Source organism: Motacilla alba, chromosome 11, assembly GCF_015832195.1.
Source record: "Motacilla alba alba isolate MOTALB_02 chromosome 11, Motacilla_alba_V1.0_pri, whole genome shotgun sequence".
NCBI classification, from domain to species: Eukaryota; Metazoa; Chordata; class Aves; order Passeriformes; family Motacillidae; genus Motacilla; species Motacilla alba.
In genome coordinates, this window is record NC_052026.1 from 17,812,606 (window position 1) to 17,873,553 (window position 60,948).

Consider the following 60,948-nt stretch of genomic DNA (forward strand, 5'->3'; position numbering starts at 1 on the left):
CTGATATCCCTGGGGGAAAGGGCTCGGGCTCCATTGCCAGCAGGATGCTGGGCTGCAAGAGCAGAGAACTCCTCTCCCTCCAGCCCCTTGCAGTGGCCATTTGAGCCCTTCCAGTGGGGCAGGAGCTTGTGGCTCTGTTGGCAAGTGCCCTCCTTGCCCTGGCCAGAGCCTGCTGCAGCCCTTGCCAGTGTCACTGTGCTGGGAATAACTGGCACATGAAGGAATAAATTACAGCTGGGAGTGCCCAAATCCCAGAGAAGCACCCAGTTTGCAGAGTAACACAAAGATTCTGGCTTATTTTGTTACAGGGGAGGCCAGCTGGATGAAAATATTTCTTTTTGGATAGTAGTTGTAGAAGAATGGGAGGACTGGGGTCACAGAAAGCCAAAATCTTTGCAAGTGCCAAGTGCTGGTTTGAATGCACTCTTTTCTTTCAAGACCTTCAGCTGTTCCCTGCATGCTGAGAAACACTTTCTGAAGGGCCATTTTGAAGTAGTGCAGCACAAAAAAAGCATTCCTCCTTCAGAGAGCCCAGAATACTAATTTAGGGTTGGCGAGTTGTGGGGGAAAAAAAGGCTCCTCATGGCCCCTTTCACCAGGATGTTTTTTCCCCTGTCCTTTTTGAATTTAATAATGTGTCAAATTAGGGTTAAAGTGCTCTGTTTCCTCTGCTCTGCTCTGACTTTGATGCTGTACAAGACCTCCCCAGTTCTGCTTTTCTCTGGCACTGCTCAGACATAAGAAAGTCCCAAAGGCATTGTGTAAAGCTGCTTGTTGAGCAGAGGAGAGCAGTGAGGGGAGCATGTAAACAAGGCAGGCATCAGATCCACCCCTGCACTGCTGTGAGCACTGGCACCAGTTTGGCATCACTGGGTTTGGGTTTGCCTGGCCAGCACATCCCAGTTTCACACAGACTGGCTTGGAAAACCCTTGAATTGATTTGTAGTGAGTCCACGCTCTAATATTAAACATCTATTTGGGTGAGGGATGTCCCTGCTTTAGGTTACAGTCCTTAGATGCTGAGTGTTCAGAGTTCTGCTCATGTTCAGAATTCCTTTAGAACAAGATAGATTTTGAAAAAAAAAAATTAAAAATAAGAAGCTCCTCAAGCTTTCCACATCTAAAGTTCCCTCTATCCCTGGGGACAGGTCAGGGTTCTTTTGAAAGTACCTGATGTGTCTAGTACCACTGCACCTGAGGCCAGTGTAAGCCCTCTTGATGCAGAGCTCAGTCATGCCCTTCCCCACAGGAATCTCCCCATATTGCCCCAAACCCATCCCCACACTGCCTTGCCAATACAGACCCCAGGAAAGTCTAGACTCAAATTGGGAATATTTCTGAGCCAGGCTTGGTTTTATCTTATAACGATGGTTCATTACACTAAAGTATGCCCTTAATGACATCTATTAATCAGTTTATTCTGTCCAAAGAATTAATCATGAAGACATTTTTGATTTGTGGAACTTAAGTAGGAAAGTGCATCTACAGGTGTCATCCAAAACCTGGGTTATAGGATTATATATTAATCTTTTAGAGCCATGAATACATGTGGAAATTAGTGTTCAGGTTTTCTCTTGGAGCTCATCCCTACCACACACAGGACAATCCAAATGTGTGAAATGCCTTGGAAAGGCTTTAACAGTGCTGTGTCTGGGATTGGGCCATAAACCATGCACTGATTCGCTGTCTAAAACAATCCACTGCACTCCTGGACCTCCATAAATCTCCAGATATTTACAGGAACAGTTTCCTTTTCATACCTATGACCAAACAGTGCTTTAGAGCAGGGCTGGCTGCTCCCTGCCATGTCCAACCCTTTCACACAGACAATAAAACTGAGGTACTGTGAGAAGAAGGGACTGAAATCCCTTTTTATGAGATACTGAAATGACTCTAAAGAGTCATTGCCACAGTTGGTGTGACCCAGAGCTGAAGGTATATACAAAAATCAATCAAACTGAACAAAGCTTTTGGAGGGAGATCAAATGTGAACTGGTGTTTGGTTCATGTGCATCTTCCAGATACGAGATAAATAAAAGTTTGAATGAGGAATGATCAATAAGAGAGAAAATTGCAGGTACCCAACTAACTCACTAAATCCAAGGCTTTTGGTAACATAATTATAAGTCTGACGTCATAATCTTCTACCCTGCAGAAGCAATGTCAGGAAACACAGAGGACAACCTGGTATTCATTATATTGATCTGAATTCATGCACCGAGCATTTCAGATCCTGTAGGTTTTTGGAGATGGATTGTACACTGATTAAAGAGAATGACCCTGAAAATTACTGGGCTCTTTGCAAGCCTGCACTGCACACATGGCTGGGGAAAAGTTACCTTGCATTTTTCATCTTTTCTTCTCTGGGGGAATTCCATTTTCACACCTGGAAGTGTGTCAAGCCTGGAAGTCAGTTCTGGAAGTGCTTCCCAGTTCTGGATGGTCTCATACTGGAACATGCAGCTCTAATGTGCACCAAGATCTTATCAGAGAGCCTGAAATGGGACCAGAAGGTCTTGTTCTGAAATTCAGCAGAGCCTCTCCCTGGCCTTTGGCATGACTCCCATGTTTATATTCATCACCATATGTAGTTACTACATGAATGATAAATTTATTTACATAATTAACATCCACATATATAATCTGGAAGGAATCACAGAGAGCAGAGTTGTGCTTCCCGGTGTTTAAAGCTCCCTTTTGAAATTATATGTTGTGCATGAAGATAGCCTGAGCTGACAGCAAGGCTCAGCCTGGTGTGTCAGGCTGTGGCCTTGGCTTTGTGCTGCTCCCGAGGACAATTACAGGGAGTCTGTGGTACATGGGTAGGAATTGTTTGGGTTAAGAACTTGCTTTTCTTGGTGAAAATCAGAGCCCTGCCCTGACTTAGTTGCAGTAACTGCAGCAGAAATTCCCTTAACCCAGCAGAGTGTGGGTTCAGTCCTGTTCTCTTCCATCTTGCATCTCTCAGTGTTACCTCAGCTCCTTTGGGACCTTTGAAAAATACAGAAAAAAACCCTCATTCTCTTCCTCAGCCTTTTATTTAGGTGTTTTTTCTTCTTTTTCTCCTAATCCTTTCTCAAACTCATTTTCTCTTTTCTTTCCTCGTTTCATCTAGACTCTGTTTCATGTTCAATAGGGTACATCCCCTGTAACAGGCAATTTAATTTAAAAAGAGATAACACCTATTTCACTTTTCCTTTTTGCAGCAGTCTCCTTCAAGTAGGCAAAGGTTCTCTGCACTGTATTCTGTAATTAACTTGTCTTTGAGTCAACCCATATGCTCAACTAATGCAAATTATTTTCTGGCTAAGATCATTTATTGCTTGAAAGAAAGTTAATATTTTAATCAAAGTAACATTAAAAAGTAATTCAGCCGTTTTAGTGATTCTGAAAATTTGGTGGAAAAAATGGGAAATTACTAAAGGGTGTCAGTATTCAGGGAAGCTTTGATTGTGTCTGAATGGGGTTGTGTTCTGCATCCTGCAGTTTTATATAAGCCACATTATATTTCATCTTCCAAAATATTCCATGCTGCAGTAGAAAGGTCTTTCAACATGTCTTGGAAAAGAATCTGGGGGAGAGATGGGAGAAGTGGCTTTTATCCAGCTCTGACTACTTAGTCACTGGCTGGAAGGACACCAATGGCAGACACAGGAGGATTAAAGATCCTTTTCCAAAACAAGGATCATTTTAGTGCTTCCTGCCTCGTGCTTGAGCCAGGGTAGATGTGGGAGCATCAGCTGCAGCAATGGAGCAGAACCCCTGCAGAGTGGCTTTGGCAAAGAAGGGGGGAGGGAAAGTTTAGGATGCTCAGGATCCTGGTGTGAGCCTGCTCCAGCCTCCATCCCAAAGGAGGTGGGATGGCCTCTCCATCATCCTGAGAGAATGAATATCCTCTCCTTGAAGCCTCAGGCCAGAAATTCAAGCCACACCAAACCTGGTCCATATTTTCTCACAGAAAGTTCACATTGCAGAGATCAAGTGGGTTGGTTCCAAAAAAAAAAAAATACAGAGATTTGCTGTTGACTTCAGCCTGACCAAGGTTCCACTTGTAAACTGCCTTAAAACCTCCAGCACTTGGCTGCAGTTCATTTCTCTCACAAATCCCTGAGGTCATGATTCAACAAAACAATAAATCCAGCTTAACGGCTCCTTGTGCCAGCTCAGAAAAGTCATGTCACAGAATCACATCACACTGATCCAGGGCAAGCAAACTTGCTTGTTTGGATGTATTAAAAAGTAATGGGAAGTTTATGTTGGACCAGAAATCTCTGTCCTGATGAGGCATCTCCTGCAGCTACTGCTCCAGCATTTTTCCTCTGTCAGAAATGGTCTGTCCTCTTCTAGGCAGGGAAGGTGAGAGTGAATGCTGTGTCCTGCACTCAGCATTTCACCAGAAGCACAATCCCGGTGTCTGATCCACATCCAGTGGGTATTGCTGGCTCTGATTATTTCAGAGCTCTGCTGTCAATGACCCCAGAACCAGGGCCTTGCCCCAGCAGCCTGGAAAATGCTTGGAACAAGCAGCAGTGCTTTCACAGAGGCACTCAGAGAACATCAGGGCGCTCATCTTTCCTGCTCCTTCCATCAGGGAAGTCAGCAAAGCTGCCAAGGGCAAACCACTGCAAAGAACTCTTCCTGAAGCACAGAGAGACTACTCAAGAGTCCAGTGAGATATCACCAAAAGGGAGAGCAGCTGTGAAACATTCCAGCTGTGGTGGAGCAGGGAGCTGGCCCTCCCCAGGCCATCCCGTGAAGGTTCCCTCAGCTGGCCCCTGCCAAACACATCCTGGTAGTAAATGCCTGAAGTCAGGCCTGAAATAGTTTAAATTCTTTGTCCCAGCAAGGAGAAGCTCAACAAATCCTGGAGATTCATTGTTATAAGTTCCGGACTGAGCTCCTTTTGGGAAACAGGATGGATCCCTGATAGCAAATTTACTTGATTTTTTGGATTTTTTTTTTTTTTGTGGCCTGAAGCCATCATACATTTGCCTTAACTATTTCAGCACTTTTTCTCTGTGAGTTGTGTTCTTGTGTCATGAATTTTATTATCCATTTCCCTCTGGGCACTTTACTGACACAGGCACCAGGTGAACATTTCACACTAAGTGGGAGCATTCCTTGTTGGCCCCTGAAGCATGCTGCTAAATCCTCTCCCAGCCAGAGAAACAGCAACTGAGACATCTGAGGTCACATTCACAATAGCCAGAACAATCCCAGAGTCTCTTCCAGAAAACAAGGAATTGCAATAAACAAGGGAGAGGCTTCCCAGAAAGTCATTTCACAGTGAGCTCAGTCCATCCTGAGCCCAGGGAACTGAAGCAGTTTGTGGCAGCCCTGCCAGCCATCCTGAGGGAGAGTGAGCAGGGAGCTTTGCAGGTCTGAAGGCTTTCAGTGACATTTTTAGGGCCAGAGTCCATTCTGAGCTCTGCTGTTACTTGCCTACAGCTGTTTTGGCTTTATAGCTGTTAAATATAATCTGTGCTGAAAGGGAAAAAAATGGAGATGAATTCATTAGTGATAATGCTCATTGTTTTCTTGCACAGTTTGTGTGCAGAGCACACAGCTTAGTGCAGCCCCAAGACTTTGCCCACTGCAGGAGAGCTCCAGAGAGGAGCTTTCCCATGCCATAACACTGACCCCCTGGAGCACACAGGGTGTTTTGTTCTGCTCAAGCCAAGGTCAGCAGGCAGATAATCCTAAAACCTTTCCAAAAGCAAACAGAATTAAATTGTGTAATGAAAGACAGTAGTTCAATTTCTTAAGAGTCAATCAAAATAGCAGAATCCTGGATGGATTCCTGGTAATAAAGCAAAATCAGAGAGGCAAAAAATAGAAGAGAAAGAGTGACACCTGAGCATGTAAAATAATCACAATCAATATTTATCTAGAAGGGAAAAGAAGGGAAGGGAAGGGGAAAGGGGATTACAGAAACATTGGGGTGGTCAAGATCTTGTTGCAGTCTACAGCTTCTTCCTAGGGAGAAGGGCTGACACTGATCTCTTCTCTCTAGACCTGTGCCAGGGCAGATTTAGGGTGCATATCAGAAAAGGCTCTTCCCCAGATGGTGCTGGGCGCTGCCCAGGCTCCCCAGGGAATAGGAACATTCCCAAGGCCGCCAGAGCTCCAGGAGAGTTTGGACAGCACTCCAGGGATGCACAGGGGATTTTTTGGGGGTGTCTGTGCAGGGCCAGGAGCTGCATTGGATGATCCTTGTGGGTCCCTTCCAACTCAGGATATTCTGTGAATCTCTGAAAATTGCATCCAAGCTAATTGTACTTCCTTTGGAACCCCTAGGATACCCATATTAACCCCAAATTTTGGGGAATGAGTCTCTGATCAATAGTGAAAACATTAACCAGGGATAGGTATTTTAGAAGTCTCCATGGAGATATTGTCATGGCAAATCAACAATGCCTAGTGTGTGACACACATTGATATTAATACCTCTAATTCATCCAAAATGCCCTTTTTCCATTCTTGCAGCGTGCTAGAAAAAGCTGTCACGTGTTGGATGGGATTCTAATTGCTAGCAGAATACTCAGTTGTTGACATGGCTTCCTGTTGGAAATAAATGTAAACCAGAATAGGAAAGCTGACCTGATCCAACTGAGGTCTTTTGGAGGTGAAAAATAGAACAATTACCGGATGCAGGTAGTAAAAAATTTCCCTATGGAACAAAAATTCTGTGGGACATGCTGATTTTGCAGAACTAAAACCTTTCCTGGGAATGCATAAATTCAGTTTAGCAGGGAAGAAAAAAAAGATCAGTTGAATAGTTTACATTTTTAATAATACTTGTTGTTATTAATCTTTGAAGAATTAACAATGAAAGAAATGTCAGTGGTAAGAAAAAATTTCTTATACATATTAAAACAGTGTATAAAAATCAACACAAAATGGTTTGGTTGTGTAAAAAATATTTTGCCTTGTTTTAAGCATCACAACTTTTTGTGTGTAGTTTTTTTCCTCTAAACAATGAGTATTTTTTAAAGTTTTGGCTGTGTTTAAAAACTTCCATCCTTTGAAATACAGTCAGAATAGTCAAGATAGAATATATAGTCAATATAGAATATATGTCTGTTGTCCTTTATCTTGTGGGTGTATGGGGCAGAGAGAACAGGACTGATGAATAAACTGAAAAGACTTCCAGTTCCTGTTTTCTGCTGCTTTGGGCTGTTGGACAGTACATGAGACCTTGAGCATTTTTCTCTTTGTTGAGTTTCCTGCCCCTGAAGGGCCATGAAAGGCTGAAGATTTCCTGGCTGACCCAGATTGCTCATCTGATGGGGGCTGAGGTTTCCCCTCGATGTAAGGCCCAGCTGGAGAGAGAGGAGCAGCAGAAGCAGGTCTCAGGACAGCCCAGCAGCCCTGGTTTCCAGGAGCTGGGTGCTCAGACCACTCAAAGGCCAGAAATAAACACCTGCTGAGGGGAGCTGTCCAAATGTTCCTTCCTGGCTTTCAAGAAAACAAATTCTGAAGGCTGGAGAGAACATGCCCAAAATCAACATGACAAATAAACTAACAGCTCAATTACCCAAGAGCCTTACATGAACAAGGACAGCTCTCCATGGTACAGAATAAATGCAAGCCCCTACCAGAATGGGATTTTATATTGCATTCAGGCCCACTCAGGAGAGGAGTATATTGAGACACCAAGAGAGGATTTTCTGTTAAACTGGAGCACACAAACACTCTGTTCCTTACCCTGTCATTGCCTTTGAGAGGTGCAGGAGGGCAAACAGAGGAGCTGTAGCACAGGCTCCAGCTCTTGTTCAGGTCCTTTAGCAAGAAAATTAAGTTGACACCACCCTCAGACAGGTCAGAGCAGGTACAAGGACACTGCAGGGTCAGTGGGAATGGTGTGGAACTGAATAATGGCATTTGGGGGTCTCCAGATGAGCCTCAGTGATTGCCATAATCATAGATCACATAGCTCTGTCACTGCTGTGTCCTGCAGGAAAGAGGCAGGCACTGGAATGATCAAAAAGGGGTTTTCCACAGCAAAATTCTCTTGTTCTGCTTCCTTTGAAAAGGACTGTGGGTATAGCATTATTTCCACCTTTGTAGAAATATTTTATCTTAAAAAGAGTCTTATTAAATAGTCTCCAGCTGGGATTGACTTACAGAGGGGCGTTATCTGAGCACTCCAGAGGGCTCTGAAAATAGAAGAGGGAAAATGCTTCAATGAGAGAGAAAATATATGCCTGCTCATAAACCTTAATGTGAAATGTCCCAGTGTGTTGGAGACACAAAGAGTTGTGGCTATTGAATTCATTTTCTCACTAAAAATATTCCAGTCAACTCCAAATAGTCTGCTCTCCTCAGCTGTGTTTCCAAAAACTTTCTAAAAATTTTATCTTTGAAACCAACTTTCTTTTCATCTTCTGCTTTATCATCTTTGCTTTTGGGGTCAGTTTTTCTTCCTTAGTTTCTTTCTTCGTCAGGCTGCTTCACATGCAACCATTGATTTCTGTGCCTTCCACTGAAAATACACATTGCTTGTGGAGGAATCTCCGAGTATGAGCGAGCTCCTGAATGAGGAGTTCATTCTGAGGAACTGTGTTGAGAGCTTTTATTTTCATGTGTCTTCAACAGCTTGGGAATCCCTGACTGATCCCTGACCATGTCAGTGTCCAAAGAGATTATCACAAGCACCCAGAGAAAAGTTAAATGCTAATTTAGAGGCTCTGATAGTGTCCTCTGAATTCAGCTGCCTCTCCCCACTGCTCCATGTGCGAGCCAAAGGGAATTAAAAGCTGGGCAGGAAGGTGATCCAGCCTGTGCCATCATTTGTCCTCTGCTGCACTGGGATGTCCAGGTGTACAGAAAGTACAGGAACTCTGGATGTCCTTCCTTTATCAGTGGGGAGCCAGCAAATATAGCAAATACTGATTTCTTTAAAGCCTTTCTCTGGCAAAGATTGATGACTGAAGAAAACAAAACCCATCATCATTCTACATTCTTCAGTTAACCTCAAAAACCACTTCCTCATGTAGGATTCTGCTCAAGGAGCTGCATCAAAGAGGAGACTGCAGCTACAGGGCAATCCCACCAGTGGGGATGGCCTTTTGTCAGTGCTAAGCCTGAAGTTAGTCTACAACTGTCACACAGAAAAGAGGGTTAAAAATGCAAATACACTGCAGTGATGAAGCTGCCAGTGCCAGAGCAGAGTACATCCATTTTAGGGATCATTTCTTCCCTTTTAGGGATCATTGTTTCCCTTTTAGGGATCATTCCTTCCTGAGCTCACCAACTTGGACATCCTGGCCTGGTGACCTTGCAGAGAAACACCATTTCCATTGAACAGATCCCCAAGTTCTGCAGCACTCACTGTTTGAAAACCGGTTCAGGACCCCTGACCTGTGCTCCAGATGAATCAGAGCTTGTTTTTAGCCGGCATAGCAGGGGAGCTCCGTGGCACTGCCATGGATCTTTGGTGCTCTGAGCTTTTATTAATGGTGGTGGAACCAAATGCACCTTCTGGTGTGAGGGGAGCTGCAGGAAAGATAATGTTATCTCTGAATCAAATTATCCTTCCTCTTTATACTTAATTAAGAACACAATCTCGCTGGAGGCTGAAAAGCTTTGGCTTCAGTTTGCACAGACACAGCGTATGTGTCTGCCTGTCCAAATATTTTACCCTTCCATTTTACAGCAGTATCTGGGCCTATAAAAATGATGGCAAAAAGCCTATTGATTTCATCTGAACAGGAGCCAGGAGAAGCTGATTTTACCTGGACAGTGTTCTCTAACAGATGTAGCTCAGTAATAATTCATGTTCTTGAATCCAACATAGAGCTATGAATGCACAATAAAAAAAACTCACAGTTCTGAGTCTGTTACAGTCCTCTGTGCTTAATCAACAGGAACAGAGAGAAGGAGCAGATGACCTGTAATAAAAGATTTTTACCATTTCTTCAGCACTTCTTTACTGAAATGAAATCATCTTTCACTCTGGAAGAGTGAGAGGGTAACACAGCACCCTGTTACTATTTATGAGACATTTTCTTTGGTGATGCTTTCACCACACCACATTTGAAACTGTTGAAACATAAGCTGGACAGGAAAGCCTGGAGGAGAAAAAAGGTTGTTGTTCTGTAGGAAAGGAGAGTGAGGTACAATTTCAGAGCTTATCTCAGATGATGCCAGCAGAGGAGATGTGGCTGTAATTTTCTTGCATGAAGTAATTTGCAGAGGCACATTAATTAGGCACTGCAGCAACCTGCAGTGTGTCCAGGCACAGGGAAGCTGGGAGTGTGTGAGGAGACAGACAAGAACTCTCCAGTTCTGTCCTGGAAAGTCCCAGAGGTCCCTGGGAGAATCTGGAGGAGAATTTTCAGGGTTCCGTGGAGGTTTACCCCAAATCCATGTCATGCCCCAATCAGCCTCGCACATCAGGCTGCTGACTGGGAGCTCTCTGTCCCCTCAGTGCTCAGTGAACACAAACTGGGGATGTCTTTTCCTCCTTTCCCTTGGAACAGAGTGGAAGGGCAGATCTGCCTGTGGGTTCAAATGCTGAATTTCAAATTTCAAGTGTTTGATTTGTATGATTTGTCTGTGATGTGCATTGGTCTGTCATGCTTAGAACATGAAAAGTGCTCTGTTTAATGAGAAAGTGGACTCTGTTTCTATTCCAGCTCCCAAAGCCCTGATTCCATCTAGACCCCATTTCCCTCACAAAGAACCTTTCAAAAGCAAAGAATTCCAAAAATCACTGCTATGACTGGTCCAAGAATCTACATAGTAAAGAAGTCCCAAAATGATCTCTCCTCATTGCAGATTTTTTGTTAGCTTGAATTTCTTGCTCCAGAAATGGGTCAATATTCACACACACACAAAAGATCTTTTGTTTCCCCAAGTATGTGTGAATGTTGTGGAATTCTTTGAGGATACAGAAAATCATATCTTTATTTTCAACATCTGACATGCCAGAACCAGTTGCTTTGAAAACATCCTTGCCTCTAACGTGTTTTTCATTAGGAGAATGCACTCCCAAACTGAAATCAGTGCCAATTTTCAGAAAGCAATCCAGTGTGTTCTTGCCTTGGCATCTGTTGGTATAAATAATGTAGTAAAATGGGAATTTGGAAGAATTATTTGTGTATATTTGAGACGAGTTGTAACTGGGTGGTAATTCTGACAACCTGCTCATACAGGCAGAGCTGCATTCAGTTCAGATATTGAAGCCAGCAAAAAGGAACACTGTGATTATTGCTGGATCGCTCTTGCAGGTCAGATTTACAACTTGCAAGCAAATAAAAAGTGACAGACTGGCATGGGAGTGTCCCCAGGAGCAGCCTTGGGAGCAGTTAAGCCTGGAAAGGAAGTTTACAGTGAAAGCTGTTTTGTTGCTTGTTAGGATTTACATTTCCAATCAAAAATCCAGGAGCATTTTGGCCTGTGTGGGGTGTTTGCAAGCTGGTGAAAGCAGAATGGGGACTTACTCCACTAAGCAGATTTTCAACTCACCAAAAAATATCCTTGTGGAATGGAAAGCTGAGAGCTGGGCACTCTTAGGGCTAGTTGCATTACCAGGGCAATATTTAATTGGCAGTTGCCCTAACTGGACCCTTCTGAGCTTAGTTTGACATTTATTCATTATCATTTTGCACAGGATTTGCCATGCAGAGTAACCAGTGAGCACCTGCTCCCTGCCCTGCTGTGCTGCCCAGGGGATGGGTAAGTGACTCTCATTCTTTCTGCAGAGATCAACTTGCTGGAAGCACTTTAAAGCCTTGAATGGAAAAAATCAGTAAATTTAGCAAATATTTCATTGCTTTTACTTCAGTTTTTGAGCACTTTGTCCCCTTGCCTTGAGTGAAGTGTCCTGGTTGTGATGTCTGGAGCAGGAGTGTAGCAAGAACCCCTCACCTCTGCAGACCCTGGAGTGGCTGCTCTGGTTTGTGCCTCTGTTAAGTGAAGGATTTGTTATTTCTTGCTCAGAGACTCTCAGTTTCCATTCATGTGCTGAGAGGAGCACTCAGTGATGTGCAGGCAGGTTCTGAGCTGTTTGTCTGGGGTGCCAGGAGGGCAGAGCTGGGGCCACTAACCAGTTCCATACCTTGTTTTAATCTGTCACAGCTCTTTCCCAGCTCATCTTGCAGACTCTTTTCTACATTTCAGTCCAACATGCACTAAAATCAAAAACTTTCTTGGTTTCTTGCATTTAAGGGGATGAGCTTGTGCTGGTTTATTTTGATACAACATCAGTTCTAAAATACTTTTTCCACTGGAAGGCTCCAGCTTTTCTGGCTGTGCTGAAAGCAGCATTTGGTATAAGACATAAACCCTGCTGCAAACAGCTTAATCTATTCAAAATGAGGTGAAAAGGAAAAAGAGCACTACAGCAAACAAAGGCTTGTGTGTCCTTGTTTAAGGCTGAGAATCCCATGGCTCTGAGGGGTGAGCTTTGCCCTTGGAGCCCTCTAACACTTTAAGACATTTTTATTCCAGCTGTTTGCCCCGTCTGGAGCAGAGCTGGCTCACTGAACATGCATCTGAGCTCTGTGAAAATGCACTTTGAATCATCTCTTGTGTTATTGTACCTGAGACAGGGAAGATGCTTAAAGTTCATAAGGGAGCTGAGATCAAATCTAATCATCTGTGCACTGCAGACAATTGTATTTCCCATTTGCTAAATCCAATTGTTGGTGTTTCATTCAAGCATCTACTGAAGAGAGTTCTTGCTTTGCCTTGCAGTGAAAAGGTGAATCAGTCAATTGTTTTATTTCTTCCAGAGGTTAATCACCTTTCTTTATGAAATGTTTGTGTCTACTTCGATGTTTCAGTCGATCTGTCTTCAGCCTTTTCCCCCTGGTTCTTGGTCTGTCCTGCTGTGCTCAGCTGCAAGACACCAGTTCAGCCCCCAGTAAAATTCACCTTCTCTCCTCACCCCCAGCCTGGGTCCCAACTACAGCCTGGTGTCCCACCCCAGCAGGGTTTAATTGCGTAAAATTGTAAGTTGAATCTCCTCTACCTCCCAGGTCAGTGATTCTCAGAATATTCCACCCCATTCACTGCAATTAAATCAGCAGCCAGGGCAAAAAGTGCTCAATTTATGACTGACTCCTCTGTGCACCCGTGTGATAATCCTCAGCTAAACTGATCATGAGATTGTGCTGCTTAAAGCCAGTGTTTATCTTTCCAAGCACTTAAGGCATTAAGTGTCGGTATGAGAGGAAAATGAAACGCTGGCAGAGAGTTTCTGGAAACAAACATCAACTGGAATATTAAGAGGCTTGATGCAAGGAGTAGATTTATGGTTTCATCTGACAGGTTCGAGCTCTTAAATAAGGGAGACAAAGATAATAAATGTTGTAGCATGTCTGATTTACAGCTCTGATGTGAGACAGGCTGATTGCTCTGTACAGATCGCAACTGAGATTCCCTATCAAATCACTCCATAGCTGTATCCACATAAACAAATATTATTTTCTCACATTAAGTGAGAATCCAGAAGTGGGATTGCCTAGAAACTTTGTGTTTATAAGGAAGATACAGCCAGATGCAAGATGCTTCCTGGAAAACAGCTTAAAAGAGGAGGAAAGTGCTGATTTCTGACTTAAAAACTAGTTTTGTGATTCAGCCCAAAAAGTTTTTCATCAACCCTGTCCTTCCAACTGAAGTCAAAGTGTTAGGGGAAAAAGGCAAAGAATTCTCAAACAGAATATGGTATCTGGTGACAGCCAGCACATGGATATGGAAAACAGCTGCTTGTCTGGGTAGTGCAGGGAATATTGACACATAGATATGGGCACTGCAAATTCGACAAGAGTCACTTTGCATCTAGAAAAGAGAACAGCACTTCTCTTACTCTTACGAGGTGTTTCTAATAGCCCACAGAATAATTTGTGACTTTGTAATAGAAATCTGTTTTGGGACCAAGAGTTATGGTTTTTGCCTGAAAAAATACTGGGAATTTTTGCATTAAACTTTAGGGACTTTTGCAGGATTCTTGCTCTCAAGAATTGTAACAGCTTTTAGTTTTGTCTTGGTTTGGAACTCAGCAAAATTGAAACACTGACATTTGAAGTTAAATACCCTTCTGGTGCTCTTTGTTATGGTAACACACCCTTCACTGCTGCATTCAAGAAGAGAGCTGAAAATTCACACTTTGCCACAGCACCCTTTAAATCTTGCCTGAGCTCTGTATTCTGTAGTCAGATTTCATCGAACTTTCCTCACATGGAACTTTTCTTGGCTCGTAGTAACCCAGAAATGCCGGTGAGGAGTTCACACCTTTGCTCGGGGCTGATCTCACCACAGCTCCTTTGCTCTCAGGCTCTCACCCTGCTGAGGACACCCCTGAGAGCTCCTGGATTCCTGATTCTGGCAAAACCCTTCTTCCCACGAAAACCAACATCGGGATTAACTTCACTGGGACAAGATTCAGCTCTTATTAATTTTAAATCATGTCACTAATATACTTACTGGAGCCTTGCCCTGCTGTAATAAAACCAAGTTTAAATTGCTGAAGGGCTCAGCTGCTGCCTCCAACAGCTGCATGGCTGTGATTTGCCAATAGGATGTATTACATCCTGATTACAGTTTTTTTTTGAGTGATAGGCCAAAATTCCAAGGCCGAAATGTGGCTAATCATGATAAAGGAGATAAGTCTAATCATCTCCTGCCTGCATTTACTATTTGCACAGCAGATGCTGTTTTTTCCCTCCAGCTTCATTTCCACAGAAATTTGCTCTCATTCTGAAGAAGTCGTGAGGTTAATGAAAAATTTTATTGGACATTTTGATGGTGGAGAGAGGGAGAAAGGTGGAATATCTTGGACGGTTTCTCTTTGTTTCCTAGCCCAGATAAACTTACACAAATCAACCAGCCCTTGAAAGACAAGCAAAGTGAGCAACTCCAGGCCAGAAACAGATGTCTGGGAAAGATGAAGGGAGCAGGGATGAAGGCCTGAGTGGGCTGTGAATGTCATTTACTGCCCTCATTCCCACCAAGCCATACACAGGCTGCAGTTAAACCTCCTCTGCTCTTTTGGCTCGCTGGGCCATAAAGCCAAGCCTGAGATCACAGAATCCCAGGCTGGACTGGAATTGGAAAGGACTTCAAAGCTCATCCAGTGCCACCCCTGCCATGGGCAGGGACACCTTCCACTGTCCCAGGGTGCTCCAAGACCCAATGTCCAACTTGGACACTCCCAGAGTAGAGTCCCTGTCCTGACTGAGCTGAGCTTAGAGCCCCTGTCCTGACTGAGCTGAGCTTACATCCCCTTGCTTGACTGAGCTGCTGGCCTTTCAGCCCATGCCCTGACTGGAGCTGAGCTTACAGCACCTGCCCTGACTAGAGCTGAGTTTACACCTTGACACAATATCCCTGTCTGTGCTGTGCGGTGGAACACTAAACTGAGCTGAACTGAGACAAATTCTAATTTATGTCATGCTCTTGTGATACACCAAGCATGAGATCCCAAACACAGCACAAATAATTGATCTTAAGCTTTTGCTCTTTCAGCCTTTCTGCTGCTCCATTTTTGCCAATTGCTCCTTGCATTATTAATTGCAAGCACAGAAGGAGAATGCCTGCAAACACTGTGGGGTAAATACTTTTCCAGCCAAGTGGGTACAGACCCCAGAGATGAGGTTTAGGTGGACAGGTTTAGATGAGGTTAGGCAGGACAGATTGTGAGTTAGGCTGGGTTTGTGCAGCCCCTGGACCAGCTGAGCTGCTCCTACCATCAGTGTAAGGGTTTGACATAACACCAGTAAAGTCACTCTCCTGAGGAAAATGAAAACCATTCCTAACACTGAAATATGAAACATTCTAGAAACAAAGCCATTTAATGGCTAATTCAGATTACTCCTCAGGAATGGGAGGTAAAGAGAAAATGAAACATTTCATTCTGGAAACACCTTTTGCCCCAAACACTCCCAGGCATCCCCCTGGGATGTGCATTCATCAGCTTGGGCTGGGTGTGTTTCCAGAACATTCTTTGTGACCAAGATAATCTCCTGTTTGAAGCTTTGACAAGCAGAGACTTGATTAACCTGGCTGTTGCAGTGCTGCCAGAGGGACAGGACTGCACAAACAAGTGCTCCCTGGTGGGTTTGCAGCACTGACCCAGTGAGGCCAGGGGCAGAGCAGCAGCAATGCTCTCGTGCATCTCACCCCAGCTTTTCCCCACAAAGCTCTTCATAACATCATCAGGGTGGTGTCCCTACATAGCCTGCCCTAAAAGATGAAATTGAGGTTGGAAAAACCCAGCCTCACTGATTATCTTTTATTACTCTCATTAGGCTACTTTTTTTTTTCCCCACTAGGATTTATCCTCATATTACAAATCAGTAATTCCTCCTCATTTTTCTCATGTGTCACCATGAGAAAAACGAGGTGACTGCAAACTTGATATTCCTGTGCTCAGCATGAGAGTCAATGTGCCTGTACACCACAGAGAGGGAACATGGGATTTTCCACGTTCTAAGGACTGGATTAAGGATAGCAAAGCAACCAGAGCCAGGGTGATGCCTCCTCTTCCTCCATCCCTGGACCCAGCTTGCCAAAGGCAACACAAGTGCTCCATTTGTCTTGCTGAGATGCCTTTGCAGGCTGAGAAAGCTAATTTGCCTCTGCTGAGCTCTTTTGTGAGCCCCCAGCACAGCTGGTGCTGACGAATTTCTTGTGATGGTGCCGCCAGGCTTCAAAACCAGGCAGAGATTTGTGCCACAGGGTGCCCAGTTCAAGCTTATCGTGGTCACTGAACCAGTAAGGCAAAGCCTCAGAGCATCACAAGCTCTCTGCAAAGCTCCTTCCCATTGGTTATGCCTGTCCCTGCTGTCAGTGCTGTAAGAAACAACCATTTCCCTTCTTTCAGGGCAAGGTTTAGGAAGTCCTGTCCAGAACTGTAATGCCCCATGTAACCCTGTGCAGGAAGCTGCAAAACTTGTCTGAAAGTGTTGCTCTTGTTCCCAAATCTATTCCTGACCTCTCTACATTTATTTTCCGTGGCTGTGAAATTCTCTTTGACCTAATTATAATTCCCACTTGGTGTTTTGGCACGGGAAATGGAGAAGCAGAGCTGCTGAACAAAAAGTGTGTCAGGTGCACCCTGGTCACCTCTCGGAGCAGAGAGGAGCACACAAGGGCTGCAGGCACTGGGATCATTTTACATCTAAGCCAGTGTTTAATTCTCCTAATAGCCCCAAGATTGCAAGAGCTCAAAGCTTCACACCAAGGATTAAGAAACCTCCTAATATGGTTTTGTTGCAGGGAAGGTAAAAGAACAACAGAGTCGCTGGGAACTGTTCTTGAAAAACATTTATTTCTGGAATGGAATTATAGCGCTGACTCCCAAGCCCCACAGCCTCTCCCAACGTGTCATTCTGGGGACAGTTACCTTGGATGGAAAAACAAAAGCCATACAAAGAAGCCCCCCCCAAACAAACAGTTTGGTACCAAAGAGAGCCCAGGTTCTCTCTGGGCCTCTGCTGTTGAATATTTAACCCCAGCTGGGATGGAGCTGCCCTGCCCCATCCCCTGGTCCCAGCTGGAGGATGTTCACTGCCAAAGGCCCCAAGGAACTGAAGATGTTGTGTTTAACTGCAGAATAACCACGGGGGACAGGGGCAGGGAAGGATTCAGCAGCTGCTATTTTTTTCAGACATCATTGAAAAAGGAGATCTATGCATTTCAGTATCACCTCCTGAGCCCCAGCATTAGCAAAGTCAGATACAAACCCAGAGACCAACGTACACAAAATAGTGACCAAGCATCCAGACATTTTTAAGCCCCTCAGTTTACTGTGCTGTGACACCTCCAAAAAGCAACAAAACCCACTTTAGGATTGTGGTGGATCTTATTTTTAAGAGGGAGGGACAGAGATGCAGCACAGAGCATAGCAACTGTCAAGCAATGTTTAAGGCAAATTTATTCCCATTTATCAGGAGTCAAAGAAATGGTTTTGTTTGTTGGCTTTGTTGTTGAAGCTGTTAGATAGCATCTCAGCTGGACATTTCTGCTTAGATGATTTAATCAAAGTTTGAGGGAAGTCATCTCAAGCTGATCTGAGTCTAGAACAGCACCTAATGTTATTCCCAAGAATATCAGTCAGAACAAATTTTTCCAAAATTAAAGTAATTGATGTTCAGAACTCCCCCAAAACTTTCTTCCCTCAGAGACCAGGTTGAGCCCAAATAAAACACACAGACATGAAGAAGGACACAGTGGCAAGCCTCTACAAACACAGGGCTGAGTAGGACCAAAGCAGAGCCAAACCTAAATTCCACAGGTGCAAGACAGAGTTATGAGTAAAAAAAGGGGGAAAAAAGAAAAACAGAGCCCCAGAGAAGAATGTTTCATGAGAGAGAATGGAAAATAAAAGTCCTCTGAATGCAAAAAAGGGAGTTCTTAGGTGCAGCCACAGAAAGCTGGGGAGTTCAGTTGCCTCATCTCTCAGGTGTGTTAGTTTGTTGTGCCTTTGCCCTCCCTTGGAGATGCAGGAGATGGTGCCAGGAGGTTCCTGCCTTTACTCAGTCTGTGCATCATAATTAGCCCCCCCTGCTTTCTTCAGCTCGTTCTTGATGTAATCCTCATCCAGCTCTTTGTGGTCACTGATCACAAATTCTTTGGCAAAGTTCTGCAAGAGATAAAGAAAAAGCCTGTTAACAAAGGGGGATGTTTTTAAGTAGCTGAATGAAGATGGGTTATCCAGCTTCCCTGGGTGTCTGAGCTGCACAGCCTGATCTCCTGTGGCTGGGATGAGAAATAGAAAGCTGTGGATGGGACAGAGGGCTGGTGAAGGCAAAACCCAACACTTAACCTGGAAAAATGTTATGTATCTACTTCCACAGCCACTGCCTGCAGACCCAATGCAGGGGTGCAGCAGCTCTTCCTGGAGATGCACAGGCCAGGTTAGGTCAAGTTCCCTAAGCAGTGTGTGAACTGAAACACAAAATTATTGACCTCCTGACCACCACTGACCCTCAGCACAATCTTGGCCAAGTCACTAATCCTCTCTGTGCCCTTTTCGGGGCCCCTTCTCCTAAAAAAAAAAACAGCACCACGCCAGAGTACACTACAGTGTCACACCTGTGAAGGACTGAGCAGCACAGGGATGGTCCCAGGAGCAAACACAGCTCCTCCAGTAGATTTAGTGCCTCCTCTGCTCATCTCCACACCGTGGCCAAAGCCAGACCCTGCCCCAGACAGGCTGTGCACAGGCTCTGCCCTGTGCTTTGTGTCCCAAGTGACCTCCTGGATGAATGCACTTGTGTGCTGCAGGGCAGCCTCCTCCCTCTGGAGAGCTCTCTGCAGCTCCTGGGAGCTGGGCAAGCCCCGGGCAGTGCTGGGATGTGAGGCTGGGGACACAGAAAACCTTGCTGGAGCAGAATGGGATCCCAGGGTGCCTTTGGGGCTCTTGTCAGAGCAGTGGCAGCTCAGGATTTTTGTTGGGGGCTGTCCTTCCTGCCTCCCAGCAGGGCTGGCATGGCATCCATGTGTGAGCACAGCCATCTCAGCAAACAGCCTGTTTGCTGCTTGCTTTAGCATTTTCCTCCCCTTCCTAACCACAACTGAGAGCACTGCATGAGTCTCCCTTCCCCCACCCCACAGACATGACAAACACAACCATCCACTGCACTCCACCAAAAAAAAAAAAAAATTAAAATCCCAACAGCTTTGCCGTGACATCTCAGGGAATCTGCAGTGCCCGAATCCCTGGGCAGTGAGTTCCCCAAAAGGTGATGGAGAAGGAGGGAACGCTTTGGGAGGGCAGCAGGCATCTTGTGTGGGTCTCCCTGGCACTGGCACAGTCCTGGCACAACGGGAAGGGGGGGCTTTAATTGGTTTCAGCCTCTAAGCCATGGGAGAGCTCTTGATTTGGCAGCGTCTCAAGGGTCTCAGTTTGGGATCAGAGTCGGGTAAAGGAGGGGGTGGAGGAGGATGCAGCCTGAAAGAGCCTCAGCACCTCTTTCATGCGCTGGGAGAAATGGAAAGGAGAGGAAAACAGCTCCTCCTCCCCCCTCTGGGCTGTGGCTGATCCTGTTTCACACTGCAGGAAATCCTCGGAGCAGCTCGGGAGCCTTGTCTGCTCTGCTCTGCTGTGCTCTGCCTGATGGGCAGCTACACAGAGTGCTCAGGAACAACAGCCCTGCTCCACTGCCTGCAGTGCTGGGGTTTTCTGCCCATGTGGACAGCACAGGCACTCATCCACGGCTTGGCAGAGTCCAGGGAAAATGGGAAATACATTGCTTTTTAAGGAAAAACAAACCCTTTTCTTTTTTTTTTCTTTTTTTTTTTTTAAAGATAGAAATAAAGAGGCAAACTGCCCAAACCATCAGATTTAGTCATGCTCACGAGTGTCCTACTTCCAGGTCTCCAGGGTGACATCTCTGCAAAGCTCAGCTCTTGCTAAGACCAACCCCAGGATTTTCAGCTATTTGATGCTCCTATGTGAGTTTTGAGCTGAGCCTTTTCAATTCCTTTTCTATGGTACCAGGTTTAACAAATTCTCCTCACCTTGGGAAGCAGATTATCCAGGACTACCTGATTTCAGGGCGAGTCTTTGCACTGCTTTAGTGAGAACTGAGGCAGGTCCATAAAACCATTTCTGAGAGGGATTCCATGAAAAGTGTATTTTATAACTATGGAGAGGGTTTTCTTCAATGCCCGCTCTGCAGAATCCAGCTGATTTTGAAATTAAAACAGCAAGTGCATTCTTGCCAGAATAGAGGAGAATTGTGCTATGTGCCACAAAGTAAATGTAATTACTCAGATGCCTTCTCAAGTAGACGCTTATCCAGAGGACTCCTGGGTGATGATCTGTGGGCATCAGCCACCATTTCACATCAGCACCACCACGACACCTTGCAAGGAATGAACAGAATCCCCCTAGCAGTGGCCAGATGGGTTCTGCTCCCAGCCACTCTTAAATATCCTCTTAGCTGGCTGGGCCACCTCTTGTGCCAGATTTGTACCCTCAGAGTGCAATCTGGGTCACTGCTATTAATAACTCTGCTTTATTCCATTCTCTCAGGGTGCTCCTTGGTTCTTCACACCAGCTCTAACCCACCACGGTGTCTCCTCAAGCCTGGCCCCAAGGAGGGAAGATGCTTTTGGTGAGTTTGGTGCCTGGAATTTCTGATTTTAACATCCTGCTTGACCTTCTGCAGCCACAGCCTCCCTCATCGCTCTGAATTTACTGTCTGAGCTCTCTGGGGCTGAGCTTTTGTTCAGGCTGTAAATCCCAATGCACAGTGCATAACTCTGATGCTTGGGCCCTTGATTTGCTGACATGTGTCTTCATCTAACATCCTCCACTTCCTTTTCCCTTCTCCTCCCCCCAAACCCAGGCTTTCTACAACCACAGCAAGCCCTGCCAGTGAATTCTAGCCTTTGTCTTCACCCCAGTCAGCAGCAGCCTCCAGATAACAAAAACAATGATGCCATTTATCTTTATCACTCTCACAACACCACAGTGAGCACAGCCTCTTTGCTTTGCCTCTCAAACCAGTGAACAGCACACAGAAATACTGAGGTTCACTCCTGGTTCTCCAATGCACCTCTCTGGCTCCAGCTCCTCTTAGTGCCTGGGGGTGACAATTTTGGAATCCCATCCCCTGTGCCAACCACACCAGACTGAAAGGGCTCCAACCATGCAGGAGCAAAGGAGGAGCCTGCATCCCTCCCTGGGAAGCATGAAATTTGTGCAGAAAGCTCAATCCTTCTCTTCCAGCCAACTTAAAGGGGGGAAAAAAGGGTGGAGTAGATTTTCTTCCTCTCTTCCAAGCCTTGAATGTTTAGCATATGGGCCATAAAATTTCCCTGAATTGCCCAAGGGAAAATCCGTGTGGTGCAGATATTGTACCAAACTAGGTCTGCAGAGGCCCTTAAAAATCCCAGCCTGGGAAGCCTGAAGCCAGGAGTAAAATCCTTGTATAATCTACAGACACTTCCCAGCAGCTACAGATGGTGCCAGGTAGCTGAGCAGCTTCTTGCCATTTTTTATTTATTTTGTTTTTACTGGGGCTTCCAGCAGCTTCTGCTGATGTTCAGAACCCTCAGTTCTACTGTGCTTAATGTCACCACTGCCATGCGCTGGTCACCTCATCCTCAGTGCAGATGCAGAGCAGAGGAGATGACATCTCCCAGGTTTCTTTTCCAGCGTGGTCTGAGTCCCAGGCCTACAGCAAACCTGCTCCTGCACTCAGCTGTCAGACTCCAAGCTCAGCAAAAACCCTCTCTTCAAATCTGCTCCCTGCCAATTTTACATGGACCAGTTCCAGAGTCTGAGAGAAGCCAGTCCAAACCTCTGGCAAACACTTGTCTCAGCAATGGGAGCTGCATTTGAGCTGCTCTGCAAATTCTCCCTGCTGTGCTTCATCCCACTGGAGGAGTCACAAGTCTGTGTGTCAGACACAGGGAGATGAGAAGCTGCTGATTCTGACCCTCTTTCTCTAGACTTGGAGTTCCTGTAAATCCATATCCTTTTGGTATGGTCCTTACAGTAAACCAGAACAAGAAAAAACAGCCAAAAAGGAGAATTTAGTTTGCCCTCCCAGCAGGATCTCACTCACCCTCATGAGTAACTCTCAAAGCCACCGTGACATAGCTGTTCCCTGTGAGCTTGATTTCCTGCCTCTAACAAAGCTATTAAACCTTCTGGTTTAATTCAGCTATTTCATCTTCTGGTCAGGACTCTGTACTGATATGAGAAAACCAAAGCACATACAGGGAATTCTGTGTGATCCCAAGATCAGGGACAGGGACCCTGTGTCCCTCATGGGACACCATCAGTGCAGTGAGAAATCCAGAGGGAAAAGGAAAGGTGAGAACAAAAAAGATCTGGGTGTGAGCTGCAAAACAGGACCCCAGTAGAGCTGTTGACATCACGAAAGCCAGATGAATTCCTCACCAAAAATAATGATGAATAAAATGCCTTGAATATTTGCTCACAGAAACAGAGCTGTTTTACCCTGAATATGAATTAGGGAAATAACAGAGCACATGACTTTGTGGGGGAAGGAGTGCTGATGAAAACAGAAAATAGTCAAAATCCATGGAAAATCTGACAAACTGGCAAAGAATTGGGCAGCCCCTTTGCTGGGAGAGTCCTGCAGGACATGAATTCAGCCCTGTCAGGAAAAAGACCCCAGTGCTGCCTAAGGAAGAGTTAAAATCCCCTGGGAGGAAATGCAGTCATGAAGGGACAGAGTTCACAGAGAGCAAGGAACACTCAGAAGGAAACCAAGTCCTGGCTCCATTTCCTTGGTGTTCACATCAAAACCACCCCATTGCAGCAGCAGGTGCCACTCCCAGTGCCACAACCCCTGTGCCTGGGCTCGTCCTTGCTGTGGGGTCTGGGGACCAAAGTGCAGCTTGCAGGGGACACCAGTGCTGTGGGGTGGCTCTCTGAACACATCTGCCAGGTCACCCTGGGCACAAGGTGACACACGGATGCTGCTGCCAAACAGATGCAGAGGTCACTGCTCCATGAAGTTCCCAGTTGTTTAGATTGTTCTAGGGGTAAGCTGAGACTCTACCTCAGAAATGATCTCCCAAATGGGAAATTCTGTGCCATTCTTCCCCCATTAGATCTGTCCTTGGCATGGAGAGGAGCCCGTGGAGTGGGTGGAAGGTGGAATTGTGCATCCCTCTGCTCCCTGTCTCCATTTCACAGCAGCCTCACACAGTAGGACTTAGCTAGACCCATTTATACAGATAAATACTTGTTCCCCATCCTGGCCTTACTTCTAATCTGCTCCCAGCTGAACTGCTTGGACCAGGCTGCAGGCTGGAACCAAGACTTCCAGCTGAGTTAAGGAGGAAAGGATGGAAAAATAAATGGCTGTGGGGAAAAAAAAAATAAAAGAAAGCTCCTGATAGCTCCTTAAATGGATTTTTCTACAATCCAAAAGAAATACAATGAACTCAAAACCCATTTTCCAACAACATTAAAGAGCTAAAAAGCATAGGTCCAAGTAGGGCCAGAAGACCTGGCTCTCATCTAGCACAGATCAGAAGAACTACAGCTATTTGTAGCAGATGAGATCCATCCCTGTTATTTTACAGTTATTACAGCTAAAAATCAATTGTTCTTTCTTCCTGAGAGGCTTTCTGGCAAACTCCTGCACTCACTATCAGCACTGCTTCCAGAGCCACCTCCCCAGGGATTTCACAGCACCTGCTGCTCCTTCCAAGGGAGGAACACAAAAGCCAGGGCAGCCCAGTTCCTCCCTCTGCTCTGTAATAGTTCATCCCTTTGTTCACAGCCCCTCATCCACTCCTCACCAGTTCATGTCCTTCTGTTTTCCTTAGGGCAGGTACTTCTGGGAGCCCATTAACCATCCCTGGCTGGGATCCTCTGTATCCCAGGGCTGGGCTGTGCTGGCAGGAGGTGCCTGAGCTGACTGGCTTTCAGTTTGTCTGGCAGGAACAGCAGCATTTATTGGTGTTTGCTCAGCCCCAGCTCATCAATACAGCACAGCACAGGATATAAAGCAGGAATCCCCTCACACTTGGGTCTTAAATAAAGACCCACAGGTGCTTTGGCAAATAGCACAAGATTGTGAGAGCCCTTCAGGTTTTGCTGAGGGCTTCTCAGAGTGAAGAGTGCTCTTGTGGAATCCTGAGCTGTCCCTTGTGCAGATGAAAGCTGTACAGAAAGCCTCCTTGTGCCACCCTTCCACAGGGTGAGTGCACCTGCACCCGTTCAGGGTTTGCAGACAGAATACTCCCACCTTAGGGTACTGCTTATTCCAAATGATGAACCATCACTGGCTCAGATTTGTAGTTTATCATTACAGAAAAAAAAAAAAAAAGTGTATTTTTCTATGTATAACTCGCATCTCAAATAATCTCTGTAAAAAACAGAACACTGAGAATGTACCCGAAGGTCAAGGGAACTGCTAAGAGTGAAATAGCTCTGGGATAAACTCCCTCCATTAAATTTCAGCTGGACTTTCTTGTCCTTGTTTATTCTGACAGATTACCTGCAAGGTCACAGGCATAAAACGAAGAAAATGGTTCTGCTTTTATCTCACTGCGCTCAGAGGGATTCAGTTGCATATCAAGAACTATTCAAAATACTTGTCAAGATAATTTCTTCTGGGCAGGAGATCACCATTGCTGTGACATTCAGAAATGCTTTTGTAGGGGTTTATAGACAAGGTTGCTCAGTAAAAGTGTACCAAGCACCGGTTGTATTGTTTTTATGTTTTAGTACAGACTAATTGGAATATGAAAGCTTTTAAGTAACAGCCAAGAATGGTTAATGCTCCACCAGATTATTAACTTGTACAGACTACTAATCAAAGATGAAACAAGTGAAATTGCAAATTATATGTAACAGACCTAGGGACAGATCTGAGCACAGTGCTCAGGAATGCTATTCAACTCAACAGGAATACATTGTCTAAACAGATTTTTAAGAAAATCTTGGGCTTAGTGACTCATATAAGAGTCATTCATTAGTACGCTATAATTTCATCTTCAGCTACAATTACGCAGTTTCAGCTGCTTCCCATGAGCAGAAACTTGCTTTCCTGTCTCTCAGGTGTCATTCTGGAAGTTTCTTTGGAGAACAGGCCCTTCTGAGTCGTCATTCTGTAACACTTAGCACCAGAGTTTATCCTCTGGAAGGACAGGAATGTATTATCTTCTTCATTCTTCTTATCTAAATGTAATCTTCTGTATCATATAAACTACCAAAGAGTTGAGGGGGCTTCATTCTCCCCCTTCACAGTGTCCTCTTGGGAGCTTTCTTTACACTGGCAAGAGCTCAGTTATTGAGGGAGATTAATTTAATCATCAGCCTGTTCTCCAAGAGCATAAACAAAACCATTTCTCATGCTCTGGCGAGCTGGTTCTATGTTTCATTGGAAGAGCTAATCTTGCTTTAAATACTCCTCCAGAAGAAACATTCCAAACATCAGCATCCTCTCCATCACAGCCAGGTCTCAGCTGTGCCTCCCACGAGTCACTTCTCTCCTGGCTGTTGTTTGTTCTCACTTGGACTGAGCACATTTCTCTTTCCCCTGCTACGCCCAAGGCCAAACAAAGGCTGTTCACATCTAGTTAGCCATTAAGAGCTGTTAGTTAATTGGTGCCATAGGGACTTCAGACTTTGGGTGATTAGCTCCACAAATCCACCGTGCAAAGGCAAAAGGGCTCTGGAGGAGTTTAAACAAGGGTGTGGGTTTTCCTGTTTAATTTTACCTGCTTAACTTAGTACTGCTCATGATCATTCAATAGCGAATTATTTCCATGTCAGGGAAGGGGACGGGAGACATCTCAGTGGTGACAAGGAGGGGAGTGCATAAATTCCCTCCTCATGAAATAGCTAAGGCAGCCTTAAGCTCAAAAGGTGCTTCTTTATGCCTGAGTGTTCAAAGGGCAGATGTTAAGCCTTCCTAGGAGGAAGACAGGCAATAGGGAACTGTCTTCTTTTTAAAGGCTTAATTCCTAAGTTGGAGGATGAGCCAACCCTTCCCTCTCTCTCCCTCCTGCCGGTGTTTGTACAGAGAACAGCGATGAGAGCTGGTGGTTAGGGGCATAGGGAAGAGGTTACCTGTACTACTTCCTTGACCAGAGTCTTGTCAGTCCCAGTTTTGGCTCTCTGCAGGCCACTGACATCCTCTCCAATCCAGGTGATGAGGGCAAACTTGACTCTCTTGCTCATGGCATCGCCGGTGGTGAATCGGACAAAGCCGAACAATCGCACATCGTCTGCGGAGGCAAAAAAGGGACAAAGGGATTAAAACCAGCAACATCCCTGCCTTCCCTTCTCCTGGGTGAGCCTACTGCTCTCAAACACCAAGGCAAGGCACTGATCCCGTGTTTCAATGCCAGCATTTGGGAATCAGGGGGCAGTACAGGGCTCTGCTCTTATGTCCTGTGCTTGCAAGTGCGCTTTGCCCGTGTTGGCTCTGCCCCCTCTGGGTTCTCTGAGTTACTGGGAGGAAACTGGCTGTGCTGAACACCCCACACCACAGTGGAAATGGCTAAAATACAGTCAGCAGGCAGGTCAAGAGCACAGGGCTAGCCCCAGTTACACATTCAGCCAAATGATTCATCTGTGGGTCTGGTGAAGAAGGGAAGACAGCGATATCCTGGTGTCTCCTTCTTACAGAATAGCAGGATTAGGGGCCCATTTTATAACATTGCCAGAAACTGGCCATTGTGCAAGTCTGATCTTCCTCCCTCCTTCCATCCATTTCTGGCTCACTTGTAGTTTGAGTTTACAAGAAGGAGGGGAGAAGAAGGAGGAAAAGAAAAATCTGCAATGACTTGCCCAGGTGTGTTTTTCTACTCCTTCCAAAGCCCTGGAGGGAAAAGTCCTGGACTTTAGAGCTGTGCTGATCCTTGTTTCACAGCTGGTTTGTGCTACATCACACCAGACTAATTTAGCCTGGCCATATGTGTGACAACCTTGCAGACTCTTATCTCAAAGAGCTCCTTCCTCCATCTCCTGGTGACTCATGGAGCCAGGCAGTTGGAAGCTTCCTGATCAGGAGCAAGCACCATCCCCCTGCATCCCAGGCTCCAAGGGATGCTGGAGCCTTCCACCAGGAGGGCAGAAAGCAGAGCAGATGGACACTTGTGCAATTGTGGGATATTTCTAATCATGGCTTCTTCATCTCTCAGAGGTCACTCGAGGCCTTTAAAGGAGGTGACTCAAACCAGAACAAACCTGCTGTTAGAGAGGACTCCTGACAATCCTGGCACACTTGTTGTGGCCAGTTCAATGTGCCTTAGAGGGATTTGCTGGGTTGACTAATTGCCAGGTGAAAATGTAGGCTCCAGGTGTAGGAATGACTGCCAACATCCCCAGCACACTCTGTGAGCAGCCAGGACAGCCCCAGGAGCTCTGGAGACAGGGGAGAAGCAGCTCTACATTGCTCTAAATTTCATCCCCAGAAAATAAGCTGCTAGAAATCAATGCCAAAAAAATTGGGATATTCTCTGCAAGCTAACATATCTCAGAGCTTCTTTAACACTTTGATTTGCCAAAGTGTGGACAAATTTGCCTTGACAAAAGAGAAGACTTTTCTGAGTCTGAAAAAAATCCACCTCTGCTCTCCCTGTTTTGTTCTCTCTGTTCTTTTTTACTTTTTTTGTCTCTGACTGAGTAATACTGGACAAACTGGAAAATGGATGTAGGGGGGTGTGTGAGCCAGTACAATGCTCAAAACAAACTCCTCTGAAGATTTCAAAATAGAAACAAAAAGAAAGATCTTATTCAGAGGAAAAATCCAGATGGATCTTTGGAAGGAGGGAAAGAGTATCAACAATGCAGGCAAACAAAACTTCTCAGTTGCCCTGATACTGGAGTGTAAGAAATGCACGTGGAGACTGCTGGTTCTGACAGTAAATCCTCTTCCCAAGATTGATTAGAACCATAAATGAAGCGACAGCCAGGAAATACCCAAGGTGAAGGGAGACAGTAAATCCCCTAATGTTACAATTAACAGATCCAGGAGGCAGCCTTGCAGCAAAGGAGACCACACTCTGCCCAGAACTGTTCTGTGGCTCCTCTGGGAACAGTCCTGGAAGTCACAGAGTGCTGGGAGCTCCTGCACTGCAGTGGTGTCACTGCCCTTCCCATGGAGCTCTCTGTCCCCACCTTGAGCCTGTGGGTTTTCACCCCTGCCCCTTCTAACTGAGGTGTCACAGAGCCTGAACTCTGCAATGTGCCCCTTGTAATAAAGACAGTGGGGAAAAGGTAATGAAAGTGAAAAACCAGTGCCTTTTCCTAGCAGCACAGAGAGGAAGCTCCAGGGATGCCCCATGCCTGGCAGTGTCCAAGGCCAGCTTGGATGGGGCTTGGAGCAACATGGAATGTGCTCCAAGTGGAAGTGGGAGGTGTCCCTGCTAATGATGGGGCTGGAATGAAATGATCTTTAGGGCCCCTTCCAGCACAAACCATTCTGGGATTGTATGAATTTGTCTGTCAGAATACCTTCCCTTTGACATTAACCCACATCTCCCTGGCAGCAGCAGGATTTGCTTCCCAGCAGAACTTCCAGTGCTTGCCCATCCTGGTTGAAAGCAGTTCCATGACACTAAAGACAGCCAAATCCAGCAATTCCAGCTTTTATCCATGAGATCACCTGAGCATGAACAACCCTTACTTCACCATGTCCAGTAAGTTCAATGAGCACCTGAGGTTGGACTGGGGCTCTGAGTCACCTCTTGGGCAGCTTTTCCTGGGGCTGCTTCACTTGTGGGGGCTCGAAGGGGTCACAGCTCAGCTTGATCCCATCTCCTCCTGTTTCCCCATGGAGTTTAAACCCTACTGGAGGCAGAGCAGGCTCTTCAGCTGCCACAGGATATTTAGCACAAACGTGATGCCGTAGCTCCTGTGCCGGGTGTGAATCGCGCTGCACACAAAGCGGGAGGGAATGTGAATTGGAGCCCTGAGCAATTAACACATCTCAGTTCCTAAAAGGGCATCAGGGACGATTGGAGAGGTTTTTAGCGCTAGCTCAGCCTGGGTATAAGCCTCTCCAAGTGCGGGTCAAAATCCCTGAGCAGAAGTGGCTGAGTTTCACAATTAGTCTGAAGCGTGTTCGGAGTGATAAGGGGATCAAAACGCAAGTTCTTCCCTGCTCCCAGATTTCCTCTTTCACAGTTAATCAGTTCTACCCTGCCACATCAACTCCCCACGCTGGAAGTCATCAATGCCATCAGTGCCAATTCCCCGAGAAACCTCAGGGCATTAACATCCACCAGCCCCTGCTCACACAAAAGCACTCACGGTGGTTTTAGGAATTTGCAGGGAGTGAGGGGAGCAGAACAAATCGGAGAGAGACAGCACAGATCTCCCCTGAAGGAGGAAATCCTGCCTAGAGCTGTGCCACCCCCTTCCCAGCCACTGAGGCATGAATTTCAGGGCAGAGAGGAGTGAATAACTGATCTGGAGAGAACGGAAATAGCAACTTTATTTGAGATCACACAGGATCCAAACAGCAGAAATTAACAATGTTTATTCAATTAATACCACGACTCCCTTCACAACGGCTGGACAAACAATGAGCAGCACAATGAATGCCTTAACGAGCATCACTTGGTATTTCTCTCCAAACTCTTTATTTATCACTAAGACAGGATTTTCCAAATATTCTGATTAAGCTGCCCTTGGCTGTCAACAAAGCTTGATGCCAAGCTACAGAGATTTCCTTCATGGTGTCCTTCCCTTTTTCTACATCCACTCAAATGCTCTGGTTTAGCTGCACTGAAAAATTCCCCATTAGATTAAAATGCAGTGAGTCATCAGTAAAAGATAATAGCTGCAGGAAAGAAATACACTGCCAAACCAGCACGGTTCTTGGGCTGAGGGCTCTCAGTGGCCAAGCCAGAGACGTGCCACGATAAAAGCACTGCTCCCAGCTTCACCTGCCTGCTGAACCAAGGTCACAGGCAGCAGGGCAGGTGATGGACTGACCCCCTTTTGTCTTCTGGCCAACATGAGTTACTACAGTGCATGACAGGTTCCATGAAGATTTAATTTGTTTGCTTCAATTGGATTAATTTTAGATTAATTTGTCAATTTTCCACCTCTTCAGTCAGCCCTGTGGTCACGTGGCTATAGGTGCAGACAGAAACCTTCCCTGCCTCTTCCTACACTGTTTTTCCCTCTTGAACTCTGCACCAAGCCCACAGCTCTCGTGCAGGGCTGCTTTGCTCCACCCCGACGTGTTCATTAAATCATCTCAGACGTGTCTGACCCCACCACAGGGCTTTGCTGGGGCACCAAACCTTCTCCAGGTGACCCAGGATGGGCGATGTGAGTGCAGGGACACAAGTGCATGGGGACTGTGACCCCACAGGGGCTTCTCTGCGCCAGTGAAGCCACCAGGGGGGTGCTGCTACCCCAGTGACAGTCATGGCTCCTCTGCTGACCTGGGTGGATACTGAGGGCAGAGTGGGAGCAAAAGGGGACCCAGCTCTTCCCTGAAGGAAGGAATGGTGCTGTTGGTTGGCCAGAAGGGCCAGGCAGGCCCCAAAACAAAGGGCAGGCAAAAGGTACAAAGCTCTTCTTTCCCTGCTCCTGTGCCCACCACGGGATGGCAAAGGCAGACCCATGGCCATGATATTTTAATTAAACATCACAAAACCAAAGTTACCATCAGTTACCATCACAAAACCAAAGAGTTGCCAAGAGTTACCAAAAAAACCAAGAGTTACCATCACAAAACCGAAGAGCTACCAAGAGTTACCAAAAAAACCAGGAGTTACCATCAGTTACCATCACAAAACCAAAGAGTTACCAAGAGTTACCACAAAACCAAGAGTTACCATCACTGCAGGCCTTGACCTAATGAGTTACTCCCACAAAAATCAGTGAGAATATTCCTTAAACCCACACCCTGTCCACAGCAGGGCCAGGCTAAGCCTGGGCTCCAGCTGGCAGCCAGGAGATGGCTGTGACCCTGCCGAGAGCACGTCCACACAGGCAGGGAGGGCACAGGGGCAGGGTGACAAACTCCATAAGCCACCCATGGCCCCGGGTCTGCCTTTAAATAGCCAGTAAGGGAAAGCAGGAGAGATGAACACTGAGAGGAAAAACAAAAGCAGTAGGAGATTGATTTACAAGGCCCATTTTAGCAACTTAAGATGCAGCCAAATGCAGATAAGCACCTATCTCATTATATGTCCTCGTGTGTTTTTACAAATCTTTCCTACAACCTCAGGTGCCAACATAGCCTTGGTGATCTCACAGCTCAAGCTCCTACCTGTTTAATGTGCAGCCCAGGCTTTCTGGGACAATTGATCTAAACCCAAAAAACTTGTATTCTTATTAGGAGCCAATTCTATTTCTATTTTCTAATATTTTATGTCAACCCCAAATGATTTTATAGGGTATTTATTTTCAGTTCTTCTAAAGATTTTCTGTTCTTCCTGCTGCTGAATGCCCAGTGTGGTTTTGGGCTGATCTTTTCAGACACATGAATAACTATCCCATTTCATGCTGTCATTGCAATTATTTATCTGCTCTGAGGCTTTCCAAATAAAAGGCTCATTATTTCTTTTGTCAGAGATGCATTGAAAACAGCTGTTCACATATGGCATGGCGGGGGGGGAAGGGGAAAATCCAGCCTTCTGACCGCTCCATTTTTTTAATGGCAGAATACACACTAAAAAAAATGAAATTAAACCACAGACAGAGCCAATGTGATGCTCTGCTGCTTCATAATACAGACACTGAGGCAATGTCCAGGGCAGACAGGTACAACAGACCCACACAAAAGTTCCACAGGATGCCATTTCAGTTGTAACTCATCCCACTCTTCTCAGCAACAGCATCACCAGCCCAGTTATAAGACTTAGAAATTAAAAACATCCAAAAAAAATCCTAAGAGCTGTCACATCCTTCCATACAATAACCTTCAACTCTTATCTCTTTCTGGCTTCAAATGCACCAGCTCAGCTATTTTTTTGGTTTTTTTTTTCAAAGTGTACTGATGGCATGTAGTACTAACCACCAAATTAATGCTTCCTCTGGAGCCAGGCCATCTGCAGAGGCAAGAGCTGGAACTGGGAAGCAAAATGGATCAGAAGCCTTGAATCAAGTCCTTGTTTAATGCAGAGGTAATCTGTGCAGTTAAAGCCAACCAAAACAGTCCTCAGCCAGAAGGCACAGGGGGTGCCTACACGGAGTGCTCAGTGACCCTGACACAGTGAATGTCCTCAGCTTTGATCCCAGACTCTGTGGGTCAGACCAGGGCCAGCACAGGCAGGACACTGGCCATTAGGCAGGACACTGGCCACTAGGCAGGACACTGGCCACTAGGCAGGACTGCAAGAGGAAGAGCCCCCAGGAGCCACCTCCGAATCACTCAACGATGTGCCAGTGGCTTAAACCAACCTCTGTGGCTTAAACCAACCTCCTTGGCCTAAACCAACCTCCATGGCTTAAACCAACCTCCTTGGCCTAAACCAACCTCCGTGGCTTAAACCAACCTCCTTGGCCTAAACCAACCTCCGTGGCTTAAACCAACCTCCTTGGCCTAAACCAACCTCCTTGGCCTAAACCAACCTCCTTGGCTTAAACCAACCTCCGTGGCTTAAACCTCCATGGCTTAAACCAACCTCCTTGGCTTAAAGCAACCTCCCTGGCTTTGCTTTGGGATAGGCTGGAGGAGAGGTCTCACACACATGGGGCTGCCTTTGGGGGCCAGGGAAGATGAATGCCTGGCTCTAAAGCAGGGTCGGCTGCCTCCCAGGCAGTGTTTGAGGTGTCTGAGACAAGCAGACCTTGACAGGGACAGCACAACAGCGACTGACACGCAGAAGTTCAGGGTCAGGCTGTATTTGCAGCATCACCCCAGGACCCTGAGCAAGAGGGCACTGAAGGAGCTCTTCTTTCCATGTTTCCTTTCTCCAAGAGTGGCAACTGCTGTCCCCAAAAAGGGATGGGAAAAATGTGATAGTTTAATGATGCTGTTTGTTCAACCTTCCTGTTCCTACACAAAGTAAAGATGGAAGGAAGAAGAGGCCCCTGTGCCAGGACCTGTAAGATGCAGGTCTGATGTGGGAGGTGTATCTGAGAGCACAGCAGAGGAGAGAACCCACAGCAGGGCCAGCAGCAGCTCCTGGCTCAGGCATGGACCCCCTGCCCCAGCTCAGCACCTGCAGCACGTGTGCTCCCCAGCAGCCCCAGAGGTGTGCAGAGCTGGTTTCTGACACAGCCTCCCTCAACTGCTACTTCCTCTGAAAGAAGCAATTTCAGTTTCTCTCCTTTCCCTTTGTCCCCAGCCACCCTGTTTCCCTAGGTTTGCAGAGGCAGTGATGGGCATGGAAAGAGTTATGGATAGGGGGGAAAAAAGCAAAAATAGGGGTTGTTACCATCAGCCCCTTCCAGCACCCCGACCTCTGTCACTGCACAAGGCAGGACATCCAGCACAGGCAAAGAGATTCCAGACTGGCACAAAAGCCTCTCCTGCTCCCAGAGCCACAGGAGCCAGCACACAGTGACCCGCCCAGGGCCCGGCAGGGGAGCGATGTGTACCAAGGTGATTTTCATAAGAATGGCTCTTAAAGAAAGCGGGGACACGGATGTTTGCAGCTCAGGACGGCGCTGAAATAGCTGCTGCAGAAAGTGGAGCAGATCCAGCTCCGACGGTGACTCTTTGCACGCTGAGATTTGCAATCCCAGCTCCTGCTCTCACCTCCAACCACCAAATGATGCTCAGCTTCTAGCAGAGGCAGCTGCAGCACTTTGTGGCTTTCAGGGCAGTGTTTCTCACACAACAGGCATTCAAAACAAAGAAGTTTGTTCTGATACCAAGGTTTCTTAAATTTTTAATCACATTTTCTGAAGCTGTTTCCATTAATAGCAGCTCCTCTCCCCTCCAATGAAATGTAAAAGGAGATGGAAGAGAACAGGAGGAAAGAGATGGAGCAACAAGAAGAAATAACATTCAACGGCTTTTCCCATCCCTTGCTACTCTTTTTTACTGACTTTGTTTCAGTAGAAATATTCCAACCAACTCCACTTCTACTTTCTTCCAGATTGGAAGGAAAGCTCCAACTTCACTGCTGGCACAAGGTGTGATTCCTGACTATGTCTAGCGGGCCAGGTGAAGGTTCGCTGCACAGATGGAGGCTCCAAAACTTGCATCTCTTCCTTCCCCAACTGCAGCACCGAAATTCATGGGTGGAGGAAGATCCTTTTCAGCTCTCAGCCAAGGACCAGGCACCTCAATTTGCTTTTTTTTTAAGCCTCCAACAGAGGTGGGTTTGAGGACAACTTCTTGGCCCTGGTCTGGCAGGGAACAGCCCTCAGCAGGTGCATGCCAAGGGAAAGGGAAAGGAGGAACGGGGAAAGGGAGCAATGGAGCAGCTCTAAGGGATTTAGCTCCCCATTAAAGGCTAACAATACCCCACAAGTGCCCTATATTTAACTCTTCCCTTACTGAGCTTATTTCTAAAATATGGAAAAATTCCTTTTTTTTCTATCTAGGGGCCAGCTTGGTTTGAGCACCCTGTTTATAAGCCCTGCTAAGAACACAGATGTGGCCACACTCCAGAGTGCAGTGTGTGCCTCCACTATTTATCATCCTCATCCTCCCCAGCCCAGCTCCTGCCTGTGCTCTGCCAAAGCCCCTCAGCCTGCTCAGCCGCTCCAGAAAAGGATTCCCTTTGCCACAGGATGGAGGAGAGGAAGCTCTTAAGGGGCTCCCATCCAGAAAAAGCATTAAAAATCAGCTCAGACAAAAAGAAAGACAGGGACTGTATAAAGGCAAGGAGAACAATAAATGGGGAAGCTCCCCTGCAAGCCTCAGGTGTCTGGAGACAGCAGAGACGCTCAGTTATGTTGGCCAGGAGAGGAGACAGAGAACTCAGATCCTGAAATCATTGACCTCCCAAGGGAACAATTACCCACTGCCACGAACTTGCACAGTGCTGAGCCCCGGGATTCCCTGGGTTCCAGGTAATTGCTTTCCCCTCTGTGCCCACTGAAAAGAGTTGAGTGGGAAGGAGTTCCTGCAGTGCAGGATCAGCTCTTCTGACACCAACCCCAACAGGACCTTTCCTAGTTCTGAGAATTTCCCCTGCAGGTTCTCAGGAACAGCTGGAAACGAGTGGCTGCATTAATCTCAGTGAGACCCCACTGCCAACATCTTAGCACAGCAGCCTAAACCATCTTCATTTCATGGCTCCTTTCCAAGGACTAAAATACTTTTCTCCTGTCAGATCAGAGCTGTCCCGCCCTCAGTTACTTTCCTGGGAGTTCTCCCCTTCCACTCAATGAAGCACAGCCAAGCCCTGGGACTCCCAGCCCCACGGTGTCCCCACGAGCTGCCCCGCCTTGAGGGGGCAGAGACTGCTCAGCACAATTCCTCCACAGTTCAGACACAGAATTCTGAAAATACAGGTGGATCACAGCACTCGGCTGTACAGTCACTGGCTGAGTAAGTCTTTGTTATAATCCAGTATTAGTGCAAAATACTCCATATCTCACCTCGCTTGGTGACAGTGTTAACTAGCAGCCAAGATAGGCGGAAAACTGATAAAAACTGAGATAAAAATCAAAACCCTGTTTTGTGAAACTCATCAAAAGTCGCGATCAGACGCAGTTAAACACTCCTGAATTTATCTTCGTTTTCCCCGGGCTTTGCTGCTGCCCTGAACGTTCCCCAGCCGGCAGCTCGGCAATCCACTGCCACGTTTAAAACCTGGAGCCGCAACAGTTGCGGTTGTGCAACGCCACATCTGCGATTGTTCGATTGCTCGCAGGGCTGGACCGTTCGAGCCCAGCTCTGCAACGACCACCCTCCGCTCAGGTTCCGTGTCCCTGCAAAATCCCAGCAAGCCTTCCAACAGTAGTGACTTCAGTGCTATGATTTGCAGAAGGATTTTATAAGTATTTCATTCTCAACGATCTGCACGACCGCAGCTTTCTAGCCACGACGACCGAGTCCGGTTTCGCCCTGAAACTGCATTGCCAAACGAGGCGGCCGTGGCTTATCAGGCGTTTTATCTGCTTTATAACCGAGAAGCAGCGAAAGATTGAGCAAAGAGGGGAGAAAGAGCCCGAAGGACGTGAAGTCTGAGGGTGAGACAAAGGACCCGCTGGACTATGGACTCGGGGGAGTTGCACTCTGTGGAGCTGGAAGGGCGATCCCGCAGGACAGGGCGGGCACGGGGAAGAGGCAGCACTAATCCCAGTGCCCCCAAGTTCCCTCCCGACCTTCCCCCCTCGCCGCGGGCAGCAGGAAGGGCGGAAAGGGACCACGGAGACGGAGCTTACCTGTGCACTTCCTTTTAAAGGTTTCGTAGTCCACCCCTTGGTCTCCAGGGACGATCGTAGAGCCATTGTACTTAAACGTCACCCTTCGGGAAGGGAAAAGACAAGGGGAATGATACGGTTAAAAGTCACCTTTCCGAATGGGGGAAAGGAAAGGGGAATAACACGATTAAAAGTCACCCTTTGGAATGGGGGAAGGGATGGCGAAGAATACATCGAACAGCCACAGTCTTTAGGAAGGGAAAGGAGGAGATGGAGAAGAATAGGCTGTGGAAAACCCATCCTTTAGGAAGCGGGGAAGAGGAGAAGGGGGCAAGGTCTGTAGAAGTCACCCTTAGGGGAGCGGGGAGAGAGGACGGCGACCCCCAGCGCGCCGCTGCCCGTGCGGGGGGGATGCCGGGTGGGCCACCTACCAGTTCACCTCGGTGGCATCGTCCCTGACGAGGTTGTACGCCTCCCTGCACGCCTCCTTGTCGATTTTGGTGGCCATGGGGGCGAAGGGGAGGGGGGCAGCGCGGAGCGGCGCGGAGCTGGGGGGGCCGCGGCCGCCGCTGCTGCCGCACGGCGCTGAGCGAGCCGAGCCGAGCCGAGCCGAGCCCCGCGCAGCGCGGCCGTCCCGCCCCCGCCGCCGCCGCCGCCAATGGCTCCGCGGGGCCTGGCCCGGCCCCTCCCGGCCCGCGGGGGCTCCGCGGTGATGCAATAGCCCGGGGACGGGGGCGCGGGGGGCCGCGGGGCTCGGCCCGGCGCGGCGCGGCACGGACCCGCCGGGGGACGCTTTTGCCGGCCGCCGCCGCGTCGGCAGCCCCCCGATGCTTTGGCAGCCGCTGAGGGCCGGGAGGAGGAAGGAGGCGGCGCCCGGGATGGAGCGGCGGGCGGCGGCGCGGCGGGGCCGGGGGCCGGGCCGGGCGCACGGGAGGTAGCGCGGAGCGGAGCAGGTGAGCGGGGGGCTCGGGGCCGGGGATGGGGGCTCGGGGCTCGGGGCTGTGCGGAGCAGCGCGGGATGAGCATCGCCCGCACCCCGGCCCCAGCGCTCGGGGCGGCCCCGGCCTCGAGCGGCGGCTCCGGGGTGACTTTGGGGGGTGACAACCTCTGCTGGGCCAGGTGTGTGCGGGGGGCTGTGTGTCTGTCCGTGTGTCCGTCCGTGTGTCTGCCTGTGAGTGTGTCAGTGTCTGTGTGCGAGCGGCTCGCCCCGTTCCAATGCAGCGATCTCCCCCTGCCGGGCTGCCGGCGCTGCCCAGGAGCGATCCCGCATCCTTGCGCGTCCCTGCGCGTCCCTGCGCGTCCCTGCGCTCCCGGAGATGCGGGCTGAGAGGCTGAGGCTGCCTGTGAGGCTGCGCTTCAGTCCCACAGAAACGCAGACAGCTCTCTGCTTTGCAGAACCGCTGGGAATAAACAGCACCAGGTGATGTCGTGCCCAAGGACTGGAGTTTTACTGACCAGTCCTTCGGCATCTTAGTGGGTTTCTACTCAAAACCCGTAGGGCTGGATTTGCAATTTAATAAAAAGACTGCATTCCTTGATAAAAAGCATCACATTTTGTTTCTTTTAAAGTTTGCAGGGGATGACCATTGCTTGTTTCACATCAGTGTTGTCCCTGTGAAGGCTGAGCAGTAGGAGCCTCATTACCCCACGGTCACTGAGTGCTGTCAGACATGAGGGACAAGAGCTCCAGAGCGAGCCCTGAGTGCCAGGGACCCTTTAGTGCCACCAAGCCGGTGCTGCCCACAGCTCCTTCCAGCTGCATCGCGGTCCCTGGATGACGTGAGGCTCCCGGAGCTCCGGGGCACTGCTGCAGTGCATCTCTGACTCGATGAGGTCATAGGAACAGGGAAATGTCTCTGAAGTCAGTACAAGTGTAGGACACTGAGTGAATCACGCTCAGTATCTGCAGGCTGCAGGCTCTAGATGATAATATAATCACACATTAATACTTCTGGATTTATATTGATTTTCTTTGCTTTCAGGAACGCTTTCATTTTTTTCTAAAGCCATTATGCTGAGCATTATCTGCTCATAAATGTATTTTTTGTAGTCTGCATTCATCATCCACTGGCACTTGCTGCTGTTTATACCTGTGACACTGCTGCTTGTCCTTGTCCTTGTCCCTTCAATCCCTGACCCTCAGCTCCTGATGTTTCCTAGGGCAGAGCTGGGTGAGTCCAACGTCATCCCCTTAGGAGGAGAGAGCCTCATCCTTGTGCAGGTCTCTGTGACCCTGTGGCTGAAGCGTTAATTCTCTTAATTAGGGACTTCATGCCTCACACTTTTCAGTGCCAGATCCAAACATCAGGAACGCACGTCTTCCTTGTGGGACCAAACCTCTTCTCTTTGCTTCTCTGCCTTGTCTTTTCTCACTTTTTCATGGATTTTTTTTTTTTTTAATGCATGGAGGGATAAGTATTGTGCTCAGTTCCATCAGGCTGTAACTGGACTGAGGAAATTCCCTACTTTTTTGACTTTTGAGCTCTGATTTGCTTTTCAAATGGCAATTCTGAGACCTCCAGAACATGGGGCTTCATCCTGTAAGGAAGATGTCACTGGCCTGGCAGAAACTCCTGTCCATGTCACAGCAATCCTTGGAGAGGAAGCACAAGAGAAAGTGAGGACTTATGGACCTCCTCAAAAAAACATCTCCAGCAGGCATGGAGTCCTGGGAGTCTGGAGTGACCTTCAGCTGTCTAGACTGTACCATGAGCTTCAGGAAGGGCCTCAGAATGCTTGGAGGGAGCTGAGCAAACAGGATGGCTCTGCACAGCCATGGGCCCCCAGGAGCATTATCATTTTCTTAAAATGCACCCCTGCAAGTGCCTTGTCCCTGTGTCTCTTTGCCATCTCCCCCACTTTTTGCTTCTCCAATCTTTCTATATGCCTGTCCCCAATCCTGCTTCTCCATCCCTGTCTTTTCTGCGCAGAAGCAGAGAAAGGAAGGGAGAGAACAATGCTCTCCTTCAGGAAGAGGCTGCCCTGAATTTTCAGGTCACGGTTGGCATTGGGGTTGTCAATTTTCAGGTCGCAGTATTGGGGTTGTCAGTTTTCAGGCACAGTTTGGGGTTGTCAATTTTCAGGTCACAGGTGGCATTAGGGTTGTCAATTTTCAGGTCACAGTTAGCATTGGGGTTGTCAGTTTTCAGGCACAGCATTGGGGTTGTCAGTTTTCAAGTCTCAATTAGCATTGGGGTTGTCAGTTTTCAGGTCACAGTTGACATTGGGGTTATCAGTTTTCAGGTCACAGTTTGGGGCTGTCAATTTTCAGGTCACAGTTGACATTGGGGTTGTCAGTTTTCAGGTCACAGTTTGGGGTTGTCAATTTTCAGGGCACAGTTGGCATTGGGGTTGTCAATTTTCAGGTCACAGTTGACATTGGGGTTATCAGTTTTCAGGTCACAATTTGGGGTTGTCAATTTTCAGGGCACAGTTGGCATTGGGGTTGTCAATTTTCAGGTCACAGTTGACATTGGGGTTATCAGTTTTCAGGTCACAATTTGGGGTTGTCAATTTTCAGGTCACAGTTAGCATTGGGGTTGTCAGTTTTCAGGCACAGCATTGGGGTTGCCAGTTTTCAAGTCTCAATTAGCATTGGGGTTGTCAGTTTTCAGGTCACAGTTGACATTGGGGTTATCAGTTTTCAGGTCACAGTTTGGGGTTGTCAATTTTCAGGGCACAGTTAGCATTGGGGTTGTCAGTTTTCGGGTCACAGTATTGAGGTTGTCAGTTTTCAGGCACAGCATTGGAGTTGTCAATTTTCAAGTCTCAATTAGCAGTGGGGTTGGCAGATTTCAGGTCACAGTATTGAGGTTGTCAGTTTTCAGGCACAGCATTGGAGTTGTCAATTTTCAAGTCTCAATTAGCAGTGGGGTTGGCAGTTTTCAGGTCACAGTTGGCACTGGGGCTGGCAGCAGAGTGGGACACTCAGACGGTCGAGGGTCTTTACCCAGGTCCTCATGGTCACACGGGCTACAGGGGAGACCAAAGCTGGCAAAACCACTTTCTATCTCCAGACTCAATAATCAATAGATGAATACAAGCCCATCATACCCTCTGGTTTCCTGGGGTGTCCTTGGAGCTGGCTGGGTGCTGCTGCCCCAGCCCTGGAGGGTGGCAAGGCTGGGGCAGATGGAGGTGCTGGCAGCAGGCAGCCGTGGCACAGTCCCCTGCTGTCACACACTGTGCACATCACCCTCTGCCAGCCACGGCAGCCCCATCACCACCCGGGACACGTGTCCAAGCTGGGCTGTGCTTGGTGAGAGCAATGGAGCCTTCTGCTGTCCCCACGATCACCTCTGGAGGATGCCCGGGAGTGCTAGGTTAGCAAAGGGCTTTTCCTCTTGGACCACTGCACTGCAACTGGACCTGTTTGGTGGGTCTGTGTAGTGTCTTTGCTTCTGATTTCCCCCCGAGGCAGGGAACCTGCTGCTCACCAGGGGGAGGTTCTTAATTTTGAGCCTTCTGGGCCGTAATGAATGAGGGAAAGTCCCACAGAAGCAGGGAAAGCCCCACCGGGGAGGTGAATTTCCGAGGTCAGGCAGTGTCATGCCAGGCAAGCAAGAGGAGATGGGGATGGGGTTTCGGGCTGCACCTCCCGCAGCCACTGCACAGTTTATCACCGCTGTACAAATGAAACACAAAAAATCCCTCATTCCCTGCAGCCAATGCCCCTGGCACGGCTACCCGTGTCTGCCTTGCCTCAGGCCCTGCCAGCGTCATCCCTGACCCGGCAGGAACAGCCCCGAGCTCCCGGGTGTGTCCGAGTATCCCGGGACAGGGAACATCCCTGATCTCCCGGGTGTGTCCGAGCATCCCGGGGCAGGGAACAGCCCCGATCTCCAGGGATGTGTCCGTACATCCCGGGACAGGGAACAGCCCCGATCTCCCGGGTGTGTCGGAGCATCCCGGGACAGGGAACAGCCCCGATCTCCAGGGATGTGTCCGAGCATCCCGGGGCAGGGAACAGCCCCGATCTCCCGGGCGTGTCCGAGCATCCTGGGGCAGGGAACAGCCCCGATCTCCCGGGTGTGTCCGTGTATCCCGGGGCAGGGAACAGCCCCGATCTCCCGGGATGTGTCCGAGCATCCTGGGGCAGGGAACAGCCCCGATCTCCCGGGTGTGTCCGTGTATCCCGGGGCAGGGAACAGCCCCGATCTCCCGGGATGTGTCCGAGCATCCCGAGACAGGGAACAGCCCCGATCTCCCGGGCGTGTCCGAGCATCCCGGCCCGGCTCTCGATGTCTCCCGCTCGGATCCCCGCCCCGGCCCCTCCCCGCCGCTCCGGCCCCGCTCCGGTCCCGCCCCGCTCGGGTCCCGCCCCGCCGGCGTTTCCTGCCCCGGCCGCGGGGCGAGGGGCGGCTGCAGCCTCCAGGAATTTGTCACCGCTTTTTTTTCCCCGCTGTTTTCCGCTCGCATTTCGTCCCCGCGGCCGATGTAGCGGCCGGAGCGGGGCCGGGGCCGCTCGGTCACCGCGGCCGGGGGGCTCCGGCCGGCCCCGGGCAGCGCCGGGCGCTCCCCCGGCAGCCAGCGCTGAGTCCGCTGCCGGCGCTGGGCTGGGCTGCGCCCAACTTGTTGACACAACCGACCTTTGACAACGGCGGGGAAGAGCGGCGAGGAGGGAAAATGAATATTTTTTAACCCGGGCATTTCCAAGGTGCGGATCAGCAGCGTGTGCCGGGCTGGGAATTGCATTCCCTGCTCGGCTCAGGATGCGTGCGGGCGCTCAGGAGGGGCTGGCGAGCTGCTGAACATCTTCCTGTGCCTTTGTTGCAGAAGTGCTGCGGATCGGGCGGTCATGGAGGGAACCCGGCAGAGCAGGATCTGCCGCCCGCACAAGATCAGTGAATCCTCCAAGGTTCGTACGATTAGTGGCACCTACCAAAAAAACCCCGCTGGGGGTAGAGGGTCTCCTTTGGGCGGACTGGTTGGGGGGAACGTGAGAATTCAGAGCTTTTGAAAAGAGGGATGGAAATGGTGGCTTACCTGCTCAAGTATTTTTGGTAGAAGTTGCTGCCTAGTGATTAAGGGAAAAAAAAAGGAAAAGCAGCAGCAAATGGGCATCTGCTCACCATGAGTCATAACTCAGAAACCCACATCATTGCAGCACAGTAGTTTCTCTATACTAAAAATTCAGTTATGAAATGTGGTGTGTTTGTTTTTTAAACTGATCCATCTCGTAAAATCCAAGCTCGTTACAAAAGCAAAGCTGAGGTTGCTCTTCAGATTCAGTCTTGGTTTTGTTCAAGATGGGAGCCTTGATCCTGCAAACTGTGGTTAGCCCAGGGAACTCACAGAACCTGGGTTGCTTTCTGAAGTTTGCGGGGTTCATTTTCTTTGTATCAAAGCTCTGTCTGCACAAATACATTGTTTTTATTTGTGAATTCACGGAAATCCAGCTCAGGCAGCTCTTTATGCAGGTCCTCGGGATGACTTATAAAATGTTAATAACAGCTGTAATTATTATGTTCACTTTGTTTCATGCCAGTGCAAGCTGCTTTTGTGCTGTACTTACAGGAACTGCAGAACAGGTACCTTGTAATACCAGGAAAAAAAGCTGGAAAAGAGAAACTTTTCAGTGCCTCCTTACCATAGCTGAATGAGCCAGATCTCATTTTCTTTTGCACCATTGATGAGCAGCAGTGCTGCATTAACCGTCTGAGAGAAATTAGATCTTTGAATCCAAGAAATTCTGCTCTAACACAATTGATGAAAGATAAATAGGACTAATTTTTAAATGCATCCCTACCAATATAATCTTTCTCTGATCCTGTCTGCCACTTAAATGGTTTAGTCTGAATGTAATGATAATTCATCACATTAAAAATTAATTAACTTGACAGCATTGTTTTATTTGCTTGCTTAGACAGCAGCTGTCACTATCTGTTAAACTTAGAATTACTGGATAATGGAAGGCTGCTCTGCAGAATATAAATAGCTCGAGGAAGATGTTCAAGTTCGGTATGAAATTAGTTTGGTTCTGAAATGTGCAGCTCTCAGCTCCTGTTTCTTGCTCCCTGAACAAATGAACTCGCCAAGTGGCTGAAATTCTGCGTTGCTGTGCTGTAAGAGCCTCCAGTGCAGCGTGGAATGGGCTCCTGCCTGATTCCTGGAGCTGCAGCAGTCCCACATGGCAACAGGGATTTCAGGAGAGCGAGTTGCCAGGCGGATCTGAGGGCAGGATTACGCTGCTGCCTCAACATCCAGCTCAGCAGAGAGGGATCTCTGGCAAATCTTATATTCTGCTGTAATCTTGTTATGCATGATGGTGGTATTAGGGAATATTAGAGAGAAATGATCAGCCAGCTCCCAGGGATGAGAGGGAGGATGGCTTTGGTTCAGTCCAAGGGTTTGGTTCAATGCTATCCCTGGCAGTCAGATTTGGGAGAGGGTGCTGCAAGTTGTTATTTCTTGGCTGTTCATCTGCCACTATCAACTCCCCCTGATTACAGCTGCCAAAGAAGTGGGGTTTATCCCTTGCCATATTTATTCTTCTCCCCCCTCCTCTCCACCCCCTGGTTTCTGCTTAGGCTCCTGTACAATATCAGCTTTTCTCACCCTCAGGAAAATGCAGATAAAAAGCTTTACAGTCCTTAAACATGATTTTTTTTTCCATTACAGATGTCTGGCAGTTTTATTCCTCAGTGGAAGCCACTTTGTTGTCTATGCTGTAGATCTCTTTTTAAATGCAGAGGTGTGTTCATGAGTATAAGGCAAATTAAAGAGTTTTGATCCAGAAACCTTTTAATTACTGGAGCCTTTTCTCTTGGACTGGTTTAACTCTGCACACTTGAGTGTTCAGAGCCATTCCAACAGCAGGATTTTTGGCAGCTTGGGCTCCATTGTTTAGAAGAGAACATAAGGAAATAAAGAGAATCTGCTGGGATGTCACAGCAAGAGCAGCGCATTTGGTTGTAAATTTGGGGCTCATGAAGCCCTCTTGGCTCTCAGGATCAAACCTTTTCCACCCAGGTGGGTAGAGAGGGTCCCACTGTGGTTTAACCAACCCAGCAAAGGCTTTTCCAGGCTGCTGTGGCCGTGTGCTCTCTGCTGGGGCAGCCAGGAGAGCCACAGGTCATTGGGATTCCTAGGAGAAACAACAGTTTGGTGGGGAAGGGAAGGGGGAGCGTCTGGGAGGCTCAGGTCACCTGCGTGACCTTTTCAGGTGTCACCTCTGGCAATGCAGCCTGGGGGTTTAGGACTGGGCAAGATTCAGACAGCCAGGACTGTTCAGAGCTGCCTGAGGTAGGACACAGGGATGTGCTTCCATTCCACCCCTTTTCACTGCTCTTACAAGTTCTTACAGGCTCTGCCTGGTTTGGATTTGGTAATTAAAGTATTTGGTATTTGCATTTACCTTAACCTGCCTTTTATTAAGAGGCCTCACAAGGTACCTGACTGGGCCATCACGCATTTAATTCCTCCAGAGGGTGGTCCTAAAACTTCACTTGACATTCTGGACTGGCCAGCAGTGTTCAGTTCATGTTCTGCAGGGCATTTGAGAGGTAACAAAATGTTTCCAGCTTGGTTCATCCTAAGGCTGGTGATGTGAGCCTGTGAGAAAAGAGGCAAATGCTGGTGGCCTCAAAAGCTCAGTGACACGTCCAGAGCTGGCGCTTAGAATGTGAGGACCAGAGGGATCCCAGAAGGGCACTTAATGGATGTGTCCTGAGGGCATTTTCCCTTTCCTTCAAAAGAAAAATATCTGCTCCTATTCATTTAAATAAAACCTACCTCAGCTTCTGGAAGCGAGGAGAAGCCTTGTGGGAATCAGTTCTCCACATGTGTGGCTTTGCACATAAATAAACAGCTATTACTTCTGAGTGCAGTGTGTGTGCCTGGAATAATGTGGGAAGAAAGAGAGGGATTTCACCCTAACAAGCTTAGAAATGCAGAGTTCTGGAAAGATTTAAGAGGGGGTAGCTGTCAAGCAAGCAGTAACCCAAACAATACATGGGCTGAATGAAAATTCAGAGTGCTGCTGCGTGTGTGCTTCCCACTCTGAATGCTCTGTGAGTAGCTTAGCTGGGAGAACTCTGTAAGGAGTCATTTGGGGGACAAGGAAGAAAGGAAATGTCAGCAAGATGTCTCCGAGACAATGAGTGGAAGAGTTTCAGAAAATTGTGCCTGTATAACTCATCAGGGAGGAGGTTTCAATGCAGCACTGTGGGGGAAGGAAGAGTAAATTTTATTAAAAAAGGGGAGTAGGAAGCAGTAAAAGTCTCCATAGGCCTTTCAAAGTGAAGTTGAGGAGCTTGTACTGTGTCACTTGCCAACTGCTTCATGTCAAAATTTATTATAAATGTGAATGTGCAACACAAAAAAAGCTGTCTCTGACTTATGTATGACTGCACTTCGTGGGAAAACACGTTCTGCTGTGGAACTGATCGTGGTGGAGGTGCCACGTGCCTGATGCTGTTTGTGTTTTCCAGGTGTACAGGTGGGATGACCACTCCAGTCTGGTTCTGCAGAGCCTGAACGAGCAGAGGCACCGAGGCCTCTTCTGTGACATCGTGCTGGTGGTGGACGAGCAGAGAGTCCCAGCCCACAGGAACCTCCTGGCTGTGTGCAGTGACTACTTCAACTCCATGTTCACCATCGGCATGAGGGAGGCCCACCAGAAGGAGGTGGAGCTTTTTGGAGCCTCCTACATCGGTCTCAAGGCCGTGGTGGATTTCCTGTACGGCAGCGAGCTGTCTCTGGATGGAGGGAACATCGACTACGTGCTCGAGACAGCTCACCTGCTGCAGATCTGGAAGGTGGTGGACTTCTGCTGCGAGTACCTGGAGAACGAAGTCAGCGAGGAGAATTACCTGTACCTGCAGGAGCTGGCCTCCATCTACAACCTGAAGCGCCTTGACTCCTACATCGATTCCTTCATCCTGCAGAACTTCGGCACGCTGTCCTTCACGCCGGACTTCCTGCAGAACATTTCCTTGCAGAAGCTGTGCCAGTACCTGGACAGCAGCGACGTGCAGCAGGAGTGCGAGCACGACCTGCTGCAGGCCGCCCTGCAGTGGCTCACGCAGTACCCGGAGCGGGAGAACGAGGCTTACCAAGTGCTGGACAACATCCACTTCCCCTTGATCCCCAAGAGCGACCTCCTGCACCGGGTGAAGCCCGCCGTGTGCTCGCTGCTGCCCAAGGAAGCCAACTGCGAGGGTTTCATCGAGGAGGCCGTCAGGTACCACAACAGCGTGGCGGCGCAGCCGGTGCTGCAGAGCAAGCGCACGGCGCTGCGCACCTGCGAGGAGCGCCTGCTCTTCGTGGGCGGCGAGGTGTCGGAGCGCTGCCTGGAGCTCTGCGATGACACCTGCTTCCTGGACACCAGGAAGGGACAGTGGGTGGCAGAGACGCCTCTGCCGGCCCGGCGGAGTCACCACTGCGTGGCGGTCCTGGGAGGATTCATCTTCATAGCCGGGGGCAGCTTTTCCCGGGACAATGGAGGGGATGCGGCGTCTAATCTCCTATATAGGTATGATCCCCGCTGTAACCAGTGGATAAAGGTGAGGCCTGAGCTGTATTCTTTCTCTGTTCAAAGTCCTTTGTGTTTACAGTGTTTTCTCCTTTGCTGGTGGAAGGACAGGGCTTGTTGGAATACTCAACGTGGCAGTGCTTCCAAAGGAAAAGTTAAGTTGGTTAAGTTGAAGCAGCTGCTTGAGTCCTTTGTGGGAATGCTTAAATTACGCATAGAGCAAAAGAGTTTGGGGCAGATATTCAGCTTCATTTGGGATTTGTGCATCTCGTCTGAGAAATTCAGCATCCGCCTGCAATTCTTTAGATTACTTCTGGGAATAATTCTGGAATGGACTTGGAGGTGATTGCTTGGATCATCTTCCTCAAGCAGTAGTACATAGAAATGAGAAATGGGTGTGATGCAAAAAGGAAATATCTCTGACAATTGTCAAGTGGCTGTGTGCTAAATGTCCCTTAGAACGAGCCCTTTGCTCCCAGTGCTGCCACAAAACCCTTCATCTGTGTGGGTTACTTTATCAGCCACTCCTTGCTCCTGTATGGACCAGTCATGGTTCCTGTATGGACCAGTTATGGTTTCCATTTGAACCAGTCATGATTCCTCTATGAATCAGCCATCCTGGATGGCTCACTTGTGGTTTTCAGTGATTCCAATACCTGTTTCTTGAAGAGCTGGGAAGGAGTTCCTATAAACACAAACTCTTATGGAGTAACCTGTCTCTTAGATGTTTCCTGTTTTCCCCTTGTTTGAAAATGGATGCTACTGCAGAAAAACAGGAGTGTTTCATGAATATAATGGTCAAAACCAGAATCTCTCCTTACCAAATAAAGGGGAAGGAGCACCTTCCCCATCCTTGTTAATAGCCCTTAAGTCCCTTGCTTAGCAGACACTGGAAGATGCCAGCAGGTCATTTTCTTTGCCAGGTTGCCTCCATGAGACAGCGACGAGTGGATTTCTACCTGGGAGCGATCACTGACATGCTGGTGGCTGTTGGTGGCAGGAATGAGAACGGGGCCCTGTCTTCAGTTGAGACCTACAGCCCTCAGAAGGACTCCTGGACCTACATTGCAGGACTGCCCAGGTGACTGAGCTGTCTGGAAGCCCCCCTGTGTTTGAAGAGGGGTAGTAAAGGGAGCTGGAGTGGCTTTAGCTGATGAAGGGAGCCCTGGAAGGGAGGGAAGGGGATGTAAAAGCAACGTGGCATCAGCCACACCAACCACAGCGGCAGCTGGCAGCTGAGCAGGCAGCATGCCTTGTGTCAATGAGGTTTTAATTTTCATCCCAAGGTGCGTCTGGAGGATGGGAGGGAGAGCTCTGATTTCATTCTGTAATTCTTACAAAGCTTTTCCTGAGGCCTCTTGGAGTTCAATATTTTCAGAAGCACTGTTCACATCTTGGTCAAAGGGGTTTGTCATTTCTTTGGCTTTACTTTGTCACCTTGGTGTGATGATTTTCCTTTTAGGGTGTTTGTGCTGGGCTGCTCAGTCTGGCTGTCACAGCTAAACACATTTATCTGTATTGGAAATGCAGAACCCTGGCAAATGTGAGCTCTCTCTCTCTGTCTGAGTCAAAACTTGGCTGTTCTGCTTTTGAGAGGTTTAAGCCCTGCAGCTCTTGTGGTGACAGACAGGACATTGCTGTGTCTTGAATCAACGTCAGAGCAGTGACTTTGTGAGGCCAGCAGGACAGCATTTCATTTGCTGTGATCAGATTTGGTGATGCCACATTTGTGGGACTCACAGGGACGTTGGCTGGATGGATGGTGTTTCCATGATGTCTGAAAGCTCAGCAGCAGTGCTGGCTTTCCTGGTGCCATCACCGAGCAGGTTCCTGCAGTTGGGTTAGAGAGTTCAGGGTTTTTCCCTGGTCCCTGAGCTGCAGAGCTGCAGAGCCAGAGGCAGCCAGTGAAGGCACAGAAGCCTGTTGCCCAGTTCTATTTTGGGCAGGTGCTGCCATGCAAGGCTGATCCAGGCTAACAGCTGGGCTCGAGTGCTCTTCACCAGCAGGATGCTTTTATTTCTGCTCACTTAGGCAGATCCAGCAGTTGGGGCTAAGCACCACAGCCCTTCCTGGGAAGCTGTGTAGGAGAGCATCTTCAGGTCCAAAATCCTTCTCTTAGCTGGGGTCACCCGTGAGGTATATCCTGTGTAGATATTTTTACTCATAAATGATCCTGGGGAAGTTCACACAGTTGGCTTCATCTACCCAGACTCTCTAAAATGGAGCAGTTTGTCTGCATATTCCAACTGCTGCCTGTGCGCTGGCTTTGGGAATTCTGCAGCTGCAGCATTTAAAGTGAACTTTGACTTGTGGGTGTTAATTTTTTATTAGATTGCCGGGCTGGTCTGCTTGGACGAGGCAAAAGCCCCCCTTAGGGGACAGACCCCTTTTAGGATTAATTATTCCTGCATCCAAATGAATGATTCTGCATCCTCTCTTCCTGTTGCTCTGTCCTTGTGTCGGCTCAGCTGTGTGGTGACAGCTCCCCACGTTTCCATGCAGCTGCTGTTTTGCACGTTTAAGTGTCTTCAGTTAGATCTTAGTGGACTCTTGGCCCCTTTGGATTTTTTGTCTTTTCAGCCCTTTTTTCCCATTTGGTGCTGGGCAGTGAATTGTTTGAGTTTGAATTGTTTCTGCGCAGAAGGAATAAGGCAAAAAGAAGTTTATGCAGGTTGCAAAAGGCCAGACTCAGAGGTGAGCAACAGGAACCTTTCTGACACACGTCCACTGCTTGAGCTGGGTGGCTCTGGCAGATTTGGGGCTGAAAAGGCTCTGGGCAGCCCCTCCTTGAGGTACTTGAGGTTGGAGCAAGTCCAGAGAAGGCGCCAGGATGATCAGAGGGATGGAACAGCTCTCCTAAGAGGAAAGGCTGAGAGAATTGGGATTGTTCAGTCTGGAGAAAAGAAGCTTCGGGGTGACCTAACTGTGGCACTCCAGTGCCTGAAGGGAGCCCACAGGAATGATGGAGGGAGACTTCACAAGGGCCTGGAGTGCCAGGACAAGGGGAAATGGCTTCCCCCGGGCAGAGGGCAGGGTTAGATCAGATATTAGAAAAAATTCTTAGCTCTGAGATGGTGAGGCCCTTCTCTGGTTTCCCAGAGAAGCCATGGCTGCCCCATCCCTGTGAGTGTGTGATTTACTGGCAGTGGAGGAAGGAGGAGAGAGGATTCTGTGATCCATTCGAGACTAAAAGCATTCCAGCTACAGTTCCTCCTGCCTGCTCCACTCTTCCCTTCAACGCACTCCTCATCTGATCTCTGTGTTCCTCCTCACCACATGCTTTTGTTCCTCAAACAGATTTAAGTTCCTGTTTCAATCAACATCTCCCCCTCTTCCAGCAGCAAGACTTTTCATGTAGAGGAAATCAGAAGCTCCAGTCCTCTGCTTCCTGACTGCCTGGTCAGGCATTGTATCCCAAAAAAACCTGCCTCTTTTCCTGTGTTTTTCTGTCTTCTTCCCTCTGAAGAGAGCATGTGCAGGTGTTTTGGTCCTCTTGGGAGCATGACCACCAGCAGCAGGCTTTTTGGTGCCATTCCTGACTACCCCAAGCCAGCAACTGCCTGGAATCCTGTTCCCTGGAGTGACAGGCTGGTGTTGAGGTCATTCTGGGGTGTGGGCTTGTGTTGTTCGGCTTGAGCTGTGTGGGGTGGGACTCTCAGAGGTTGTTTGTTAAAGCTTCTATGCAGAACATCCAGAAAATGGGTTTGTTTTGTTGCTTCCCAAGGGCCAGAGCTTGCCACGTGTGTGGACATTTGCAGGGAAAGGCAGTGGCTGTGTCCTTGAGCACACATGCCAGCGCCAAATCCCGTGTCCATGCTGCTGTTCACAGTCTTGCTCCTCTAAGGAAGAGCTTTACAGGCTCTTCTTTATCTCCTCTTACCCCCCCTCTCCTTCCCACCCTATATGGTCAAAACAACACGTTGTTTTCCCCAAGCACTCTCTTGGAAGGAGCTGAGCTGTTTTGACTGAATTTAGGCTGTCTTGCTGGAGAAGCAAAGAGCCTCTCGGGGCAGTTGCTTTGCAGGGAAAACTTCAACCAAGTTGTCTAAAGGGTGGACCTGGTCCAAGCCTGCTACAAGGGAATTCAATTTGCCTGACGCTCATTAGGGTCCTTGGTTGTGGGATACCTTTCCCTTTCTTCAGAGAGGTCCTATATTTTTTTGCTCCTTTTCCCAGAAACTGGGAGCAGTTTCTGTCATAGTTTCTAGCCCGGCAGGGAGCAGCGGTGGCTGAGGAGCTCGGCAGAGCAGGAGGTGGGGCAGTGTGTTCTCATCCTGAACACACCATGAAAAGGTCTGCTGCAGACAGCAGCGAAATTAATTGAGTGGCCCTAGGTTAAAGTTTGGCAGAACAACTGAAAGCTGCTGTGAGAGGAGCTGTGTTGGAACAGGCTGGGGAGTGATGGTATCTGCTCTGCCAGTTGGGTCATGAACGATCTCTCAGGGCTACGACAGGTGGACACCAAGATTCAGAGCAACCACAGCTCACCTGGACTTTGGTTGGGCTAGGGGATTCCCAAAGCTTTATTGAGTTATGTGCTCTTCTGTCTTGGGCAGTAAATGGTAGGTTTTCTGGCATTTGAATGGTGTTACTGGGTCAGGAACTAATTTTTCAGCACTGTATCTGGGTTAAGGCATTCAAAATTGGTGCCAGGCTCCAGCAGATGTTAAATCAAATCTCCTTTCTCTTAATGCCTCTGCTTTTTTCTGGCCACTCTTGCAGATAACACTGCCAAAATGCTCAATGTTCTCTGTTGGAGGCTGTCTAGACCCACTCTATTGATGTGCCTGTTCTGTTGCCCATTTAGAAATGCCTTTCACTCATCACAGGGCTTGTAGAAAGGATCTGTATTGATTGGTTTCAATTTATGCATCTATTTCATGCAGTTCCTAGGAAAGTGTTGCTATTTTGGATGAGCTTTCAGAAGTGAAAGTTTCAAAGTGAAACACCTCTGGTGCTTTTCAGCGGGTAATTGTCCTGTACTGGACAATAACAAATTGATGGTCCATTTGGTGCTTCAGATCTGATGGTTTCTGTCAAAGCACTCTCTCAGCTGTTGCTGTTCCCTGGACACAGCCATTGACTGAGGCAAAAGAACCAGATCAGTGCTTTTTCTGCAGCTGCCTGTGCTGGGCTGCGTGCCTGTGCTTGAGAGACAATGGCTACTGCTTGCTTACCTGCACAGAGCTCCAGAGTAGGAGAATATTTAACCTACTTCTTCAAAGGCCGTGCAGGTTTTTATTAACTTAGGCTCACTTTTTCCCTGAATGGTGAATGCAGTGTGACTGCCGCCAGCAGTGCAGGGCTCTGGGGGGCATTCCATGTCCTTGCATTGTCCTCCTCCTGACTCCTCCAAACTCCCTGGTACAGCACAGCCTCCAGGCAACCAACCTCCATGAATCCAAGCCTCCAGCTTGGTTTCATGTGGGTTTAAAGTCTGCTGCAGTTTGCAATAAACTGAGCTCAAGCTGTCCATCCCATCCCCAGACTGAGCATATTCAACCCCATTCCTGTGTCTGTAGAGAAAAACAGGCTCTGACAAGCAGCCAGGAGCCTCTGGAGATGCACAGTCCCTGTTCTTGTCTGGAAGAGACCTCAGCCAAGGAGCAGCATCTCTGGGCACTTCACCTGCCTGGTATTTCTGTCAGGGTGGAAGCCAGGGGTTCATGTGCTCAAGGTACATCGTGTCCACCAGAAGCACTGAGCGTGAATTAACTGCTTCCATCATGAGGCACATTGAGAGCTGTGGAAATTTTGAGCTGCCTTTTTGGATAAAGTCCATAACTGTACCAAAGCCATCTCCTTTTTTCTTCCTGTCTTTTCCCTGAGAGGCCAAGAAGCAGAACAGCTGTGAAGTCACCTCTGCAAGATCTCCAGGGCTGGAGCTCCAGCCCCTGTAGTTGAACAGACTGTCCTGGGCACTCAGCACTGTCAGTCCAAGCGTGTCAGGGATTTTTCTGCTTCTTTAGCAGGAACCTATTAAAATATCTGATTCAGACAGGGATCAGAGGTTTCGGTAGGCATCTAGGATAATAACCACCTTTTAGCTCATCTCAGAAGCGTTGTGCTTTCAGGGTAAACGTGGGGTTTCTTTCCTAGTCCATCCTCTCCCTTGGCACAGAAGTGCTGGCACTCAGGTGCGTGGAAGATGTTCCGATAGCATTTGTGTGGCTCAGAGAAACCATTAGCCTGCGAAATAAAAACAGCTCAAGGTTCTCTCCACACGGAGCTCCAGCGTGTTCAGGCACGGTTCAAAGGCTAAAGCAATGCTAACAGAGGTTTGTCTGCCGTGGAGGCTGCGTGGTCTCCAGTGCCTGACTACAAAGGATGGTGGTAGAGGCTCGTGAGTGCAGCGTGATGAGTACATTGCTCTGTGCCCTGTGGGGATTGAATTGCTTGGGTTCCTTGTGAGAGCCAATTTGCTGTGGCTGGTGCTGCATCTTTTGACACCCCAACTCCCCCAAAAGAGGGAAAAAAGACATATAGAAATGATGTGTTCAAAGCAGCTGATGCTGTTCATCACCTTGGCTGTCCCCTTCTGAGAGCTCAAAGGGGTTTGGTCAGAAATAGCCTAGCGTGAAGTTAAGAACACTCTGGAGATTTAGGTTCGTAGTGGGTTTATTACAGATGACCAAAGGGGGTTTCTCTCTGCCCTGTGGATGCAGCATGCATGGTGTTGCTTCTACCATCTCATTTTCTCTTACCTCACCGTTATCTGTGATGGGGTCTGCTGCCTTGTCCTGGGGTGACCAAAGAAGTTCCCAGCTGTAGGACAGCAGTGGTAGAGCAGACAGATGGCTCATGAAAAGGAAAGGACACTGCCTGTGTTGGGACTGCAGGAGAACTGAGCAGAGAGCACCCGTGGGTAAGAAATGTATCCAGTGATCCTGAAGCCGTGCAAGGGCAAGGCAGCAGCAGTTTTCTCCTTGGTTTCTCTTGGTTTATCCCTACTGGTAAGTCTGAGAGGTGTCATTATTATTTCCCCCTTCTGTCACAGAAACCCTTATTGAGATGTGGATTTTTTCCCTCTCTGGCTCTCTTGGACTGATGCAAGCCAAGCACTGGAGCAGAAGTGTGGGAGTGAAGGTCATGCCAGTGGAGCAGGATGGGCTATTTCTGTTGTGTGACACACTCCAGAGGATGCATTAAAAAGTGATTGTCATGCCTTAGTGCTCTGTAGTGACCAGCTATGGAAAGGGTGATTTAAAAGTGGTTGTCAGGCTGTGCACTCTGCAGTGCAGGGTGAGGCCCTGGGAATGAGAGTTAGTGGGTAACCACCAGATCAGGGATTCTTCTGTCTTTAGTTGCTGTTTATTTGCTTCTTTAGCACAGTCCCTGCTGCATGCTCGTGTGTCTTGATAAAACCCATAAGGACTGTCCCTGTTTGCCTGCCCCAGGTTTACCTACGGCCACGCTGGCACCGTCTACAAGGAATTCGTGTACATTTCGGGAGGCCACGATTACCAGATCGGCCCCTACAGAAAGAACCTGCTGTGCTACGATTACCGCACGGACGTGTGGGAGGAGAAGAGGCCCATGATCACTGCCAGGGGCTGGCACAGCATGTGCACCCTGCAGGACAACATCTACTCCATCGGCGGCAGCGACGACAACATCGAGACCATGGCTCGCTTTGACATCCTCAGCGTGGAGTCCTACAGCCCCCAGTGCAACCAGTGGACCAGAGTGGCCCCTCTGCTGCAAGCCAACAGCGAGTCGGGGGTGGCAGTCTGGGAAGGCAAGATTTACATCCTCGGAGGCTACAGCTGGGAGGAGGCTGTCTTCTCCAAAACAGTCCAGGTCTATGATAAGGAGAAGAATAAGTGGTGCAAAGGGACGGACTTGCCCAAAGCGATTGCCGGAGTGTCCGCGTGCGTCTGCGCCCTGAAACCCAAAACAGAGGACAAAAAGAAAAAGATAAAAACAAAAAAACATCAAGATCGAGGAAGATGACCACTCCTGGATAGCCACCCTTGGATGGTGGACTCCTTGTATTTAGACATTTCTATCTAACCTTTATTCTTTTTCTTTTTAAACAGGGTGGGGAGGGCATCTTCCGAAGCCTCAGAAAATGTAAACTTGAATGTGGTTTTTGGATTAAACTCATGTTTAAGGTAAAAACAACAAAAACAAAAACTCCCCTCTTGCTAAACAAAGGGTGATGTGGCCAGAGAGGTTCTGCTGCTCTCCTGAATATTAAGGCTTAGGCTTCTCCTTCTGTGGTTCATGGCATTTCCACATACATCGTATTATATCGACGTTTTAAGGAGGTTTTTAAAAACAACTTTTATACTTTTTTATACCACATTTTGCTAACTCAGTCTCTCGTTTGCCATATATTCCGTTGTTGACCATAGAGGCTGCTGCTCTGTGCTCGTGACCCCGTTGTTGGTGTCGGGAACTCCTCGTGTGATGATCTTTGGTCTCTGTGTGGCTTGGCCAGGACGTGGTGCAGCTCTTGGAGCAGCACTGGCATTCCCAGCATTGTCAGGCAGTCAGCTGGAGTTGGGACTATTGTCATAACTCCAGCTCCCCCAGAGCCCAGCTCGCCAGCCATGCCCATAAACACTTTATTTCAGTGACTGCTGATCTGCTGAGTGGATTTCAAGGGCTTTGGTTTAAAGTTCAGCTGTTGATCATTGCTGTTATTTTTTCCTCTCCCATCTCCCTTTCCATGTATTTCAGATTTGCCTTTTCTTCCATCTGGTGTATGTGCAGGTGATATCCTGCTACCCTCATTCTTTTGTCTTTTTTCCCCCCCTCAAACCACTTACCTCAATAATTGGAAAACACTAAGAAAACATTTTTGCACCTAATTTCATTTGAAACTCTGGTAAGAGTTTCTACTGAAGAAACCTACTTTAAACCTACTACAAGCACATGTGTATCAAAAGAGGTAACAATAAATTTCTGGAGTGCAAGGAGGTTACAGGTTGTTTCTTCAATGCTAAGAAAACTAGTTGGAATTAATTTTCTGAAACTCTTTGAGGGTTTTTTGGTTTTTTGGGTTTGTTTTTTTTTTTTTTGTTTTTTTGGTTTTTTTGGTGTTTTTTTTTAATTAAAATAAAAAGCCAGTCTTTCGTTTGTGTTAATGGATTTATTTTAAAGCCTTTGTGTACTGCATGAGGTAATGGTTATTCTTTTTTAGCCTAAAAATAAATTTAAAACAAAACCAAAAAAACCCAAATGAAACATTTTGGTTACGACAAACTCATTGACAAGTTTTTGGTTTGTTTTTTTTTTAATATCTGAAATCCTTGCTATATTGACTGACAACTACTTAACTTTTTGGGGACATTTTCATGTGTAAGTATAGAACAAAAGTTTCAAAGACTTGCTTTTTTTCTGTTACTGGGTTGCTTGTTACTATATCCCCTCTTTTAACGTGTTTATGTATTACATTAATGTCTGGGAACAATAAATCCAGTTTAGAATATTCTATTCATCACAGTCTGATGTCTCGTGTATTGATTTCAGCGAGGTATTCCTTTTTGATTAATTGGAAAAAAATAATCCTGTAATCATTTTTCAGTGGAATTCATAATGGTGGAAACATTTTAGTAGGAAAGTAAATTTAACAATATGAAGTAGAAATAAAACTTATTTAGATAATTTTTTTTTTGCATTTTTCTGCTCCAGACAGTCAGAAGAGACCAGGGGAAATGGCTCCCTACTGCCAGAGGCCAGGATTAGATGGGACATTGGGAAGAAATTCTCCCCTGTGAGGGTGGGCAGGCCCTGGATCCCTGGAAGTGTCCAAGGCCAGGCTGGACAGGGTTTGGAGCACCTTGGGACAGTGGAAGGTGTGCCTGCCCATGGCAGGGGGTGAAAGCAGAGGAGTTTTGAGGTGCCTTCAAGCCAAACCATTCTGTGATTCTATGAAATTCCTTTTCAGATTTTTGCCGGTCCGACAAAAGATCCAATCCAGTTTGTAGGGTGGTTTCAAAGACAGTATTTAATGGAGTGCAGATAAACAATTTACAATTTCTTAACGTCAAACATGAACAAAAGACAGCTTCAGTGCTCATCAAAAAGGGTTTGTTGGGGAAAATACCAAAGCCAGAGGCTGTGAGTGAGGGTGGGACATGTCCTGTGTCATTAGAGGTCACTGGGGGATTGTACCTGTTGCTGCCAGAAGCATTTTTCCATTACTGAAGAAACAAGTGACCCCATTTGCACCCCAAAGCCCACGGCAGGGAGCACTGCTAAAGGCAAGGTCTGGCAGAGTCACCCTGGATTTGGGACATTGTGGATCTCCATGGGGCTGACCACCTCTGGATTTGGGATGTTGTGGGTCCAGATGTGGCTGATCACCCCTGCATTTGGAATGTTGTGGGTCCAGATGTGGCTGACCACCCCTGCATTTGGGATGTTGTGGGTCCAGATGCAGCTGATCACCCCTGGATTTGAGATGATGTGGATCCAGATGTGGCTGATCACCCCAGATTTGAGATGATCTGGATCCAGATGTGGCTGATCACCCCGAATTTGAGATTATGTGGATCCAGATGTGGCTGATCACCCCGAATTTGAGATTATGTGGATCCAGATGTGGCTGATCACCCTGGATTTGGGATGTTGTGGATCCAGATGTGGCTGATCACCCCTCAGGAAGTATCAGCAGACAGCACAGGGAGCTTGGAGATCACCCTCTCTCCCCAGCGCTGCATGGCTTTGGGGAATTGGCGTGCTGGAATTTCTGAAAAATGAGAGGGAGAATCTGTGTGACACCAGTGGATTTCTGCCCGGGTTTTTGAGGTCTGAACAGTCCTCTTGGTGAGGAATTGGGGTTGGCAGAGGAAAGGTGTATTCTCTTGCTTCAGCCTGGCTCCTGAACCTGCAGATCCCACTGCCTTCATCCCCAAGCTCTGTGAAGCATTGCACCCTTGCCAGGAAGCACAGCTCTTTCTTCCTGCCCCAGGGAAAAATAACTACTGCTCTACCTCATTTTCAAAAAGGCTTCCATTGCCAAATTCTGAGGAAAGCTCGTTTTACCTGAAACAAAGCAGCTACCAAAACCCTCAGGTTTGTTCTTCCCACACTTGCATGCCTGTATCGAGGCATTGGCATGTCAAGGAGCTGCTCCTGTAACTCTGACGTTGGATAACAAATCCCTCGAGGTACCCTGAGGAAAAATCACAGCCTGGTGTGAGATGCAGTTGTTTTGAAGGCTTGAGAAAGATGGAAATATTTTTGTTCTTGAGTTGAAATTTTATATTGAGGAAAATGTGTCGATGTCTTTCTGTGTAAGAGATCTGACTGCTTTCAGTGTTTTTTTCCAAAAACTGCTGATTTTCTGGGCGCTGTTTAGGATTCTGGATTCTTGCATGACAGCAAAAAAAGGGATTGTGTGTCTAGGGAATGTAAAGAAATAATTTGACCTTCAGTGCTCTTTCTGAGAGCAATTTAACTTGCAGAAAACAAGCCCAGATTTGAATTGTGATTCTTCCCTTGCTGGTATGTCTCAGCAAAGCTCTGACCAGTAAGACAAAAAAAAAAAAAAAAAAAAAAAAAAAAAAGCTAAAAAGCTGGCGTGACAGGCTTTAAATATTATTTTATTTCAGCTTCTTGAGCGATTTCAGTTCTCATGAATGTAATAATGAGTGAGATGCTAATTATTCCTTCATGAACTTATGGCTTTGGGGTGTCTCAGGGATCAGGTCAGGGCAGATGGAGAGGTTCTGTCCCCACGCTGTGAGAGTCAGAGCACAGCTCAGCTACTCACAGCTTCCTCCTCCTTCCTGGTAACTCCACACAGGGAGGACACAGCCCAGTCACGGGGTTGGTGGTGCTACACACATTTTTTAGTTCCTCCTGGAACTCGGAGTGGCTTTGGGAAAAAAGATGCCTTTGTTTTTATGATGATGGGTTCTGTGACAGAACACGAGGGGAAGGTGAGATGGAGACTTGCTGGATCTTTTGATGCTCCAGAACTGACAGAGATGATTGAATGAGAAGAGGGGAGACTTATATTTAAGATAAGGATGAATAAGTCACAATTAATTAGCCAGAAGTTCTGCATAGATAATTGAAACACTGAGTCAAGCATCCACATGATCTACTCAAGGCTTGTCCACACTTCAAATGTGTTTCTGCTTGACCTAGTCCATGCTTAAGCTTTTTACATCAGCAAATCTTTTACAAGTGCCCAGAAAATGTAGGAATTGCCACTTTCCGTGAACAGCCAATGGAATTTGAAGTCAGGTTTGCATTAACCCATTTTTGGAATTAAATAGCTGCTGTTAGGCTATGTTACCTGCCTAAAGTCTTCCACCTGCAGAACCATTCCTGCCCTTCCGCTCTCAGGTTCCCTTTGCCCACTCCCAGTGCCTGCTGCTGGCCTGGGACATTCAGGGCTCAGAAAGTTCAAAAAATATTACCAAGGTTGATAATTGTACAATCTCTGAGGCTGGCCTAGAGCTGGCTGGTTCTCTACTGAAAGCTTAACTATCCTGTTTTTAATCTGAGCCAGCGGAGCCTCCCTGAGATCCAGCCAGGGCTGGATTTATGTGGACCTAGAAATTGTTGGGATAAATGTTCTGCATCTCTGAAGAAAAGGTCCTGGGAGCTCCTGAAGCTCTTGGCACCAGGATGAAGCTCTGCAAGGACAGCACTAAAGCTCCTGAAGTGCTACAGCATTCCCTGTGTCCCTGAAAAAGTGGCTTTGGGGGTCCTGAGGACTTCAGCTCCCCAAAAGCCACCCTCAGAAGTGCTCAGGAGCCGTGTGTACACATCTCCTGGCACTGCCACCAGCACAGATCCCATGACCTTGTGAAGTCCCACGGAGTCCCCAGCACTTTGCATTTCCAGCAGGATAAGAGCAATTGCAGCAGCACCTGGAGCCGGATACCCTGGGGGTGTTTGATCCAGCTCCCGGGCTGCTGTCAGACAATCCTTTATTTCCACAGCCATGGACCTCGTTTGGTTTTGGTAAATCCACAAGTCGGTAGGAACATCGCTCCATGAATATTAAGAATGTGCATATGCAGAAAGAAAAATACAACATTAGGGGGTTTTTTGGGGGGTTTTTTTTTGTTTTTTTTTTAATTTGGAAAAGCAACTTGTTGATTTGGAGGGATAATTCACAGCCACTGGCATAAAGGATGTAAGAAAATACAACTGATTTGTGCAATGAAAGCAGTAATGAAATAACAGGCCACTAAAAGTGGCGAAAATTAATAGAACAGAACCGAGGTGGAAACTTTGCAGCGGGTAAGTTTCATCAAAGCACGGTGTTACAAAAAAACCCCTTAGATTATTAGGAAATATTATGGTAAAATGTTAACAGACTTTCTAATTAAACTATACTAAGATGGGATAAGATTGAACGTGTTTAAAATGTTGCCGAATGAGACAGTGACATCCTTTCTCAGTTTTCACCCTCAGCTCTGGGTTTTAGCAGTTTTGGTATTTGAATTTCTGCTTTCCAGGCTGAAGACACTGTGCTCATTTGTATTTTGAAACAGTCAGTTTACTTAGGCAGCATTGTGGGCAGAAGGGAATTTTGCCTTCAACCAGACGAGCTACGTAAGGGTTTTCACTCCACTATTTACCTTGTAAATTAGACTCCCGAGGGGAGAGGGGCTTTCAGACGTTTGAAATGCTGTATGCAAAAAGCCTGAACATTTGTCTCCCTTTTTTGTTTCTCCCTTTTAATATTAACCAGCCATTTTCACTGCTGGTTCTCTGCCTCAGGACAGCACAGCAACACTTGCGAGAGACAAAAGCCAGGGAGCGGCAGCTGGGTGTGTCAGCTGGAAGGGTAGAGGCTGATAGTGAAAATCAT

General features: G+C 47.7%; 2 protein-coding genes across 3 annotated transcripts; one reads left to right on the forward strand and one right to left on the reverse strand.

The window, feature by feature from the left end:
* Positions 1-17,256: 17,256 nt before the first annotated feature.
* COTL1 (coactosin like F-actin binding protein 1) lies at positions 17,257-37,322 on the reverse strand. Its single transcript, XM_038148085.1, has 4 exons — positions 37,120-37,322; positions 36,710-36,792; positions 26,522-26,679; positions 17,257-18,592 (listed from the first exon to the last, which is right to left on the reverse strand). Exons 1-4 carry the CDS (start codon positions 37,194-37,196, stop codon positions 18,482-18,484), a joined length of 429 nt encoding a protein of 142 aa, XP_038004013.1. The 5' UTR covers positions 37,197-37,322; the 3' UTR covers positions 17,257-18,481.
* Positions 37,323-37,414: 92 nt separating this feature from the next.
* KLHL36 (kelch like family member 36) lies at positions 37,415-56,612 on the forward strand. 2 transcript variants are annotated; one of them, XM_038148084.1, is made up of 5 exons: positions 37,415-37,641; positions 42,464-42,545; positions 46,120-47,193; positions 48,086-48,243; positions 54,560-56,612. In XM_038148084.1, the coding sequence occupies exons 2-5, from the start codon at positions 42,486-42,488 to the stop codon at positions 55,113-55,115; spliced, it is 1,848 nt and encodes a 615-aa protein (XP_038004012.1). In that variant the 5' UTR covers positions 37,415-37,641; positions 42,464-42,485; the 3' UTR covers positions 55,116-56,612. The 2 variants fall into 2 exon arrangements, with proteins under 2 accessions (XP_038004012.1, XP_038004011.1); XM_038148083.1 differs by lacking the exon at positions 37,415-37,641 and adding an exon at positions 42,016-42,344.
* Positions 56,613-60,948: the final 4,336 nt, after the last annotated feature.

Bases quoted from the DNA above. Each gene is read 5' to 3' on its own strand.
- COTL1 (XM_038148085.1), bottom strand. From the start codon at position 37,196: ATGGCCACCAAAATCGACAAGGAGGCGTGCAGGGAGGCGTACAACCTC. The intron at 36,793-37,119 runs GTAGGTGGCCCA...CCCTTCCCGAAG, and splicing joins GATGCCACCGAGGTGAACTG to GGTGACGTTTAAGTACAATG. The intron at 18,593-26,521 runs GTAACCTCTTCC...TATCTCTTGCAG, and splicing joins TGGTCAAGGAAGTAGTACAG to AACTTTGCCAAAGAATTTGT.
- KLHL36 (XM_038148084.1), top strand. From the start codon at position 42,486: ATGGAGGGAACCCGGCAGAGCAGGATCTGCCGCCCGCACAAGATCAGT. The intron at 47,194-48,085 runs GTGAGGCCTGAG...TTTCTTTGCCAG, and splicing joins GCTGTAACCAGTGGATAAAG to GTTGCCTCCATGAGACAGCG. The intron at 48,244-54,559 runs GTGACTGAGCTG...TGCCTGCCCCAG, and splicing joins TACATTGCAGGACTGCCCAG to GTTTACCTACGGCCACGCTG.